We start from the raw sequence: 72,089 nt of genomic DNA on the forward strand, positions 1-72,089 counted from the left end.
TCAGGTATTATACAGTTTTCTGGAAAACCAGCAGACAGGCTTGTATATTAAGAAAAATACCCAAAACATTTGCCTTTGAAACTCCATAGAAAAATGTTAGGTAAAGATATATTCAGTTGACTGTGGTCCACACCTTCAAGGAAAATGTGAAGTGTCTATAGACAGCTGGATTAACTTCTAAAAAAAAGTTAGAGAAAGAGCTAATACTGCAAAGAGATTCACCATTTTTACTTAATTTCTTGTAACATTTACTCACTTTTTGAAGCAGAGAAAGGCATATTTGTCACAACCAAAAAGTGTCCAAGGACCAGGAAAAGCAAAGCAGGGGCAATTCCCCCCCTGACTGAAGTCTCACATCTAAGCTTTTCAAGCTCAGACTGATTCATTCTTTGTTGCTGGTCCACCTGGTCTGGTACTCTGCAAGACCAACAGATGAAAAATAGGAATTAGGAAAACATCCTTATATCAAGGAATCTCCTCGTTCCTGAAATGAGGAAAGTAGTCAAACCATTAACATTAAATATACATATACATTAAATTTCTCCTCATGCTTCTAAGAATTTGTGTAACCAGAAGGTAATAAGTATTTAGCATAAGGCTGAGCTTTTTATTATTTAATCAAACAGTCATCAAATCAGACAGAAAATTATGTACGATACTATGGTTTGGGCATTGTGTTGAGCAAGCATGAAGTTTATAATTATCTATTCTATCCCATAGATTCTGTTTAAGAAAAATTGTTCTCAGTTTTTCCCCTGCTTCTCCTTTTTCTCCTTCATTATGCTGTCCAGTGAGGGTAAGCTTTCAAAGGAGAAACAGAAAATATCTTAATATCAAATAACATTTTAAGTCTCTATCTCAATTGCATAAAGCAGGAAATGAGTGAAAATGTGTAATTGGACTGATCTTTCTCAAATATTTCTTCTGTCTCAATACTAGATATTAAACTAGTTGGAAAAGTAAAAAACTAACATAGAAATAAATTAGTCCCTTGCAATGTTCTGAAAGAAAAGGGCAGAAAGGAGGCCAAGGAAGAACGAAAAATTTTCTTATGAGAGTGTAAAAAGCTAGGTACTTTTTAAATAGACATTGAATTGTGCAATTATTCTAGGTATAATGTATTTTCCTAGCACTTCTTACTGGATAATGCAACTGCAACCCCTAAAATCTTTTGTATGCTTTCAAAGCCTAGACAGCTCAGAGGTCAAGCTGTAGAACCTACCTGGTCACGAAATGCATGGAACACACTTTTAAAGGGTACCATAGCACTCCGCACTGATCCAGTCCTATATTGTCAACACTACATTTTCCTTTGAGAAGGAAAGCAGACATGAAAATCATAAAGATATTTTATTGTGTATTTAAAGTAAATTGAAATAATGTAGAGCTTTTGCCTAAGAGAAGAGTCATCAGCCTATAAATCATGGGTTCTCTGTGGCAAAATGAGAAGTTGTCTTTGATTTCCTGTGATCAAGAGCTATTTAATGTGAACTGCTGGAAACAGTCTACATTGCAGTACACTAGAATGGGAAAGATACATAAAGACAAGCCCCTTGTCATTGAAAGACAAAAGAACAAAGGCAATTATTAAATTACTGTGATATCACAATAAAGATTGGGTTCCACAAATAAGAAAGAGACTGGAAAATGAGAAATACAGGACAACACAGAACTCTCAGCAAATTATCGATATTGGGAATTAATCAAGTAAAAGAAAACATTCTGTAAAATCAAATGTATAATACAATAATTTTTTGTCCACAAATGCACCCAGCAATCATATTTTTTTTAATTCATGGATCTTTATCAATCTTGGTCGTTACAACTCATGTGATATTCATAGCTATTATTATGAGCTCTAATGGCTACAAAAACCCAAAGTATTCAATGCACTGGAATTTTCTATTCAGTGATCCAGTTAAAAGTAGCCTGAGTCCTGAGTCATTCAGGAAATTATATACGATACTATTCACTATTGAACATGGCTTTGCAAGTAGCACCTACCATGAAAGGCAAAATTTTCAATATTATCTACATATAGACCTCTCCCATCTGAAGTGTTGATGCTGCAAGTGGATGGAGAAAATTCCCAAAGGATAAAGTTGTTCATGTTCGTGTTCGTGTTCATGTTCACGTAGCAAATGCCAATAATAACTATAAAACTACTGCATAAGTAAAAAAACTTTAAGAAATAATAAAATCAAAGTAAATAAAAATTATAGACAATTTTTTTATTCCCAAAATATCCATAAATATTAACATGTTTTATTTTTGTCTTAGTTAAACTCACTCTGACATAAAAAAAAATAATAATTCTTAGGAAGAATTAAAAAGGTTTTCAGGGCAGGAGGATAATATGAACTAGAATGACTATCTGTGCTGGTTTTGGCCAGGACAGAGTTTACTTTCTACACAGTGGCTGGTGTAGGACTGTGTTTCAGATTTCTGTTGAACATAAGGTTGATAATATAAAGATGTTTTTGTTATTGCTAAGGAGGACTTGCACAGAGCCAAGGCCTTTTCTGCTTTTCCTGCTGGCAAGGAAGTTGGGGGTGCCTGGAAGGTTGAGAGGGGACAAAGCCAGGACAGGTGACCCAAATTCACCAAGGAAAAAAGAGGGGAACATTTGGAGGACTAGCTGCTTTCTTTCCAAGTCATTGTTTTGTGAGATGGTGACTGCTCTCCTGGAGATGGCTGAACACCTGCCTGCCCTAGGGAAGAACTGAACCAATTCCTTGTTTTATTTTGCTTGTGTATGCTGCTTTTGGCTTTCTTATTAAACTGTCTTCATCTCAAACTATGAATCTTCTGTCTTTTACACTTCTGATTTTCTCTCCAGTTGTGCTGGTGGGGCAGTGAGCAAGTGGCTGTGTTGGGCTTGATAGCTGGCTGCAGTTAAACCACAACACCAGCTAAAACAACCTTTAAGAAGTGGAGAATAAAAATACAAGAACAAAAGGGAGAAATTTTCTATAAGTAACCTTAAAAAAGGCTGAAATTTAAAAGAAACTATATTTAGGAGAAGGAAAAATATAAATATATAGGTATCTAATTGAAGTATCAAAATATATTAATATAAAACATTATTCTTGTTAAAAATTGGAGCAGTAAAAATTAGTGTCCTTAAATAAGAAGCAGGAAAAAATGGGAAGAAATGTAGAAGAGAAAAGAAAGAAGCCAAAAGTAGAAAGAAAATTAACTAAAAGAAATGGGAAAAAAAAAATAAACAGACTGGATAGCAAAGCCATCCCTGACAGCAAAAGTTACTGCTAGTAATTTAAATTACATTTATGTCTGCATGATTATTAAACATCACTCCTATACCCTATCATGAAAAATAAGCATGCCATCAGTTTGTCTCAATGAAGAGGAATATTTGAACCCCACAGATACCTCTCTGGTATAACTCAATATGTGCAGAATGTTCTCAAAAAAGAGCCTTAGACTCATGCTTCTATGTGGGTTAGAGGAAACTTTCAACTGATATTTTGCCAAAAGAAGAGTTCAGTGAGAGTGTTTATCACTATATTCATCAAAATAGCCAATCCTACAGCAAGAAAAATCTGTAAATCCAAACTACTTTACCATAGCTGGGATCATTCAGGAGTATAAACTGAGATATTTTGCTGAAGATTTATGAGGGAAACACAATGCAATGCATTTCTGGATCTTTTAAACATTATATAAATGCTAGCAATGTAAAAGAGGAAGAGTGTGAATTCAGTCTCTGCATTGAAATATGACTGGACATTTGGGAAAAAAAATGGAATAAAAGACTGTTTCAAACTAAATCTATGGCATTTTTTCAAACTAAATGTATGCTACTATAACCAACCATTGTTAACTGTAGTAAATTGGAATGACATCCTTATCTTTATTCTTGCTCTTCCTTTCTGAGAGCATTGGTAGAAGGAATGTCTGGAGCACTGAATATTGATAGAAATCAAACTTCAATGTCCTGTTTCTCTATATTAAACATGTAAACTATCACATATATCTGGCTTCATATTTTACATATTTAACCCTCAGCATGGTTCAAGAAAAAGAAATTCTGAGAAATTCTTTGTATTTTTTAAAAGCTTACCTATACATTTGATTTCAGTATTTTTGCACATGTTAAAATGAGCTATTTTACAGCGGTAGCCAAGGGAGTTATAAGTGTTTCCACCAAAATAATTATGAAGTTTTCATGCTCTTCTTGTCACAAACAGTCCCCAAAGTGCATATAGAAGCCTACTAATGAAAATAACAAACAAATAACTTTAATGAAGAGAAAAATGCCATCATGGGACAGTAGCTCATTCTTTTAACTCAGCTTTAATGCTGGGGAAGAAAAGAAATTTTATGTATATATATGTTCTGATTTAATAGTCAGTGCATTTCTAGTTAAGCCACTGAATCAATCCTCAGTGTTCAAATGGGTGGCACTGGCATCAATTCTCTTATCACTTATGCACTCATGAACTTGGCTAAACTCACAGGGACCTATTTGGAAATAGTGTTCTTATCTTGAAACCTCCATGTTTTTTCATTTGTAACATTTTGCAGAGTTTGAAAATAGTTGAGAGATAAGCCATAGGCAATACTGTTTAAAGGCAAATGGAGATGTCAAGACTGTATCAGCCCAAATGCAAAGTGAAGGAGGTGAAGAGAGAGGAACTTTGGTTATACATAAACTGTCACATCTTTGAGGAGATTTCAGGCTTTAAGTAAGGGAGGTTATTACATGGGTTTTGGTTGCTGCTGCAGCATCCTGAATAAATAATAACTTTTCATTTTGAACAAGCTGTTCTCTACCATTGAAATCTGCTGCTGTCATAATGTGTCTAAAGGAAGACTTAAACAGGTGCAAAAATACCAAGCCAAAAGTGCAATGAATAATCATGAGTATGGGAACCTGATAAGCCAGAGTGAGGATAATTACTATAATCCCTTTATAACAGTGTACAGCCATGGCTTCACCACTTGGAAGAAACACATATAAAGTCAGGGGAAGAAGAACAGCTCACACAAAGAAAGGATGGAGAAAAATATTCTGATTGATAATGAAAAGGTTTTTCTTCTTATTTGTGTCCGAACACCAATATCACAAATGCTTAGAGTTGGGCAAATCATCTTTATGGTCCAAACCAGAGAAACAGACAAACACAGATGTGTGGATCTGTTTCTAGAGGGATCCTAAGGGTCAAATGGATCATACTTCAGAATCCTAACACTAGAAGTTAGAAATCTTTTGTAGAACCTCGTAAAAATGCTGTGCCACAGTTTCCCATTACTTAAAACAGAATAATATATCACTGTTGGAATAAATCATCCACTAAAGATCTTCCAGTATGAAGATGCTGCAAACAGTAGAATATTGTTAATTTTCTTTATAAATATTAAAGACTGTGTGTCTTTCCTTAACCTATAAAGCTCTAAGCCTTTACCTTACCCACTGCACAAGTATCATAAGAAAACAGATGTGGAATGCAATCAAAAAACAGTAGGATGCTAGGTGAGTCAAAATATCAGTAGTTAGCCTCTGACTAATCATCTCATTAAGCACACTGTTAAACACATGTTGCATGTCAGTAAAAAGATTCAAAATTAACTCATTTGTTGGAATTTCTGCTATGATTTACAGTGATATTTAAAACATTAAATTTACACACTTTGAGGAACATGCAGAATAAAAATATAAGAAAAATATATAAGCATTTTCAGATAAGGACTGAAAAAATCCAGTGGATATTAAAAATTATCTTTTACTTTAAGAAACTGAATAAATCATAGAACAGTCTTGTTATATAAATATAATTTTTTTTACAAGTGAAATCTGAGGTCAGGACTCATGTGAGCAATTTCTGTAACCTTTTTTAAGCAAAATAAGGTGAACCCTAGAGACACTCAAGAAATGTAAGTGGCTCTTATTACATTAAAGTCATCACAGGTATGATCACTTTGAGATGGTTTTTTAAGATGGATAGATCCTCTGCTCCAAGCTGTCAGAGTAAAGTGCAAGCAGTCAAATAATTTTTGAATCATAACCACCAAATTTATTTTTGTCTTAGATGCCTATAAATAAACACATTAGTACTGTAAGAAGTCACGATCTTTATCTGAAATTCACAATATTTTTCCTACATATAACTTAAAGTTTTCAAAAAAGTTTAATTTAGTAGTGTATGCAGGTAGTATAAGTTTATCCACCAGAGTCCTTTCCCTCAGTGCAAAGAGGAATAGATTTCTCCTTCTGCTGTACAGCATGAGTGGAACAGATAAATATGTTGTTTATCTTCATATTTATTTTCAAGACACATTCTATATGAAGCTTTACATTATCTGGAAAATGAATTATGCATGTGACAATATGGCACATTCCTCAGTCAGACAATTCTAATATCTACTCTGCCTCTTCTGACTTCACATGCTGTGATCAAAAATAATCTTGTTTTTGTGGACTTACTTTGATTTGGGTTTTTTCTATTAACCCTGTGAAGGAATTACTTTAACTTTTTCCCTAACAAATATTATTTCCAAACACAATGAATTTATATTTAAATCACAAAAGATTAAATGATGCAGCAGGAGTCTATGGGAAGGTGTTATCTGTTCAGAAAGCATGATAACAGCTTGAGAAAGATGAAGAATTTGCAGGCTTTGGATTTCTACAGTATTTTTTATTTTTCTTTAAGTGTACCAAAGGTCAGAAATTAGTAATGTAAAGATATTTTTAGTGCCTTTCTCTGCTTGACTCCTGTGTTAATTATGGTGTTTATTTCATACTGGCGATTGTCTTTATGGATGAGGTAATATTGAAGCTGCTCAGCTTCAGCCAACCCGTGCTACAGCAGGACATTAAGGTGGCTTTTTTCAGATCAGGCATTTTAACACTATAGCAAATTCTTTAGTTCACCTGAAACCAAACCCCATTCTTTCTCCTAGAGCTTTCTAGATAAGGCCAGAGCACTTTGTAACACAGCATAGCATACTGGCAAAAATACCAGCCTTTTGAGTTGAAGTTAATTGGCCTCCACTTGCTTCTAATGAGGGAAGTTTCTCTGCCTGTTTCCCAACATAAGTTTCCATCTCTGTATATGGAGGTCTGTAGAATAGCACATATGCTGCTTTGAGTCAGCTTAGAACCACTCCTCCTCCCACATGCCCAGTCTTTTGAAGAGGAAGTGAACTGAGTGCCTCCATCTGTGCTGATAAATACAGGGAACAATCAAAGTTCTATTCCCCGTCATGTAGCACCAACTTTATATTAATTAGTCCCAGCAACATTAGAGCTATCTTTTCGGTTCAGAGCCAAAATGTAGATTGTAGTGTTCAGTTCACTCACTGAACCTCCTGGGAACCCAGTAACACCCAGTTCTGAGACTAAATGCACAGCCATGTGAGATGCTGTATTGGGTTTGCATGGCAAAATTTTGGCAGTGGACATCTGCAGCAGTAACTTCCACTGAAAGCTGCCAGAAGCTTCCTCTATGTGCAGTAAAGACAATGTCAGTCAGCTCCAAGATGGACCCTCTGCTGGGCATCAGTGATGGTGGTAGTACCGCTGGGATAACAGATTTAAAAAAAAACAAAAAAAAAAAAAAAAAAAAAACAAACAAAAAAAAAAAAAAAAAAACAAAAACACAAAAAAAACCCAAACCTGTCTGACAGTAACTTCAGCAGGTAGAAAAGAGTGCGAATGTGCAGAAGAAATAGCCCTGAAGAAACCAAGGTTGTTGCAGTAGGGGGAGGAGGTGGTCCAGGCTCTGATTCTCCTGCAACCCCTGATGTAGACCAGGGTGAGCCAGGCTGTCTCCCGGCAGCCCATGGAATGGACCCACTCTGGAGCAGTTCATGAAAAACTTCAGCCTGTATGAGGGGGTCATACTGGAGAAGTTCATGGAGAGCTGTCTCCTGTAGAAGGGACTCCCACGATGGAGCAGGAGAAGGGTATGAGGAATCCTCCTACTAAGAAGGAAGGTGTGGCAGAGGTGATGTGTGATGAACTGACTGCAGCCCCCATTTTCCATGCCCTGGGCTGCTGGATGGGAGCAGGTAGAGAAATCAGGAGTGAAATTGAACCCAGGGAGAATAAAGGGGTGGGGGAAAGATGTTTTAAGTTTAAGCTCTTATTTTTCATTATCTTAGAGCAGTTTTGGTAGGCACCTGGCATCTAGACAACATAAACTCAGCATAGTTGCTTAGGTCTTGATCAAGAAATGTAATAATTAGATGTCTGCCCAGACCATGTGTGAAGAATACATGGTCTACCAGTAGAAAGTTTGGAAGCTCAAAAAGGAATCTAATCTGACAAGTGCACTGAGAAGGAAAATTCTACATATAATTTTAAATATGATGCAGAACCAGCCAAATATAACTATACAATAACAATTAAGGCTTTGTTAACTCCTAGGCACTCGGCCTCATACATCCTCATGGCACTCCTATAAGAAGTTTCTCCTGGTTTAAATCACTGTCTCAGAAGAAAGTCCTGATAGTATATCCTTAGTAAAACTCTAACATCAGCCTATTTTACAAAAGCTCATCTGCCATTACTGGAGTCTTAAAAAAAAAGAAAGATATTTCCTATTCCTTGATCCGTCAGGTAAAGTTGAGGCCTCCTTGTTGAGTCAAAGGCCCTTTTGATACTTCAATGTGCAGTCATGGCAATCTGTGGTTTTAAGCAAACAAAGCAAGTTGTAAGACATATTTGGTGAGTAAAATTGTGTCATATTTCTCTCAAGTGAGCTTTGGATACTTCACAGAGACTATGATAATTTTAAGTGACTCCCTGATCAACAAACAAGCTGTTTTGAATCTTATCCTTTGGCATGAACTTCTTCTTAAGCACAGTAAAGGGACAACAGGCATCCATTTTAAGTTGGTGGGAGGTCTTGATGCTGTAGGGTTCTCCCTTCAATTTCACTTTGAAATTTCAACAACCTTGAAACTTGCAATGGGTACAAATTACTGAAGAAAAAAGTTCATGAGCTTGAACTCCTTTTATAAATTCCAAAAATAGCTTCTGAACAGTGCAAAGCCACTGATGTTACAAAGTTCAGTGACCTGTAATAACTATTATTTTTTCTATTGACCCATTGTAATGATTGACCTGCAGTGGAACTAGCAACACTCAATAGCAGAGCTCCAATTTTTTTTTTTATGTTCCATTTTCCAAGAGACAAACACACACACACATACACACACACACACACATCTCAGTCTACATCAGACAGGCCAGATTTCAATCTGGTTCTGCTTTTGGTGACAATAAAGCTATAATCATAAAACAAGAAGGTAATGGATGAATGTCTAATAACTAAATACAAATCAATAGACCACTGTGAAGTAAAAACAAAGATAATTTTATGTCTTTAAAAAAACCCAAAAAATCAATATTCATTACATTATTTTATGTGGAAACAACTGTGTTTATGTTTACAAAAGCTAGTATCAGGTTGTGCTGAAAGGAGAGAGATGGATGTTACTGTTGCAGAAGGTCAAGCATGGTAATCCAGATCTGAGGAGGAAATTTGCTGACTAAAAATTAGTAACATATATGATGGATATATATATAGCATACATATCAGAATGAGACATGTCTTAATATTGGATAGAGGAGAAAAAAGTGTTTATTTTCAATAGTTCACTTTGCAACTATCTCTTCCTGCATTGCTTAATATTTTAAAATATATATAAAAAACACTTATTATCAAATGAAGGATTAATTCAAGAAAAGTTTTTTATTTCCAATGACCCTATATAGACAACTACCTCGAATAACATACGGACAATACAACAGAGACATTTTAATTTTTCTGTCTTTGCAGCACAATGCGCACAATTCAAATCAGAATTTATCCAGTTCTCATTACTGTAAGGTTCCTTGGACTGTTAATTTTTGCTCAGCTTTAAGACCTTGTCAGTCAATTTACTTACAATCCATATTCTATATATGTTTTCTATTTATGCACATATCAATTTTTGAAGAGATGTACCAGAAAAGCAATCTCCCATGTAAAAGCTATTCCAGCTAGCAGTTCTATGCTCTTGTTCATTGGGTAGACAATTGAAATTGAGCTTTTTATATCCCTAAGGAATACGGAAAATGCTAACATGCTGGTTATGTTGTTGGCACTGTAACATTAGACAGTACATTACCACAATAAAAATTGAAATAGAAATTTGCATTAATTGGTATTTCTTTCACAATCCCATATTACCATAAATAAAGAGAAAAAGGTTTTACCTTTGCAGAGAGACTGTACATTTTCCCACAAATTATGCATTTTCATTTTTCAACAAAACAAATAAATTATTTTTTTCCCTGAAGAAAGTCATTGCATTAAGAAATAAAACACTAGATAATTTTATTCTATGATGAGGAAATGCCTTTTGACTTTTATTGAACTGCTTGCTGAGTTTTTGATTTCTTGAGCTGAATGGTTATTACATGGATTTGTAGACATGTGCAGAACTAGGATTAGAGAAGTTGTCAAATATTCGATATCTCACTGCTGCTTAAAGAAATGTAATCTCAAATTTGTCAAAGTGCTATCTTATTGTGGATAAAAACAAACATCAACATCCTACAAATAATTTTCTTCACTCTCTGATCTACACTGTATAACTGAAGAGAAAGTGATGTCTGGTGAATAAAGCTAGTACTTTCAAAAATAATGTATATAATGAATTTTACTTTCTGAAACTCTGTTAGGAATAAACCCTTTTTTTTTTCTCTGTCAGATGTAATTATTGTGTAAGATGTAACATCTGCAAATGTGTCTTGATTGATAATTTGTGAGAAGCGAGGTGCTAGTGTCTCTACATTTAGGCTTTTTAGACTTAACAGCAATCTCAAAGAATATTGCTGATTATTGTAAGAGTATGGTTTAAAGTCACATCTGCTTTAAAATATAACTGCTGTGCCCACACACAGCCTTCTCTTTCTCCATAATCTACTTTTAAACAGATAAAATTTAAGCATCTAAATTAAAGCTTCTCACTGTAACCTGAAATTTTAGTTGAGAGAGAAAAAGAAAACAATTTGTCTCACTTGTTTTAGACATCTCTGCTTTCACTTACCTTGAAAATGTCTATATTTCAGGAAGAAAAAATGCCCTAGTCTGGATGCCTGATAAAGTTAGTTAAAGTAAAAAGTTAGCTAAAGTTAGAGCAAGCAAATCCCACTCTTTCTAATGAATAATATTCTCTTTTCACTACATACGAAAGTTGAACAAGACAGAAGTACAGTTTTGATCTGACTGAAGGCTTTTACAAACTCAAGAAAATCTGTATTTGGATGAATCTCAGAATAGGTTTGGCTCCAACCTTTTGTTCAGCTCTGCCAAGGGAAACCAGGGCCTCTGTAGGGAAAACACTATTGTCTCTTATCTGTGTGCGACCTGAGTGACCAGAGTGACAGCATGAATAATAAAGCTTCTATCAGCTGCAAGATTTTTGAAGCATACAGCCAGAATATTTTCCTATAATCTAAAAAGTAGCTTAGGCATTAAGTTGTTTGTTTTTACTGTCTTCATTTCATCACAGACATAAAAATGTGGTAAATCCCACTGGGAGCTGGTCAATCCACTTGTCTAAATAAAAGATGCAATTTGGGCCAAATCCCAGAACACATAGTAATTAACCTGCATCCAATAAAAACTTTTTTGGATTGTTTATGAATTTTGGGGAGTAAGGAATAAGCTAACATTAGGGAGTTACAGCTAACAGCTAATTAAGATTTTTTACCAGACTATAGACTGAGAGAAGATGACAGAATCTGGTCCTTAGAAAATTCATGTAACAATTTACTGTCAAGGAAGCAAATGTCCATCCCCCATGGCCAAAGAGCTCAGGTTACGCTACAACATAGGTATGTTTTTCAGAGCAGATCTAAGCAGTTCAGGAAAAATATACATACTGACAAGGAAAAATACACATACAAGAAAACATACAAACATGCCTGTTTCATAGGAAAAAAGAAAGGCTGAAATATCATTGGAGCTGCTGCAATCAGAAGAAAAGTGCTCTGTATTGCTGCACTATATCCATTATCCAACCATTTCCACCACAGAAAACTGAATGGGATTTCAAACTGTTGGTAGCTGTCTTAGAAGAGCTATCTGACACTCATGTCTTGAAGTCTTGGCTACCTGGCATATCACAGGGCTTCTTCATTGTCCTCCATTGCTGTGAGCAGCGTTCTCTCCTCAGAGGTGGCTTCTGGCATTAAAAGGTTGCCACTTCAGCTCAGAAGCCATGGGTTAATGTCAATGAGAAGTCAATTAAGAAATATCTACATATTTATGACACTCTCATAACTTGCAGACATTATGTACACAGTGAGCTGACAGAAGCTGAAATGTTGTTCCTGAACTACTGTGATAAGGACTGTAATGAAACACTTACGGTGTTAATATTTTTTAGGAGTGTCATATTAGTACTATAGCTCAGCTTGTGCTTTAGCTTTTACTAAACAAGAGTTGTTTCATTATTATTTTAAGCCTTACACATGAAGTCAGTGAAAGCAAATGTTCATATGCTGTGTAACAGTATAAAAAACACTGGTAAAAAGATGTGCTGGAATATAAATTGAATTAAAGTCTTCTTTCCTCTTATATTTTAAGAAAACTATATTTAGTTAATAAATTTTAAATTAGGTTTTCTTTTGAAAATAAAGTTGTGATAAGACTAAAAATATATTGAATATACATATATCTTTCTCACTGCTGAAGTATACTGACATTTTTCCAGATAAAAAGAAAAGCACAAAATGCATGGAGACATATACAAAATATCATAACCAAAGAATTCATACTTCTATGAAACCTCAAAATAATCGGAGGAAGAAGTTGGTCAAGTGTGTAAAATATTTTGTTTAGAGACTGCAGGAGGAGGCTTTTTTTTTCTCAAGTCTCTTTTCTTTGCCACTGTTTATCAGCTCTGATTTGTGATACTTCAACATAGCAGTCCCCAATAGGCACTAAGCTAACCAGATGGGAAAATCTCATCCACCTTTGGCAGCTTTTCTATCAAACACCACTTTGCCTCATGGGGTATTATTTCATAAGTTTAGAAACTGCTTTCACACATTAGCTACTTTCTTGTAAGGTTGTCATGACCGCAGCAGAGTTTTGTTCATAAAAAGCTGTTGAGCAGAACCTTGCAGGTTCACCTTGCAGGAGCTGGCAAGAACCAGCCCTTTGAAAGGGTAACTGGAGATTTGAGCAATATAAACCCCAAAGAGTCGTCCACTTTCCAGCCCGACTGTTGCTTTATTCAAGCTGGACCCAGAGTTTCTGCTGCCTTACAGTGACACAAGGGAAGGCAATGCCAGGGTCCCTCTCCTGCTGTGTGCCAAGAATGGAATGATCATTGCTAGGTCTGATCTACAGTGACACAGAATGATCACAGCTTTCAGTAAAGCGCAAATACCAGATGCTCAGTACTTCTGTGAGAAAGGTCACTATCTAATATTCATAAGAGTCTTTCACACTGTAATCCACCATCCTGCACAGGAAGTTCAGCATGTAAGGCATTTTCCTTACTAAGCAGCAAAACAATAAAACGTTGTGTATTGCTTAAAGTTAAAAATATCTCTTTTACTTGGCCTGTATCTCCTGCAGTTTAAAATCTTCAGTGAAGTTACAGTCTGTTAGTCATGTGACTTTCTCAGTTTTCCTGTGACTAGAAATCAATACTCACACCAGGGCTTTCACTGCAAAATGTTTCCCCACTGAAAAGCACATCTCAAAGTATCACACTGACTGTAGTCTTACAAAAGTTGTCGTCTGAATCAGTTGAATTTCTCTGATGGGGAAATCTCATGCCACAGTCTTCCTTCTCAAGCGACAGGTTGTTGCAGAGAGCTTTTTGCTAGATTGAGGGGGCAACATGTCCCTGCATCCCTTTCTCTTGTAAAAGTTGCACACATGGCTACAGTTGCCAGCCATGCCAAAAGGTACTATTTGATATTCTCTTTCAGAAGTGATGGTCCTGAATGAATCACCTGGGAAGGCTCACATCTGCCACTGGAACTCTGCCCACAAAAACAAGGCACTTCAATTGAGTATCAATACCTATGTTCTTTATTCAGGATAAAGTAAAATAAATACTCTTTTTACTATACCAATAATGTACTTTTTCTGTCTTGGAGGGCTTGTCACTAGATCTCAGACTTGTGATTTGTGACACACTTGAGGCAATCAGGGATCCCACAGAAATGCTCTCACTTGTTCCTTCTCAATCACTAATTGCAACATGAATCTTATATGCAGCGATAACTAGATTTTATGTAGTGAGATGCAAGTTAAAAAGATATGTTTAACTACATGTGGTTGAATGGAATTAGGCTCATAAATTGCTAACATCTTTGTCCCAGAAAACATAACTCAGTATAGAAATATAATTAAATCAGTTCAGTGTTTTCCTGCAACTCTGGAAGGAGTTCTTCCCCCAAAATAATGAGTGAAGGAGACAGTTTGGTATCTTTTCCTGCTGTTTCTCTCACACCCCTCATTACATATCCCACACGCAGCTGTAGTACTTACTTCTCCTCTAAGCAGGCTGGAGTAGTTCTTAACCAGGAGATTTATTAGACACATTAGTCTTTAAGGAGCCTTTAAGACTTACTAGATGATTCTGATGTCTAGCAAAATAAAATATTATAGAGGTACCAGATGCTCCAGAAAACTTTTAATTCTGCTGTTACACCTGTGCTTTAATAAAACAAAAGTCATCAAGTATAATGAAAACCTGAATACTATAACAGTAAAGTCATAATTTACCCTATCCGCGGCCCAAGGGAACTGCAGTGGCTGTAATATTATGAAAAATGGTGTAGGAATAGGTCAGTAATTCCAAAAGCATAAGAGGAATAAATAACATAAGAGGAAACTGTGACATCAGAGAAACAAAAACCAAAACTTAATGGTAGAATTTTGTAGGGACTTCTGTCTCATTTATGAGAAGATTACCGATTCACTAAAACTAAAATGATAATGTCTGTGAATTCTAACTCCATAAATCAGTTTCAAAATCAGACTGAAATCCAAATGAGTCAATATTTCTGTTTAAATTAATAAAATTAGAGCTGATATGAGTCAACTAAAAGCATCTGCCATGCACATCCAGTCACTACCTTAAACAGGATTGAGTTTATGGGCACCTTTAACACCAAGCAATGTTCATAACAGTGCATATGGATGAGCATCTAGTAAAGGACTTGGGTAGTTTGATTTCTTTCTTAAATTATACATGTTCACTCTGAACTGTATACACTGCATTGTCTGTTCTATTTGTGCCAGAAATGAATGGCAAAGATATAAACAATTTATAAGGGCAGTACATACTGAGTGGTTTCAAAACCCTAGAGATTAATGAATAATAAATAAAGCCAAGCCTTTTTTTAGTACCATAATGCTTCACTGTTTAGCGTACATATGATTATTGTGCTAATGTCATTTTTGGGATGAAATGGTTATTAAAATCACAATATATTTCCAAGAGTTTCACTGAATAAAGCAGAGCCTGATTCCACTCCCATTTACTTTAGCAAGAATGAGGTAAAGCTGTAATTCAGACAAACAGTATTGCACTATTTATATTTTAGGGATGGAGGATACAGGACAAAGGAATTAGTATGATTTGTTTACAGTCCCAGAGAAAGTCAGTCTTGGAAGTTTTTGTTTTATTCTATGCTATGCTATGAAGTTTGTGCCACAGCTGTCATTGTCACAACACCCAAGAACATCCCAAGAGTTGCTAGACTCTTGTATGTTTCACTTATTATTTGCTTTTGAAATATAAAATTTTACAAGACTCGGGCATTAAGATGGTTTTGGACTGGGATTCTAATTACAGAGGGTTTTGCTTCTTTACTTTGGCTTAGACATGGAATTTGTCTCATGGAATTGGAAAAGGAAAAGGGAAGAGCAATTTTTATTTTAACTGAAGAAAAATATTTTTCTGTGCTCTATGCTTTTAATGATTAACTGAGAACAAATGCCTGCACACTGTGCTTGCCACTGAGAATGGAGACACGTAAGGTGGTGTTCAGGCCCTGTGATTCAGTGAGTTTCAACTCCCACACAAACTTTACCTCTGCAAAGGGCAGAGAGCTTGAGAGTCCCAGTACTCAAGCTTTCAGCAGCAGCCTGGATTCAGATCGTTGAGCACTTTCAGGCTAAGGATAGACATGTAAAATTCTATTTGAGATGTTGCAGACAGACAGTGCAAGTAATGCTGGGGAGGTTAGTAATCCTTTTGGCAGTCCAACATGTTAAATGAATGTAATTAATGTGTAATTGGTCTCGCGCTATCTAAAGTTTCCTGAGTTCTGATAATTTCACATCTTGTTCTATGGCAGGCTTATAGTCTAGCCAATAGTGACTGGAAACTATAAAATGAAAACACATAATTTTCTGCCGCAGAGGACCTTTGAGTTCTTAGCCAGCAGAAAAATCGTAGTTGCTGCTTTAATTCAGCAGGACACTCTTTCCACCAACCAAATGCTTACAATCTCTTCAAAAACATGACTTTCATTTCGTGCAGGAGCAAGCTTCTCAACTCACCAAGGCTCCGTAACGCCAATACAGCTGTTAATTCTCAATTTGCCTGCTGAGACTCACGCCACAACATAGACTCCCAGAATGGTCTGGGTTGGAAGCAAACTTAAAGATCATCTCAGTTCCTCTGGTCAAGAGCAGGGATGCCAGCCACTAGATCAGGCTGATCAGGGCCCCATCCAAATCTGGCTTTGAACACATCCAGGGATAACGGCACCCGCAGGTTCTCTGGGCAACTTGTTCTAGTGCCTCACCACCCTCGGAGTAAACAATTTCTTCCTTAACATCTCATTTCAGTCTGTTCTCTTTTAGTTTAAAACTGCTCCCCTTGTTCGATGACTATGAGCCCATGTAAAAAGTCGCTCTCTGTCCGCTTTCCACAGACGAAGAACAAGCCGAGCTTATTTCATTTTTTAATATCTTTTTCCCGCCCTAGTTTACAGACGGGTCCCAGCGCTGCCCGGGCGAGCGCACACACCCCCAATAACCCCGCTCTCCGCCGTGGCTGCGCCGCTGGGCTCGACACCGCGGCCGCTTCCCTCGCTGCCCGCTGCGCTCCCTGCCCGCTGCCCGCGGCGCTGCCGCAGCCTCCGCGGACGCGCCCCCGCGTCTCGGCCGCCCGCCCCGCGGCCAGCCGAGCCCGTGACTGCTCCCCCGCTCCGGCCCTTCCCGCGGCGGAGGGGGAGTGTCCTGGGCGGCGCGCACATCCCGGCCCAGCCCAGCGCGGCGGCGGCGGCGGCGGCCGGGGAATGGGCAGCCGCGGGGAGCAGAAGCGCCGGGCGGGCGGCGGAGCGGGCGCGCTGCCGGGGCGCAGCCGGCGGCGGCAGCGGCGGCCGGGCATGGGGCCCCCGGGCGGGCGCGGCCGCCCCAGCGCCCGCGGCAGCCTCCAGGTGAGGGCCGGGCGAGGGAGGGGGGACGCGCCGCGACCGGCCAGCGAGCCCGACCTCGCACGCAGCAGCGAAATTGGCAACAAATTGGCAAAAAAGCACCAAAAAACAACCAAACAAGCCAGACCGTGTATGCGTGGATATTTTTGTTGGGTCTTTTTCTTTCCAAAGATCAGGGCAGCCGCGAAAAGTTTATGTTTGTTGCTGCTGCCGGCGCAGGTTGTGGCACAGAGCCGCGGAAAAGCGAATGGGTGATGAGGAAGAGGGTAAGGAGGAAAAATTTCCTCCGTGCAGACGATGCCTGAAGTTACTTTCGGGGAGCTCCCTTCCATCTGTGTGTAGCGGGCGACACGCTCGCCAGCGCGGGCAACTTGCTCCGCGCAGCCCCTCCGCTCCGCGGCTCCTCTGCGCCGCTCGCGTTGTCCGCCGGCAGCAGAGGGACCCTGCGGGGTAGCGCAGGGGTGGCCGAGGACCCGTCACGGCGGGGCTGGAGCCGCCTGCTCCGCGGCCACAGGAGGCAGGGACGCCCCCGGAGCGCGGCAGCTCCGCCGGGACCCCCGCGGGATGCGCGGAGCGGGCCGCCTCCCCGCTGCACCGCGGGACCCGTGAACATGCGGGAAAAACAGCTTTCGGGACGGGGCTGGGCGTAGGGGCAGCGAAGGACGCGTTTCGGGTTTCTGCTCTGTAAGGGGAAGGGGTCGAGCAAATGTTTGGGGATGAGCAAGAAGATATCCCGGTTTGGGATGCGGTTGTGGTTGGGAGGAAAGGTGCCGCTGGGTAAGACGGGGACGAGCTTGGGGCGGGGGCAAGACAGAGAATGGCACGTCGGGGCGCAAGTGCTACTGGGGGGCGGGGGGAGGCAGGGTGCCCCTGGGCCATCCTGGCACTGCGTATTTGCTGTGGGGGATACAGCTGGTGTTGCCTGGAGGGTACAGATGGTGATGCCCTGGAAGTAGCTTCTGTACTGTGAGGGTGGTGGGGAGAGGAAGTGTAGCTTCATGTTGCAGATGCACCACTCGCTGCTCGAAGTGGCAGTGGGGGAGGCAGTGGGCGGGGGGAAGCTCCAGCCCTTCCTCACACCCCTGTGCTTCTCTCTTCTCAGCACTTGCTCCTCTTCCTGCTCTTCGTTGGGCCTTTCAACTGCTTTGCCAGTTACAGCCGCGCCACTGAGCTCTTCTACAGCCTCAACGAGGGGCTGCCTGCTGGGGTGCTTATCGGCAGCCTGGCCCGTGACCTGCGGCTCCCAATGGCTGGTGGCCAGCATGCTGCATCTCTGCAGCCCCCACTTTCCTTCACCCTGGCCTCCCATGGCTTGGGGGGGCAGTATGTGCAGCTGGACAACCGCTCTGGAGAGCTGCACACCTCAGCGGTGGAGATCGACAGGGAAGCTCTATGCGTGGAAAGCAGCGGGGCCACCATCTTCGGGGAATCGACTGCCGTCTCTTCTTCCTCCTCCTCACCAGAGTCGTGCCTGCTGCTGCTGGATGTGCTGGTACTGCCACAGGAGTACTTTCGCCTGGTGAAGGTAAAAATTGCTATCCGTGATGTCAACGACAATGCGCCCCGCTTCCCTGTGCCCAACATCCGCCTCTCGGTGCCTGAGAATGCCCCTGTGAACACCCGCCTGGCTATTGAGCACCCTGCCCTTGACCCTGACATGGGCACCAATGGTGTCCAGACCTACCGCCTGCGAGATAACTATGGTGTCTTCACCCTGGATGTGGAGGAGAATGAGAACGGGGAGCGGACTCCCTACCTGATTGTTATGGGGGCACTGGACAGGGAGACACAGGACGAATATGTGACAGTCATCGTCGCTGAGGATGGGGGGACTCCGCCACTCATGGGCAGTGCCACCCTCACTATTGGCATCAGTGACATCAATGACAACTGCCCCCAGTTCAATGACTCGCAGCTCAATGTCACTCTTTATGGGAATTCCAGCCTGGGGACACACGTGGCTACTGTCCATGCGGTGGACATGGACCTTGGATCCAATGCCCAGATTACCTATTCCTATAGCCAGAAGGTCCCCCAGCCATCCAGGGACTTGTTCCATCTGAATGAAAGCACAGGAGCCATCATACTCTCCACTAAAGTTGATGGGGACACTCCAAGGCTACACAGGCTGATCATACTGGGCAATGGTCCTGGCTGTATTCCTGCTGTGATTACAGTGCTGGTGACCATCATCAAAGTCATGATGAGGCCACCTGAAGTTGTTCCTCGTTTCATAGCTAATGAAGTGGAAGGGGTGGTCTACTTAAAGGAACTTGAGCCTATCAACACACCTATAGCATTTTTTACCATCAAAGACCCTGATGAAAAATACAAAGTCAGTTGCTATTTGGATGGTGATGGGCCTTTCAGACTTTCACCGTACAAGCCATACAACAATGAATACCTGTTGGAGACCACGAAGCCTTTGGACTTTGAGACACAGCAGCTGTATGAAATCTCCGTAGTTGCATGGAACTCGGAAGGATTTCATGTCAAGAAAGTTGTCAAAGTACAGGTTCTGGATGACAATGACAATTCCCCAGTTTTCTCTGAACAACTGATAGAATTGTCCATTGAGGAGAACAATGTTCCCAATGCTTTTTTGACCAAACTGCATGCTACTGATGCTGACAGCGGAGAAAGAGGACAAGTATCCTATTTCTTAGGTCCTGATGCCCCTTCCTATTTTGCTTTAGATAAAACCACAGGAGTTCTTACAGTTTCCACCCAGCTGGACAGAGAAGAAAAAGAGAAATACAGATACACTGTCAAAGCAGTAGATTCTGGATTCCCTCCAAGAGAATCAATAGCAACTGTCACCATCACTGTATTGGATAAAAATGATAACAGTCCAAGATTTATTAATAAGGATTTCAGTTTTTTTGTGCCAGAAAACTTTCCAGGTTTTGGTGAAATTGGAGTTATAAGTGTGACAGATGCTGATGCAGGGCAAAATGGATGGGTTGCCCTTTCAGTTCTGAATGGAAGTGATATTTTTGTTATAGATACTGGAAAAGGAGTTTTGAGAGCTAAAGTCTCCCTGGACAGGGAGCAGCAAAGCTCCTACGTTCTGTGGATTGAAGCAGTTGATGGTGGTGATCCTGCCCTGTCTTCTACAGCAAAAATAACTATCCTTCTTCTGGACATAAATGACAACCCTCCTTTGGTCTTGTTTCCTCAGTCTAATATGTCTTACTTGTTAGTCCTTCCTTCTACCCTTCCTGGCTCTCCCATCACTGAGGTCTATGCTGTCGATAAGGACACCGGCATGAATGCAGTCATAGCTTACAGTATCATAGGAAGAAGAGGCCCTCGGCCCGAATCATTTAGGATTGACCCCAAAACTGGTAATATCACCTTGGAAGAGTCACTGATGCAAAATGACTACGGCCTCTATCGGCTGCTTGTAAAAGTTAGTGATCACGGCTACCCGGAACCTCTCCACTCCACTGTCATGGTGAACCTTTTTGTCAATGATACCGTCAGCAATGAGAGCTACATCGAAAGTTTGTTAAGGAAGGAGCCTGATATCAGTGTAGAAGAAAAGCAGCCACAAATATCCATCGAGCCTACACATAAAAAAATGGAGTCAGCATCCTGCATGCCTACCTTGGTAGCTCTTTCAATAATAAGCTTGGGTTCAATTGCTTTAGTAACAGGGATGGGAATTTACATTTGTCTAAGAAAAGAGAAAAAGCATCACAGAGCAGATGAAAACTTGGAAGTACAAATCCCATTAAATGGAAGAATTAACCTGCACATGTTGGAGAAGAAACCAGTGGAGATTTCTAACATATGATGTTTCTTTGTGTATAAGTGCAACATTTGAAAAACCCTGGAGGACACTAAAACACCTAGCTGTAGGTTGTATTGACAGAGATTGCAATGAAGGACTGCTAATTTATAACTTAATAATATTATAATTGTAAATAGCTGTTTACAGTTTTTTAAATTCAATTTCAGTGTACAGCTTTTTTATGAAACGTTAGTAACTAACAGCTAGCACCCTGACTATAAAAACATGGACATCATTTCCAGCTTTCATAAATCAGTAAGATCAGTGAACATGAAAAGGGTGAAGGTAAGATGATTCTTTTAAACTCAAGTTTTAAAAGTCTTTTTAACCACGAGAGGGCATCAGATGCTCCTGAGCAGGGAACTGTTCGAGGTACTGTCCATGAGATAAACAGAATATATTTTAAATATATTGATTTTAATATAAAATACGTATTGGCATACAGACATTTAACTGCTACAAAAAAAAAAATGTCTGTCCCAATGTATGTATAATAAAAAGAATAAATATGTTAAAATGCACTAGTAATGAAAACCAGAATGTTTATTACCTCACAAGTAAAGCTTAACAGTAGGGTAGAAGAGGCATTAACAAGAAGTGCAATTCCTATTGAGCAAGAATGCAAGATATTGTAATGAGAATCTGAACTGCTGTGACATATCATTCATTTTTCACCAGATTCCACTCTCATTATCATTTTTTCAGCAATCTGCTGGTCATTTTTATGGAAAAATTATATTTAATATTTCCTAAAGCAAATAATGAAAGAACCCCATCCTCATCCTCATAAACATGCCAGATGCAAGGAAGCAAGGGAATGGCTAAATCCTTAGTTGTCACAAAAGTGGTGGTTTTTTTGTACTTTGAGCAATCTGTCAATAGTACTCCATTAGTTGGGTTGTGCAGTAGATTTTTGTTATGTGTTATTTCTGAACCTGATCTGCCAGATGAAATCAAAAATCACTTCATATTCTAAGGAATTGTTGGACTTTTTTTTTATTCTGACTGTTGCTCCTTTCTGGATTGGTATTTTATGTGAAAGATCTTGTTTCTGACTTTTGGCGACCATTCCTGGCTCCTTTTCATTGGCTTTGATTTTGGATTAGATCCAAAATCTAACTTGTAAGACTGGTGGCATATTTTCTTGGTAATTTATTCTTTGCTGTATCCTCTGCAACAAAGCAGCAATTTTATCAGTGATGTATTACTTTCACTTCATTTTAAGAGCTGAGAACTATCTTTTGTATGATGATTGCATCAAATTTCTCTGTGTGAACAAGATAAATTAGTGCTATGCTTAAAAATTATTATTTTGATTTCTTGCATCATATGTCTGTAATGTACCAAAAGTGTTTATATGTCTGCAAATTAAAGCTATATATTTTCATAATAACTTATTCTCTCTCTCCTAGAATTTTAATTATAAAGCTAAATATTTTTTCAGTTATAAGAAATGCATTTTTCACAAGTTCTTAGGTGCTGGCTATCTTGTCTGACATGTCATAATACTTTCACAAATTAATATCTTTCAAAGTCATTAATGACAGTTTATGCTGTGCTTCTTGAAATTACCAACAAAGACAGCTGTGTGTCAGCTGATGTAAGTGGTGAGGCAGCTTGTACCTGTTTTGAAAGTAGAAAATGCAATTTGAGGCAGTTTTTAATTTTTCTCTCTGTGACTGGCACATTACCTTGAACCTACTGAAATATTAGGGCTTCTAATAGATATTGATTGTACTTAGTCAAAGTAACAGTATTAGCAGGACACCCATAATTTTGCCATCCTGGCTATAGGAAAAATATTTTTTTTTCAGGTTAGAATATTTTATGTTGGGGCATGATTTGATAGCTGTGTTTCATGAAAATTAATTCAGCCTGTCAGAGCTTTGTGGTCAATCAACTCTTTTCCTTTATTTTCATCTTATCAAAATAGAAAAATGGTATGTATCCCTGAAATGCATTTGGCACAAAAAGACTTTGTTTCATATCTCTGAAGAAAAATTACATTATATCTTTGGAAACAGCTTCAGTATCTGTAATACACAGTATTGCTGTGGTGATGAAGCTAGATCCTCTGCATTTTTCTCTTCAGTAAGGAGGCAAGGTAACTGAAAGACAGTATTATTTTCATTGCTCTTCTCTTATTTCAATTAGCAGTCCAATATATTCTCAGTGCAGTTTAAACAGGAGCAAACCCAAGACTTAAGAAATACAGTAAAAAAACTAATCCCAAACCTTCGGTGTGTGTTCACAGGGCAGATACTTTTATTCAGGTTTGACAAAGACATAGTCTTGACCCTGTTTGATTAAGCTTTGGTTAAGCATGCTGTTCTTGTTGCCTTTTTTTTCTGTTTGTTTGTTTAGATGAAACATGTTCCTAATGCGCAATAAAATGTAATGTTACGAGCCTGTTAAAGCCAAAGTACTGCTCGTGAAGCATTTCACTTATGATTTTCTACACATTTAAAGAAAATGGGTTTAAAATTACACCTTCAGTCATATCAGCACTTACTTGTGCAAAGGAATTTATACTAAGACCTCACAGAACACATTTTTTGCCTTCTGTGAGTAGCCTTTCTTTTGGTAACGTTGCTGAAAATGGCAAAATATGCAGTGAGCTGGGTTTTTACTCCATATTTTGTCTTACTTGAAAAACATATAGCTATGAACACCAAGTGTAATAGTTAAACCTGCAATGTTTAACCTACCAATGATTAAAAAACAACAGAATAGGATTCTCTACATTTATTGAACCTGAAAATTTCTTCCTAAAATAATGCTCTTTCTCAGCTTTAAAATTCTCTATACTGGCTGTATAGCAAACATTTCTGTGACGTTTCTGTTTCCAAAGTATCCCTTACTGAAATTCCTTTCACATGAAAACACATTTTTAATGAGTATAACTGAAGTAAATTAGACTCAGTTATAAAAGGCCTATTTTATTACCACCTTGTGCAGTGCATTTGCCAAAATATATGCAAATCTTGTTGACACTGGTAGTTTAGCTGGCACAAAAATAAATGCCTCATTCATTTACAGTATCTACTGATCAATCTTAAAGTGAGTGCCCTTTGTACATTTTTATAAAAAATGAGATTGTCCTAAGTTTTGTATTGCCAAAGTATCCTGAACTTGCTATGTAAACACTTTTTCATTTTAATTAACAAATTAAATAATGAAAGACAAGAAATGGGCAGTGAGCCCAGTTGCAGTGGACAGAGAAAATCAGTCTTCTCTTTCTCCTTCATTTTATTCTTTTTAGAAGAACTCTTTGAAGTTACTGTTTTGAAGCAAAACTAACAGAACACCTGGCTGAATATCAATAAAGGATGAGATGTAAAAGTGTGGAAAGAGAATTAGAGCTCTTTGCTTTTTGTTGTATCAAAACTCAGAAAACACTTAATCTTATGGTCATTTATTTCCATTTTTCAGTATCGGGATTCAAACATGCAACTGTGCCATAATCTACTGGCAAGAATGTAAAAAGCTGCCACTCTCTTAGCAGGACATCCAAGGAAAGGTGCAATATGAGCAAAACTAGGCCTCCCTGACAGCAGTGACAAATCTTTGATTACTGGCTGGGGTTTCATTGCAAATTTTCTGCCCCTTACTGCTGCTTTGGGAAGATTGCATTAAAGTACTCAAACACAGGAATTTAATGGGTAGTCCATGACAAATATTTCACCTCCTGGTTCAATGCAATGAAATTTCTGGGAGCAGTGGCCTGCATCACAAAAATATCTTTCAGTTTGGTGTAAGTGGAGATACAAGGCACTTCTGCCACAAAGAAATCAGCAGCTTAATATGCAGAGTGTTTATTTTCATAATTCATGGCTTATCAGAACCATGCTGAAAGTTGACTGACACCTTCCCTATACTGTGCTTCTCACCATCTTTCCACAGACATTAGCTTCTTTGTATATTCCTCTCACCTGTGTAATTTAGGGAGGAAAACAATGCAAAACAATTAATTAGCCAGCTGAAACTAGCAGCTTTGATTTAGACCACTCTTCTTCAGAACTGGAGTTTGAGGAACTGTTTAGCTCCATTACCAAAATAATTTGAATTTAAAGGAGATGTCTAGTGAAACTTGAAGTAAAAATAAACATATTTGGCACCCCCATTTCCCATAGAGTAGGTTCATATAGTTTTTATTTGTTGCCCAGTGAGATAAAAGTTGCAGAAATTAGTTTTATGCTTTATTTTAATAGTGTGGGAAATATTTATAGGAAACTATTTGAAAGTTATTTGCAACGTCATAATTTACAGTTTTCTGAGTTAAAACATGCAAAAGTACTTGTGCAGGCAGCATTGCTATTTCCTTTTCACTCTCTGTACCAGACTGAACCAGCAGATAAGATAAAACTGTCATCTGCATTCTGAGATGGTGAGATTCCAGGATTTCAGCTCACAAAGTTATACAGCTCTGTTTTTCACATTATGGATGAGAAAAATACTTTTATACTACAGATTGGTAGCTTGCATAATCTTTCTGATATGTTCTATCTGAATGTTTCAGTGATTTGTGCTATATTTGCATTTTAGTTTCCTTACAAGAGTGAATTTTAAAGGCTAGATTTCAACTCTTAAGTTTTTCTGATGAGAGTACCTTGAACAGGTGCTTAGAAAATATTGTTCTGAATGAAGAAATGTTGAATCATTTATAATGCAGTCATTTATTCCACTGCTTGTAAAAACAAATACAGGCTTATGGGTTGAAGTTGCAGGTTTTCATATTGCTAGCTAACACTTCTGGCAAGTAGCAAACACCTAACTGAAACACATTTTAAGGAATTATTTCAAATCAAGAGGACTCACATTTTAAGCATCAAAATAGAAGTCTGTGTATTCCCAGCGGCCCTGGCAGCAGTGATTTAATGTAGTGTACTATTTCGTCCTGTTTTCCATCTTAAAAGTTTGGGTGAAGTATTCATACTCAGAGCAAGCCAGTGAGATGAGAACTCATCTCTTTGTGCATAACAGGAGTGACAGCTTGATTTCTCTATCTGTGTGCCAGTATCTAATGCTATCTGAGGTGCCTTAAGGTATCCCCCTGGCTTTGAGCTGCTCCTGGGGAGGAGTGCAGGCTCTCTCTCAATGAGCCATCACATATGCCAGCTCAGTGCAGATGCTTTGGCTGTTTTAGAAGGTGTTCAGTAAATGCTAATGTATGTTGAATTGAGTGTTCTATGTGATTTGTCTCCATATTTATGCATCTATGTTGGCATTTCCACTGAGCTTAGAGTCTGAGCTTCCATTATAATCTGTGAGTTTCATCAGCACAGGCAATAGATCTAGAGAGTGCTTCAGTTTGTGCTAAAGTGGGAATTCAGACAAGGTTTAGCTGCTCTGAAAATTAGTATCAAGAGCTATCTGGATTGCCCTTGAGCATCTCAAGGTTTGGCACAGTGCTGTCAGGGAGTCCTGTGCATTTCTAGAGTAGTAGCTAGGTGCCAGGAGAGCAAAGCAGCTAAGATGATGTGAGAAAACTATGGATAGGCATGCATATCCACATATGGTGGTGACACAGTGAGTGTATCACCCTTTCAGCTCCACTGAGCAGAGCTTGACAGACTATAACAGAAACATAAAGCATAGATCAGAGATATCTGGTACTTAGTATCAGAGCCAAAAAAAGGGCCTGCAAGCCTAAAATGTAACCACTATCATAACTGACTGATAACCTCTGAAATCTAAATTCTTCCCATGTAGTAGTCCATGCAAATCACTCCTATAGGACACTGTAAAAGGTGTACCTTTGATTTATATGATGGCAGAGCACTCAGTGCTGAGGTAAGAAAATTTTTCTATTTTTCAAATGTTTTCAGTTGTGTATTTGGAGCTGATACTAACAGGAACTCTCTTTAGACTTCTTTTGGAAACTGAGATATTGCTTTTAATATAAAGACTCAAATGTTAAAATCTTCCAAGCCTGAAGAGACACAATCATGCTTTGTCTACTAGAGGAGCATTCCATGGAAATGGAGATACTTGGCCTTGAAACACTTTTAAAACTTTTCTTTAAACAATCAGTTACAGTTGAGAGGTGAGAAAACCAGGGAAAACACAGTTCTGTGCTTTTTCCTCCGTGATGAGCAGACTCTGATATGCACACAGACACACAAAAATTTGAAAATGTTACCTTAGATATTTTTCAGACTTAATAGTCTCCTCAATGTTCAGAATTATTTCAAAACTATTACCTTTATTTTTGCTGTAATTGTATGAAAATTACAACCTCAAGACATTTATGGGATAAACGTTGGTCATCCTCTGTCTAAGGCTCTATTTTCCAAGGAATGTATTTATAATGGGTCTGGCTGATGGTACAAAGCAGAACTGCTTCTCAGGAGGTGTTCAGGACAGATGGAAATAGAAAAGTACTGAAGACAGCAAGAATTAATAAATTCAGTCCTTTTCTAAGATTGCACGTGAGAAACAAAAATAAGTGGTAAGAAACAATAAAGAATTTTTCTGGATGTACTGGATTTACTGTGTATCATCAGCAGTTTTAAGCATCCTCTTTCAACGATTGCTCATCCTTTTTCTTAACCTCTAAGGATGAGAGCTTCTTGTAGAGCTTTAGTACCTCCTGACACAATTTACTAACACAAAATATATTAAAAACTGATTCGCATTGTCAGCAGGTCACAATTGTATAGAGAAATCACGACTTTGATGAGAATATTTTTTAAGTGTCAGTTTTATTATGATAATAGCATTCCCTTTTCCTGGTGCTTTTCTGTAGTGTTATTATATTGGGTGCATTCATTTTTGCTAACGCAGAACTAAACTATATTATTAGAAATATTTGCATCTTCTCAGCCAATATAGAAGCTGATACTATGACATAATTTTTCCTGTGAATGCCATTAAAGTAATGAGAACTTTTTTTGCAATAATATACAGATAGCAGATGTCCTTCTGTCCTCACTTTCCTAAAGTGCATAATGACAGGGTAACCTTCTTCGTTATGAATAGAATAAACATATTGTTACAATAGGACAAGAGGGCTCAGATATAACCCTGTGTTAATATCGTGTACATCCTGCAGATGTTTTCACAAATGGTTCCCTTGTATATCTCTGTAGAAGCTGTAGAAGTTGCCTACTCATTTTGAGAGTGTCTTATTTTTTTTGTTATAAGTCATAAGAGAAAAGCAAAGGCCACACTATTATACTGGTGTTCTCTTTTATTTGTTTCTGTTTACCTAGGTAAGTTTATCTGGACTAAAAACACAAAGATACTTGCCTTTAACTGGCTTTTCTTTGAATTTGAATTTTGAAACAACATACACAAAGTTAGGCACCTAAAATATAGATATGCAAATATCTGAGAAAGCAGTAAAGGAAGGTAGCATGCAGGAAAAAGAAATGTTTTGGAGTAACACTCAATCTTGAAGTTTTAACATAAGGTAATGAATGTATTAATCTCCTCAAGGATATTTTTCAGTTTTTTGAGACACAATGAAAAAAATTCAGTCATTTCAGCTGTATGTACATGGGGCACACCGTCACAGTCTTTGCTGCAGTCCTTTCAGAAGGTATCTTCATCTCTCACTAAGGTAAATCCAGTTTAAAAGTGTTCAAGTATTCATATTAAACTGTAGTTTAATACGGAAAAATCAAACCAACTGATACTGTCCATCCCCATTCAGCTACTTTGAAGGCATCAAAAATTAAGTATTTCAGGGTCGGAATATTTGTATTCATTGTAAGTTCCATTTGATATTGTCTTTGATATTGATATCTATTTTTGTGTTATTATCAGCTATGATATGGAATTGTAAGACCATTACAGAGCATTCAAATATTTTTCTCTTAATATTATTTTTAGAGCCTGGTAGTATTTTGTCATTTTCCAAATAAACTTTTAGATTTTGGCTTGTAATATAATGAAATTAAAAACTGCTAAAGGCTGGTATTTCAGTATTAACAGCATCCAAAAATGCCAAATCATGAGTGATTCCCAATACAGATTCATGTAGTCCAAACTTAATAGATCTGTATAGGCAATTTGGAAGTACACACATCTCAGTTTGCTTCTCTAATCAAGGAAACTCTACAAGTCTCTTGTTGCAATGTAGGTGGCTTATGACTTCTCAGTTCACAGCAGGAAGACATTACAGCAGAGCCCTCTCAAAGGCACCTCGCTTAAATATTTGAAATTAAACAGAGTGAATCTAGATTACGTATTAGAACAAGAGAGAACCAAGTGTCATATTTCTCTTTCCCAGTTACAGGGGATGGGAAACACTCCTAAAGTGGTGCCACATATAAAATCTATGCTGAGACAACTTCCTTTTCCAAGTATGGAAGTTTTTGTGTTGGTGTTTACTTGTTTTTTTATTTAATCTTTGTAGGCATGGAAGTAAATTTATTTGAAGTGATCGGGACAGCTAAGTTTGATGCAACTGGCAGGTTTTTGCCATGTCACTTTTTGAAAAAAATGAAAACCCACAAATCATAAAAAGAATGAAATATAGCAGGCATAGAAGCAAGGAGGAAAGGAGTCTCTTTTCCACTCTGTCTTCTTAAGTCTGCAGGTGACAGATGGCAGTGTGCTGAGTATGCAGTTCTTCAGTGGAAGTTGTACCTGTGATAAGAAATACTGTGTGGGAATTACAAAACCAATATGTGTAAATCTGCTCAAGGGGAGTGAAAAAACCATCCTCCTAGCCTAATAAATATGTACAGATTACTGGTAAGAATTTGACCTGTTGCATGGGTCAAATATAGCACAACAGTTTATATATCATTGCCTCTTCAGCGTGTATCAAAAAGCAATAGACAAAACAATTTTTGAGCCATTTTACCATTTTACTTTTATAGCAAAACAGTGTTTAGAAATAATTTACTTGAGTTCAGGCTACTTTTGAATTGAGTGTTTTGCAAGGTGATCTGGGTGAAAAAACCAAACTTGATATGTGAAACTACTCTGCAAAAGACATGAAATTTTCACAAATTCTTTTGAGATAATGATTAACAATAAGCTACTGTAAAATTGAATTTTTTTTACCCTGTTATGGGGATTTTGTCACTTTCCATCAACTTTCATGAGCTAAAAGAATTTAAAAATGGGAATAGTGAACAATTCAAAACTATCTGAAATTTATTAAAGACAATGAAAGGAAGGGCCCTTTAAAGCAGTTCCACTATGGATCAAACTGAAATTACTTAGTAGAAATAATAATATGCATTAGGCCATACTTCATTGAAATTTGGATGCATAAGTACTTTACATATGTTTTAAAGGAACTGTCAATAATTTTTATTGAGCCAAATACAACTCCTCGCATCCTCCCCTCCTTCCTCCCCCCTCGCCCCCCCCAAAAAAAAAGGGGAAAAAATAAAATATTTAAAAGAATACCAAGAAATTAGATCTACCTGGGAGCAATAAAACAAGATCCTGAAGTGGTCAAAAAAAAAGAAGAAACAGTATCAGCAAAAATTAATATAGAGAAGGTATAAAAACTATCAGAGGAACAATTGTGGGTGAAATGAAACACAAATATGAAAAACTTAAGTTTTTAAGAATTCATATGTAAGTAAAAGAGAAAAAAGCCCAAACATCATGCAACCAGATGTGCATGGATTTGTTCCTTTTTCTTTGGTTTATAGAACAGCTGCCTGTGACTCTGAGTGAATAACACCTCAGTTCCAAGTGTTCTATATATTGGTTCATTAATATGTTCACCCTCCTTTGATTTCACAAAAAGGTTTTTTTTTCTTTGATATATAGTGCTGTGATTACTCATCATTTCTTAATGACATGATTGTGACCTTTTGCTGGCAACAAACAGAGGGGAAGTTTGAAAGATAAATATGTGTTGAGTGAAACTTCTGGCATATGCTTAAGAGCTGAAGATCCCAGGAGAAGAGAAGGTAACATATGGGAGAGTTAACACAGGTAGATGCGAGACATAAAACTAGAATAAAATAAAGATGCTGCTCTAAGAATTCAATCAATTATTATTAATGTTGGACAACTAACAAAATTGCAGTAGACCATGAAATGAAAACAAACCAACAAAATTATGGCAGAAAATTCCTGGGTCCAGCAAGATGCCTTTTCCTTTGAGAATACAACTAAGTAGTGAGTTTGGACACCCAGCTATTAGTTCAAACTTGGTAACTTCAATTTAGCTCAAATTTGTAAAACAAATTAGTCTGAAAGGTAGTTTTTAAGGCACAGATACAAAAAAAAAATTCTGGAGGACAAACTGGTTCTCCTTTCCACCTAAAAGCACAGAGATATTCCAGGGTACTTTTCTACCTTTTTAATGAGTCTCAATTTCATCTGCAGTCTTTGAACATAGTCTCTATAACAGGGATTTGAACCACTGCTTTTCCATAAAAGAATACTTTATCTATTGAAGTGCACTGAAGTGGTGAGAGAAATCCTCATTCACCTGGTAATGAGTGGGAAAGAAATTAAATTCTTTATTTCATAAGGATTAGACTTTATTTCCCATACCAAACAGAATACTGAACAACAGACACCAGAGTTGAACCTTTTTTTCTAGATTCGTTGGCAGTTAATCTGTTTAAATTACAAAAAAACTAGAAGAATAAAGATGTCATACCAATACTTAGAAAGGTTAGATGTAGTTTACAAGTAAAGTAATACATAAAACTTAGGTAAAATTAAAAAAAAGCTGTTGCGTAATTAACACGATAGTGAACTGAGGCCTCTAGTTTAAGGACATGGACCTAATAGAGTGAGTCCAGAGAATGACTAAGTTGATCACAGGGCTGGAACACCTCTCCTGTGAAGGCAGGCTGAGAGGTTGTTCAGCCTGGAATAGAGGAGCCTTTGGGGAGACCTAAGACCACCTTTCAGTACCTTAACGGGGCCTACAAGACAGTTGGAGAGGGATGTTTTACAATGAAATGAAGTGATAGGACAAGAAGGAATGGCTTTAGCCTGAAAGAGGGTAGGCTTAGATTCAAAACTAGGAAGAAATTTTTCACTGTGAGGCTGGTGAGGCACTGGAACAGGCTTCCCAACAAAGTTGTGGATTGTCCAGCCCCGGAAGTATTCAAGGCCAGGTGGGACGGGGATTTAGCAGGGTCATGTAGTGACAGGGGTCCCTGCCTGTTTTACAGAGTGTTCGAACTAGACAATCTTTAGAGTCCTTTTCAACCCAAACCATTCTAGGATTCTGTGAATTAAAATATAAGAGTATATAGCAATCAATCAAAGTAGAAATGATCTTGTGCAAAGTTCATTTTTTCAACACAGTGAATTGGAATTTACTCTTCAATTAAATTATAAGTTTTGTGAAGTCAAGGTGTAACAGTCAAACTAGTATAAGTTGTTTGACTTCTAAATAAATTATGTACTTCAAAAGTTAGTATTATGTGATTTCAATAAAACAAGTTTAGCAAGCTCTAAAGTAAATGCAGTTACTACCCCTTAATGACAGATGTCAGGCAAAAGGTCTTCAGTGGGAAAATGTCCTTTAATTTTAAGTTTTATTGGCAGATTCTGTGTATACATGTTTTAATTTTATATTCCTTAATAAAACTTGAATGAATAAACAAGTCCACTTGTACTCCAATGTAATGCCATAAAGATGTGAAATAGAAAAAGTAAAAGAAAGAAAAAACCCTAGGTTTTGGGCGGGGGGGGGGGGGGGGGGGCAGGTTTCTGTTCTTGTTCTGTTCTTTTCTGTTCTTTCACAAACAGAAAAGTAAAAACAGAAATAGAGAAATAATAGTATTCGCTACAAGGCATTAGAACAGTGCTGAAACATTGTATCCATTTTTTTGGTTACATTTAAAAAAGTCATGTAAAAATCAGGGATATGTAGATAAGTCACAAATTTATTTTGAAATTAAGAGCAAATTAATTAATTTGAGAGACTGGAGAGTTAGTCTATTTAATTTTCTTAACAGAAATAATGGACTGATTCCATTGAAAAGAAGTTCTAAACACAACACACTTTCTATTGTAGAAAAAATAAAGGAGTAAAAGTAGACATTTGGTATCTCTAGATCAAAGCTGAATGACATTCTGAAATGTAACCTGAAACAGTCAGGTACAATTACCTGAGATTTAAACATACTTATTGCACTAAATATCGTGTGTTTGTAACTTCTGATGAACAAGGGGCACACTTGATGTAGTGACGTGGTGCTAGATGTTTTGACACTACGATACACATTGATTTTATATTACCTTGTTTCACCTCTTTTCCTCTCTCCCCCTCCCCATGTTAGTGGAATGGTTAGATGAACAAACTAATCTGTTAATGTATCTGAAATCAAATACAAGTGATATTTTCAAAGAATTTCAAAGAAAACCACTTTATTACAAAGTGTGTGATACGAACTTTGAGCTGCAGCAATCACAATAAAACCTATGGTTGTCTAGACTACAGGGACAGATTTTAAATAGTGAATACCCTTTCTTTACATATTCACTAATTGATATGACTACTAGTTAACAATCACTGGTTAACAATCACTGTAATTATTGAATACTTAGAGTAAAAAAGTAGGCAGTGAGGAAAAAAAAGATCAGTCACTGGGAATACTCCTTGGGATAAGATAAAAAAATAGTGAAGGACATGGTTTGTCATACATGTGTAAATGACCTTTCCCCATAATCAATCTCCTTATGTAGAACTACTTCTAGAGAAGTAAACTGAATACAAATGTGTCAATATAACTTTGCACATTATTGAAATTTTCATTTTATCTAAATTTTAAGCAAGTAATCTCTTCTGTCTCTTCTCACCCTGCAGAATTAGCTGATGGAAAGTACAAGCACAGGGGTCTAGTGAGCATTAATGTTCATGCATGTTTAGTTGTGCAGGCATACATGCATACAGATGTGTGACACACATGAAAGCTATATGGCACGAAGCCTAAATTGTAGACATACATTTCAACTCAGCAAATAAACTGTACAACTTTATTCTAGTCTGTCTGGAAGCCTTGTCTCTTGCACAAATGACCCTCCTACTGCTAACTCATAGTTTAATCACTTTTTCTGAACAGCCTGGCTCTCTGGTAGTTTCATCTACCTTGGTTAAACTGAGGGGAACCACTCTTTGAAATTCAGAACAGGGCCATTGTGGATTCCATGCAGAGGAGGGAGGATTAGAGCAAGGATTTTTGCCCATCATTCATGTGGAAGCACCTCATACAGGGCTTTTCTTTCTCAACTCTGTAGGTGAGGTAAATTGGTGCATTAGATGGGAAAACAAGGCAGGATAGATTGGAAATAAATTTCTACTCAGCTGCATATAACTGGACAATGGATAGCACTGAAAAATTCAGTGGAATCTTAACACTCAGTAATTATTGGGCAGATGACTACAATAAATGGGTATATTAGGCAGAGGAACATAAGCAGTGCTCTGTAATTGACCTGGTTGACTTGAACTAACTCAGAAGTGATAGGTACAATATCCAACTATTGCACTTGTGGGACTGCCATTTCTCCAACAAGCAGTACTGTCACTGGTTATATACTGGCCTTATCGTTGTCCCTTTAGCTGTTCTGAAATACTTTGACAATCCTCAAGAGTTTCAAATGAAACAAATGACTGCAGTTATACAATAAAATCTTGCTCCTACTCACCTATTATCCACTGAAAATAAATCATGGTTTTAAATTGGCATCAAACATAGCCAACTCTTCTTTTTATTGAGCTTTTATAACAATGATTCAAAATTTAATAAAATCGTTGTAGAAAGCCAGCTTTTAATTATTTTCATTCCAGTCTCACGGCTGATCTCTGTAACAGGCAATTTGCTTCCCTTTGTGTTTTAGCTGAACAGTGGGGCTCTCATTTTCCTATCGGACGTGAAAACCTGAGGAAGTAAGGTGATAAGCACTTTCAAATGGAAGTGTGTATCTTGGTTTATCTTGAGTCTGTGAGGGACATCATGCAATTCTGTGATTTACAATAATTGCTTTTTTCCTCTGAAAATGAAGCAACATATATTTGTTTGATGGTATCACTTCACTCTAGTTGTCAGTAACCACATGCTTACTAAGACAAGACTTAGCATTGCTGAAAACAATCATACTGTTAGTGTATCCACAACACATCATAGACAAAGACTTGGTCTTTCAGAGGAAAAAAATCACGTTCTCAAAGACTGCATTAGCTGGGTAGAAATGCTAGAAATCAGAAAGGATGCCTTTAGAGAAAGAAGATAAGGGACAGTGAGTTTCCTGTCTGTGGGGTGCATCTGCCTGACTTAAAGTCTTACAAGGCAAGTTGAGAAAAATATTTTTAAAAATGATAAAATTAGTTTTTCATTGACCTGGAATTAAAAGGCCATTTTCCACACAAACATATACTAATAACATTTCAGAGTTCACGAAAGATTGAAGTTTTGATTTCTTTCAAAAAAGTTAGGAAGCAAGGGAATACTATTGGAAGAGAAGATGTTATAACATTCTCTTTTATTATTTATCCTATTTACTTATTTTTCTCCCTCTGTGGAAGACTGGTATTCACTCTTTTTTTTTGCACATAGACATTTAAATCCATATCTAAAGAAAATGGTCTAATGCCCACTTTATTTAGTGTAACTGGGTGTTCTTAATCTCTTCTACTGATACTGTACTTAGAATAAACTATTAAATAGAGTTCAGATGTCTTATCTACTGGGAAAGAATAGTATCAATGAGGTGCTTTATTTGCCTGTTCATTCCCGTTCCTTTGTTTGATGACAATGAAAGCTCCTAATTTGCTGCTGATCTTTGTACCAAATTAGGCTTTCCTTTGTGGTTGGATAAATAAAGGAATATATTTATAGTTGCTATACTACATACTGGAATATTAAGTGATTTTTCTAAATGAAGGAATAATGAAAACATTAATTCAAGGTTAAGATAAAGATAGGAGGATAAAAGGAAATGAGTAATTAATGGCTAAATAACAGTAATAACTAGCTTTTACATCAAATAAAAATATCTTGTGTAATCAGTAAACCCCACACAGTGAAAAGTCAGGAGGAAGCAATCTCACAATCTCATATGTCTGTCTGCAGATACTGTAGAGTGCTTCATCTATTGTTCTGCACGTATGAGTTTTTGTAAGACACTGTATGATCATATGTGTGTAGAGAAAAATAAGTAGATAGCTGTTGAGGATCTGCCATAGTTTCTGAGCTCCATCATCCTCTACAGTGTTGGGTGGGCTGCAGCTTGGTTCTGCATTTATTTTCTTTTAAGTAGTTAACAAGAAGTTATTCTTCAGCTGATGGACTTATCAAAAGTTTTTACTCCCTTAGTCTCTCCATTAGTTTAGCTATGAAAATCTAAAATGTATGCCTCAAATGTGCTCCTCAATGCCTCCATTTGATTTGAAAATAAACTGGTTTAGAATATAGATCTTTAGTGATATTCAAGTGAGTGATCTGGCCAATGGACTCTAAGAAAGATTCTCTCTCATTTTCTTTCTTTCATATTATCATAGAATATGCTGATTTGGGAAAGACCCACAAAAATCATTGAGTCCAAAACATGGCCCTGTGCAGACATCGCAAGAATACCACTATATGCTGCCAGAACATTTTCCAAATGTTTCTTGAACTCTGTCAAGCTGGTCCTGTGACCACTTCCCTGGGGAGCCCTGCCAGTGCCCAACCACCCTCTGGGTGAAAAACATTTTCCTAATATTCAGCCTAAACCTCCCCTGACTCAGCTTCATGCCATTTTCTTGAGTCCTGTCACTGGTCATGAGAGTGAAGATATTGGTGCCTGTCCCTCTGCTTCCTCTCAGGAGGATGCTGAACATCACAATGAGGTCTCCCTCAGTCTCCTCCAGGCTGAACACACCAAGTGACCTCAGCTGCTCCTCACAAGGAGCATTCCCTCACAGACCTTCACCATTTTCATGGCCCTACTTCAGGGATGAGTGAAGACAAGGGGAGGATCTTTTTTTTTTAAACCCATAATTCTAATAAGATGATGCAAACAATGGTGTGCTTTCTTTAGATATTAGTATGTTCTGCTACTGAGATCCTAGTTTTCCAGAACATTCTAGAAACCTAGAGCAATGCTCTAATTTCAAGGAATTGAGCAGAGCAGCAAGGGAATGGATTGCCCCATGTGAAAATAATGGATTTAAATGTCCTTCTGTGGGTTTATTTCATATTTCTTCCCAAACAGATCTGTGGACTAGAGAACAAGAGAAGCATACAAGAGAAACAGATGTTTTCCTGTTCTTCTATAATTATCTAGTCATAAATTCAGAGGTAGTCTCTTTTTTTATGTGTTCTTCCTTCCTTTCCTGCAGGGAACTTGAATCAAAGTAGCATGGCACTCTGGTTTAACATCAGAAATTATAGACACTAATACAATTTTTCCATTAACCATATGAGAAAGAAAAACCAGTGAGGTTTCTTCTTTAAAGGATCTTTTTACCTTTCTTGTATTTATAGCTCATAAACCTGTTGCTACTTAAGCTCTGCCCTACAACATCACTGTCATCATCTACAAGCTGTGCACGTAATCCAGGTTTTATTAAAGTGTTTTCATACATTCTGTCAGTTGATTAAAATGGACCATTTTGCTTAATGGACCACCATATTTCACCTAATTGTAATTCAAATCAATATTTTCAGCATAACTCATAGTTGTTGAAGTATAATGTAGTTAGTATTTACTATTTTATATGTGTTAAAAGTTGTCAATAATTTTAAAATGCACACAATTTTTGAAGAAAATGACAGATGTAAACTAAATAATTTTGGTAGGCAAAATGTCTGCTCTTGTTAATCTTGAGATTTTTTCACAAATACTATGTTAATCCTTAAAAAGGAAGAAAATAAAAAGAAAGAAAGTGGGAAATTTTACTAAGTATGCCCATTTTCAATTTTGAAAAGAGTACAAAAATGCTTTAAAATCACATTTTCTTGGTAATATTTTTTTAATTTGGTAATGAACTTTTATCAACCAATCAATTTGAAATTAACAATCTCAATGTGTTGTTAATATAATAACAGAATCATAGAATATGCTGAGGTGGGAGGGACCCATTGGGATCTTCAAGTCCAACTCCTAGCACTACACAGGACACTCCAAGAACTAACCACACCATGTGCCTGAGAGCATTTTCCAACTCTCCTTGAACTCAGACACATTCAGCCTGTTCCAGTGTTCAGCCACTCTCTGGATGAGGGACCTTAAAAATCATCTTATTCCAACCCATCTGGCATGGGATAATAACATTCTTCAATTACTGAATCAGCAGAGGCAGGAATCCAACAGAGAAAAATGAAGGTGCAAGATAAGGCATTACAAGGAGGAGGTAATATTATAAAAGCTTTAGAGGAAATTAAGTTTTGAATCTTACCCTTAACAGTACTCTTCTGTAAGCCATTAGCAGTCAGATGACTTACAGCCAGTCCATTCACTCTAACCTCTATTTAAGACTAATTAGAAGTGAATTAATCTAAAAGCTGGACAGGACTAAGGGTGATAGAAAAATCCATTCCTGTGTAGCCACACTCTACTTCCAAATCATCTGCTCAGAACCTCTGAGTTAGGCAAATTTCTTACAGGAGCTTCATTCAGCTGAGGGACGTGATGCTAACTAGATTTAAAGATTTACACCTCTAAATCCAAACTTGCAAGTTAAAATATTGCAGTTCAGTGATCATCTACAAAAAGCAACCAGGTACCTCTCTTCTGATTGGAGAGCTCCTCAAATTTTTTTCACCATGGCAACACCTACAGCAGTCTAGATTCTAGTATAGTTAAAATGAAGAGGATTAGGCACATACAGGGTGAACATGCAGTTCACTTGATGAAGAAGATACCAAGAGTAGGTCAGTCAAATCACTCATTCAAATTGTCTGTGTGTTTCTATTTGCTGTAGAGGGAACTTGGCAAGAGTTCTCTCTATAGCAAATAACTTTCCCTAACTCAGACAAGATCTCTACAATTAGAGAGTCTGAAGCCTATTCCCAAATCACTTTGTTTTTTCTACATGTTTAGAGTATTTTTTTTTCTTATTTTTACCTTGTTGAATGTTTTGCAACTGCAATGACAAAGAAGCCCAAACAAAGGAGATATTCTTTAACAACAAAATTCCTACTGACTTTAATAAAATCAGTCTGGAACTGACATACTGAACTAGGATATACCAAAGCCTTCCATTTCCAATAAACTAATCTTATACAGACGGAATGAAACCTTCTACTCTGTGGATTAAAACTTCAGAAATTCGGGAAAATTCTTAATCTTTAAAGGTTTTATCCCGAGGTTATTATTCAAGGGGACTGTTTTTATTTTAGGAAGGGTTTTTAGTAAATCGTGCTACTTGTCTAAGAATTAAAAATTTAATTTATTTCTAAGGGATTAATTTGCAACTGAACTTTATTGCTTAGCCCATTTGGAAAGTTTGCATCTATCATCCATCAATACTCACTAGTAGAGCCAGAAGTTTCAAAGGAAACAGTATATCCATGTAAAATTAATTAAGTTCAACCGTGACCTCATTATAATGATAGAGTGTAGTGCTGCTACCTGCAACCAAAACAAATTTATTTTGATTAAATATACTTAAGGTTATAAAACAACATATCTCACCCAAGTCATAGTATTTCAGGAACATACAGGTTTTATTCTAAATTTATCTACTACTCACAACAAGGTGAAATGAGATTTCTTCTTTCTCCTGCTTTTTAAGGCCAAGGCACAAAAAACTGGTTTACACAAAAAAAAAACCACTGCATGATCAGTTCCTTGGCAGAAGTTTCATATGATCAGATTTCATTTTAAAATTCCTCTGTGTTTTAAAATACATATTAAATCGATCAGAATATAGTCTACTGTCACTTTTAATCTTCTAAGAAAATTTACCTTCATTCCTCACAGGGAGGAATGAGAAGGAAATACTGTTTCCAATTCACCAGAGTGTTTTGAATTTTAGAAAAATTCCTGGGTGGTAAAGATACACTGCACTGTGACTCTGGCCTCTGAATAACTAAATAGATAGGACACATAAAGTATGAAAGTATTAAATCCCTTAGGGAAGGAATTTAATCCAGATCTTCTACATCAGGTAAATATCCTTACTATCTGGTCACTTATTATTCTGGGGTATCACTTGTCTCTTCCTTCACAAATATTCTATCCATAGAATAGAGTGTTTTATTAAAACCAATTCATCACAGCAAAAGGCCTAGTTTGGGGAAAATGGTATTTTCTGAGAACAAAAATCTCATTACTAAAATTTCCCTAGTGGATATTCATCACCATCTCCTGAGATTTATTTGGATTATTAGATTATTAAATTTATTATTAGCTTTCCATACACACAAATACAACCAAACCAAACCAAACAAAACAAACCCACAAAAAAAAACCCCAAAAAACAAAAAACAAAACAAAACAAAAAAGGAAACACCAGAGTGAAAATAATCCACAGAGAAATCAGTGGTTCTAGCAATACTTTGCTCATGAACAAATCTTGCTGAAATAAATGTTGCTTCTGGTTTACAGTGCATGTCTCAAATAATTTTTCATAATTTTAAATATGTTTAACTTGATATTGAATGATACACTTATCATGATATGCACATAAAGTCATTTTCAAAACTGGTTTCTGACTATATCTTCTGAAGAATGAAAACAAAAAGACATAGTCTGATGTTTATAAAAGGATAAGAAAAGATTTCATTGTAATCCTAATTCTGCTCATAATTTGTTGCTGTCTCCTGAATAAATTACTGATAATTTACCTTATCATTCTGACAGAAGATGATAATACAAAACACAGAAAGGTGTTTGTATGGACAGGACTAAGGGTGATAGAAACACAGATGGTTCATTCACTGATGTGTCTTTGTGAAGGAAAATATTACCCTGCACAGCTCTGCATGAATGGAAAATGTTATTCTAAAATAATTTTATCAATTATCAAATAGTATTAACTTATTAACTATTATTACTATTACTATAATTACTATTACTATTAATTACTATATGTATTAATGTATAGTATTAACTTTTTCTGTCTTTAAAACAATACTTTAGTAACACATTTGCATTAATCTAAAAAATTTAATTTCTTTTTTAAATTAGGCCTTAGATTTAGATAGGAGACAATGTAATTATGGAATGTGTTCCATCACACACAAAATCTGTCAACTTGTCTCTATCACAAAGAGACATTAAAGTCATAATTATTGCATTATACAACTTGTGCTGAAGAGCATGGTGAGAAAAGTGCTTCTCAAATCGAATAATTATTATAATTTCCATCAGTGTACTTCCAGCAATCATACTATATATTTATAGACAGCAATGAAAATAAATGGAGTGCTGCTGTTACTTGTCCCATCAAAAACTTTCACAATGGCAATGACAAGAACATTACATTCCTCTCACTAGCAGAAAATAAAATGTGCACCTTGGGACAGATAAATGTTCCTTACTATATTTTACTGTGTATTTCTAGCACTCACCATACTTCAGCTTTTCTGTTAACACTTCCAAATTACTCCAGGACAAACTAGTATTCATGTCTAATTTGCTGCTTATTTGCAAGATGTCTAAAAAGACAGCTTTTATTAAGAAATGAACCATTAGTTTTAGAGCAAATATAATGCATCTGACAGCTGAACAGTGGTTTGGGTTTTTTTTTTATTTTTTTGATTTTTTTTTTTTTTGAAAGTACAGTAAGTGTAAAAAGAATTAAAGCAACTTTGTCTATTATTGCTCCAAAGTGGAAAATATCCTTCTCTTCTTATTTTGCAGAGCAATTAATATTGTCTTACCTCTGACCAAACCATTCTGGAAACTAGAGTATCTGAAATTACATTTAATTATTTAATTGTGTGGACAGCATGTAGTTAGCATTGCTTCTAGACTGCTCACCTTTCTAACTGGGCATTATTGTTCTCTCTGTGGCATGAACAGAAACAATTACCACATCAATAAAGTAAGAGGTAGCATTACATGGGATTGAAATCATGATTAGAACAGTGACCTGGCTATGACACAAATTAACTTACCCTCTTGCTTTTCTTCTTTTTAATAATTCAAAAATCCTTTCTCTGTGTTGGCTGTGTATGTTCTGGCTTTGCACTCTTTGCAGTCTCTATTCACTGTTGTTAATATACTCTTTCTGACATTTAAACAATTCTATTAGAAAAGAGCTTGTAAATACTAAATTGAACAGTATAATGTAAAAATAAAATTCTCTAAGCATATATGTTGTATAACTGAAAAAGTTTCTTCTTTCTTTAGCATTTTTTTTTCTTCTCCTGATTACCGTGAAGTCTTTGATTATATGGTTATATACATATAAAGGAAATTAAATTAATTGAACTGCTTGGGTTTTTTCTATTATGAAAATACTGAAATTCACAAGAATTCACAACAATACTTTCCACATTTTAATCAATACATATAAACCAGAAATATAAAATTGCAGGAAACTATCTATGAGAAAGGGTACAAAAATGGGGAAGGAAAGGGGAAAAAAGGGAAGATGGAAAGGCAGATGGGAGAGGTAAATTATGTGAACAGAAAGGGATTTTTAACTATACTGTAACTTACATAGAAAAATGTGTTACAGAAATTTCCAATAAAGACATATTCTAGATTTGTGTGTTGTTAAATATAGTATACTATATAGGGGTCATTACACTCCTTAGAAAAAAAAAATGCCTCTTCCTTAATGCTACGGATTTTGTTCTACTTCAAACTTCCTTTCTAGTTTCCCTTTCTTCCATATAAATATATTTTTTTCCATTCTTAAAGTCTTGGTAGAATTTACTCCCCTCTTTTTTCTTTCTTTTTTTTTTTTTTTTTTTTTGATTTGGCTTTTAGCTTTGTGCTTATATAATCCCTTTTTTTACAAATTTGTTATTGTCTTTTACTTCTAATGCTCAAAGCAGGTTATTTACTTCTAGCCCATATCAATCAGCTCTCTTAAATATTTATGCAGTTTATTACCATTTTCTAAATAAGTTTTATAAACTAAGGTTTCTTATTATCTTACGGCTCTAGTTTGTGGTAAAATCTGAAAGATCACACTTTTTCTTCTCCATATACATTCTCAGACCTGGGTGTCCATAAACTAAACAGAAAAGGCAGAGAAGAAAGTGTTGTATTCTGCATTTCTAGAGGGTGAGCTTATGAAACAATGATGTAACTTAAATACTCTGGGTTAATATTGCTGTTCAATAAACAAGTCTCATGGAGTAAGTGTGATTCTTTCAAGCAGAACCCTGAGCAAGATGAAAGTCTGGTCACCTGAAATTCAAATCAGTGTGTATTAAGATCATAGAATGTTAGAAGCACTGAATTTCAAACTCATATATGAATATATATCTTTATATTTAAAGGATTTTGGCAAGGTTAATTCTCATCTTACTGAACTGAAGTTTCAGGCAGCAGCTTGAGTGGGGCTGGTCTCCAAGGGAGGATGAGCTGAGAGCCCAGGGTTCCCAGGTTTCCCCAGCACAGGCTGCATGCTGCCTTTGCTGATAGGTGCAGAATGGCAGGGTCTGGGCAGGGCATCACTGGGGACAGCCACAGGGGCCATCCACAGAGGCAGACAATCAATGTAAGCAGTCACATCTGGGGTCCACCCAGGATGACTAATCTGGACCAGCTGGATACGAGCCCAGAGATGGGATTAGAGACAAGGCTACCTGTAACATAGTTCTGTGCTCCATCTGTGGGACAGCAGCAGAGATAGGACTGGATGCGAAGGGATCCATAAGGTAACCCCAGGGCCCAAGAGGTCTTTCTCATTCCTCCGTCCCTCTAAAATAAATTTACATCAGACTATAAGAAAAGAAGAAATGGCTCTTTAAAGGCCATCATTAAAGGTCATATAATGTACTTCTTATACACTAAAATAGTGAGTTAGTCCATAATATAAATAGGGCAAGAAACTATAGTGGAAAATGTTGTAAACTCAAAATAAACAGAGATCTAGAGAATATTTATATTTCCAAATCATGTCAGGATACTGAGGGTAGGTGGAAGGAAGCAGAGGATATAAGAAAACAAATGGTCTTTTCTAAGCCAAGAAAGAATGCATTTACCTCTTTCTGCAAACTCTGCATGGCTCACAAAGCCTTTACTCTGTAGTCATAGAGCTATACATTTCATTTCTGAAGAGAGTATATACAGATACCACTCCAAAGATACTGAGTCACCAAGAGACAGATTTGTCATGCAGGTAGTGTCAGAAAGAATTGAGAGAGCATTTAAGACTATAAGATATGGGGATGTATGTACTGATTAAGCCAAATAGCCTTGTAATTATCTTTGTCCCACAGTGGCAACTTAGCAGATACCAGTGGGAAAAGCCATGAGATTAGGATAAATATAGATTGTTGGGTTTATTTTTGGTCTGATATATCACCTCTGCTAACAATGTCCATTTTTGCAAGCAAGGGATTCCTAAGGTTAATGTATTTCTGTCTCCTTGTGCAGAATAACTCTTGCATTAATTTTTCTGATACTCCTTTTGAACTCCCTTGAGGGTTTTGGCATCGACATCTTGAATCAATTAATTCAACAGTGTAATAATTTATTATATGGAAAAGTAATTCCTGTTTTTTTCTTCAAAACCTGACAGTTAACTTCATTTGATGAAATAGTAATTGCCCCCAGTCTATGTGCTATTCACTGCTTTCATACCATTCATGATTTTACAAGTCTTTATCACAAAAGTCTGTCCAGTCTTCTGTTTTCTGGGCTACACACTCTGCCTGTTTAGTTGTTTGTCATAACAAAATTTTCTATATCTCCTAACATCCTTGCCAAACCACCTTCTCAAGTTTCATATATTTTGAAGTTAAGGAAGTGGAAGCCTGAATAGACCTTCACAGAAAGTTGTAGATGTGTACTCATCATGGGATTATCCACTGATATAATGCTGTTTTCTCTTGTGTTCTCTAATCTTTTCATAATAATTCTTAGCATGCCTTACTGAGTGCCACTGAGCACTGAGCTAACATTTACAAAGAGTTATTCACCATGACAGCAAGAGCTCTTTGCTGAATCATAATAGATAATTCAGGACTCAGTTTTTTTGTATATAATAAATTATTTTTTACCCACACATTCATTATTTTGACACTGAATTTCCACTCATGTTTTATCTTCCAGCCATTCAATATCACTTTACTACTTGCTCCCTTTTCCAGATAATTTATAAATAGAATGAATAGGACCAGGAAAAAAATATTTGTGGTGTTGCTTTTTGTTTTTTTACCTTGTGCCCCTTTCTTATTTTTTATCTAGCTAGTTATCGATGAGAGGATATAACATTTTAAACCACAACAGCTTCATTTTATTCAACATTTCATATGAGCCATTGTCATTATAGAATCTTACAATCATAAAATGTGAGGTTGGAAAGGACTTCAAGGACCACCTGGTTTAAATTGCCTTGGCAAAAGCACAGTCTAGACAAGATGGCCCAGAAACTGGTCCAGCTGAACTGTAAAAGTATACAACATTTGGGAGGCCACCACTTCCATTGGAGATTGTTGCAATGGCTGGGAATTGCAATTTGAAAAAAAATTACTCTCCTGTCCAGAGATTAGAATCTCCCCACAAGTAACTTATTTCCATTATGCCTTGTCTCTTCTTTGTGACTTCTTGTGAAAACGGCAGTCTCTGTATTCTTTGGAGGCACCCTTGAAATACTGGAACATGGTGAGAAGGTCTCCACTAAGCCTTCTTTTGTCAAGACTGGATAAACCCAGTTCTCACAACTTTTCTTACATCAGATTTCTGAGGCCTCTCATCATCTTTGTGTCCCTTATCTGGAGCTCCTACAACCTGTCTGCAGCTTTTTTTGCATAGCAGTGATCAAATGTGAAGCAAGAATTTCAGATGCAGCCTGACAAATGCTGAGTGGGGTAGGATGATGACTTCTTTATCTCTGCTGCTGATGCTGTTTTTGACACAACTCTGGCTAATTTAAATTCTAACTAAGCACTGATGTTTCTAACTGCATCTCTGGATATCCTGGTAATGTCCTTGTAGCTTTCAATAGATTTGTCTTCTTTTCCATCTCTGGAACACTTCTCTTATAAAACACTTCAATGCAAAAATCTCCAAAACAGCCTATCAGTCTAAATATAAATATAACCTAGTAAAAAGGAAGCAACGTGAGAAAAAAACATGACATTTCACACTGTAAGAGTATTTCTTGAGACAATAATCTCTGTATACTTAGTAACATTTTACAGGAGAACTGTGTTGAATAAGAGAGAAACTCCCTGCTCCCCTTCACTGCCATGACTCATAAATTTGCAGATCTATTTCAACCCAGGTAAGGTGATTTGCTTTCTTCTTTTCTGAGAAACAAGGATTTTTCAAATGATCAAGTTACTCAATCCATCCTATGTAGAAACCGAAAATAGATGACCTTAGAGGGGAAAAAGATAGGGAAGAAACTGTTTCTATACTAATTTATCCTGTTGCTATACTATCCATCTTGCTCTAGTCAAGCATTTACCACAGCATCCTCCAGATATTGTAAGATGGTGTTAGATCTAGATTCAACATGTCATAAAGAACAGAAGACAAATAAAATAAAATCAACACCCATCCTCCATAGAAGAATAGGAGAACATGAGGTGATCCAGGTCCTGGAAGAGTTTGATCATGTGCTGCTATAGTTTCTACAGATGCAAATAAGAAAAGGTCTGACCTGCAAGAGATCCATGGCATAGATCTTCTGACAGTAGGAATCAAAGTTACAACCACTAAGAAACAGGTGAGAAACTGAGCTAAAGTGCAAACCAGGAAAATGTTAAGCCCCCCCCTGCAAAAAGTACGTCAGGACTAGACAGCCTAAGGAAACCCAATTCGCAACTTTTTTCAATCCAGCACTTTAACTGCTACAGTTCACTCTGCTTTTCACATAAGCAGTAGCAGTTTGGAGACTGCAAGGATGTGCAAGTTTTCACTTTAATAGAATATCTGCTAATATATTCCATGATCACAGACAACAATCTATTTTTTCAGGGGGATATCTTTAGCTTTGCCCCCAGCCAGTCTCTCACATGGTACTGAGAGCAGGAGTCAGAGAGCAAGATCAAAGAATATTTAAATGTGGTTAATAAAAAAATCCTAGTTTAGGTGGCTTGCATTATTTATCTCATTCTTTATTCAGTCTGTTGCAGCTCCTGGGCCATGGCAAAGTGGTTTTACTTTTCATCTTCATGTAAAGTGAGACTAAATTCTTACTTACCCATTGGCAGCAAAGTACTGCTATTTAGCCTCACTAATGAGGAGGAAAAGCCAAAGTGATAATTTGTTACTTGATCATAAGAAACACTAAGGCATTCCTTCTTGGCTTTCTTTTCTGTGCCTGTTATTTTAGGTTTGACTTAAATTCGTTATGTTCCTTTCTTTCTTTATGCAGAGTATGAACAACGCAGACATATGACACTGGATATAGCAAAGTATAAAAAATAAATACCAGGCACTTACATTGGTAATACCAGAAAGAATTTACAAGAAGACAGGATACATGAAAAATAGTGTAACTCTGGATAAAAATGCTTATAAATACACATGTTCAGATCTGACATTTTATTCCATTGTATGACTCAATATAACCCTCCAACAATGAATGCCCTTCCATTTAAAAAATTATCAAAACATTCAGAGCTAAATTCAGATATGTTTATTCTGACTTAGTTGAAGCTTACTTTGAAAAGAAATCTATTAACTTAGAATAACTTGAGGAGTTAGAACCTCTTCAGAATAAATGGAAGCATCATTCTACCAGCTAATTGCACAAGAGCCTCCCTGATTTTATTATTCTTTCTCTGGTTTAACACTATGTTTCTACCTATTTCAGAATAAAATATTAGCATATCAATGTCTTCACATATCAGCTAGAATGGCTACGTCTTCTCTGAAAATCAATCTTTACTGGAAATATATGAAAGAAAAAAATATGCCACTTTCAGTTCTGACAAAAGAGCTTCTCAATCTTGCATAAAATAAATTTTACAGTTTTTTATTTATGTGTATTATACAAATTATGATTAGTATTTGGATGGGTATTAACCAACATTTCAAAGAGATGTTAAATGTGATTCAGTATGACAAAACAGGTGGAACATAAATTGAGTCAGAACAGAGCAGATGACAGGTCTATCAAAACCAGGATACTTTTCCAACAACTTCTTACACCAGATGTTACAGTGGGCTAAAAAAATAAATAAATCTCTAGAAAAATGTGTGAAATTTGAGTGGTGAAGAAAGTGTTCTTTTTAGAGCTAGGATATATTCTGTTATATCCTGACCAAAATGGAATGGTGACCCTTAGTATATCATCTGAAGCAGGTTATTCACAAATACTATTCTTCATATGGCTGCTTTTCTCTTTTCTATTTTTTTTTTTGTTTTGAAAGTCTCTGGAAACAAAAAATAAATATTTTAAACATTGTCTTATCCATTTAATCTTTCATATAGGGTAGTTTCTTCCATTACTGAATTACTGGCTCTGTTTTGTGCTGCAGGCACAGAGTCAACATCTCTGAATTCCACAGTTCAGTTAGTATGCTCAGACATTTACCAAAAATAAAAGCAGAAAATATGCAATTACAGGAATTACACATGCTTATTAAAAAAAAAAAAATAAAAGTTGTATATAGAATTAGAAATATATTTACATGTATTAATAATTTCATTTGCAATTGACTGAATAAAAATACCTATAGCTTTCTCATATTTTGGAGTAGAATGGCCTATTTACATTTAATATTTCAGTATTTTTTTAGCATCCTGCAATGCAATATTTGGAATAAGAGATGACCACCACACCAATACAAGGCTTCATTTAAAGAACTCAGCACATTTCATGAACTAGAAGCCAGAAAGTTGAGTGGTTCCTGGAGTGGTGCAGAACTCAGAGGCTGAAGTATACTTGCGCATCTGGTGGGAGTCTCTATTGCTATTTATAATATATAGAAAATTCTTGTCCAATTCTGTAAGTTTTTTCCAAAGGTAAACATCACTGTATCCCATTTCTATCCAGCAGAACAGTATAACATAGTCAAACAAGGGTACTGATGGCTTCTTTACAAAACTGCATTAATGAAACAGAATACAGCATGGTAAGTGAGCATAGTAGGTGTATAAGGTGGTTTATTTCCTCGGTGCTGGATCCTTTTGCATACACCAAGAGAGGGTAAGACAGGTCTAGCCATGTTGGAAAATTAAATTGTTATTTTAACACCTTGGGAAAATTCTGAATGTTACTCACTTTTGGACTTTATTCTAATGAGTTTCAATTAAGTTCAAGCCTAATATATTTGCATATTGTGGCCATTAGACTCAAAATTTACATCTCTGGTGAACTACTGCCTGTAGCTGGGAAATAGCTGAAGGCAGAGACTCCTGCAAAATATGCCTTCTATCACTGAAAACAATTTTAATTTCTTTTGATTATGAACATTCTCAGTCTTCTAGCTGTATTTTAACATTTTGTTGTTTTGTTTCTTTTCTACAGTTTTTTAAATTAGCAGTCCACATGCAGGAGTCCACTGTCAATCCAGGCTTTTACTTACATAGCTGAAGTTAGACCAAGATCCAAGACTTCTGTGATTTCTTTACCACACTCAAGAAAAGGAGTATCTTCAAGTTAGAAAGGCTTGAAGTGCAAGCATTTAAGCGTATGGGATACCTATTCAGCCTGGGAGGGAGAAAAGACAATGTGGCCAAGAGTTTTGAAGAATCTGCAGGTTTCAATATGTGCACAACTGCTCTGTCAGCTGCCTCCAAAGTTAGAAAAACTGGTCAGGCTTCAGAAAATCCCTTTGAATTTTAGACTTGAGAGAAAACAAGTAAATGTACTTTCTTTCTTATTATTTCTTATTATTTCTAAATTATCTTTCTTTGTTATTTTGCACAAGTGCTTCTGACTCTAATTGTCCAGTTTTTGTTTCTCCATTTTGAGGATGTTGCTTGTACTGATGGAACATCAAAAGAAGTAAATGGAGTGAAAAGAAAGATAGTTTCTATCCCACAGCCCCTCAAGAAGTCAATCCCATTTGTAATGTTTCAGTGTGATACTTAATATTCATAAAAGGAGTAGGGTAGGTCTGTGGGGGAATAACTTCCTCGGATCAATTGTATAGACATCCAAACTTTTAGAATTTCCTTTAAAAGAACATCCAAAAAGTGAACATTTTTGGACTTCTTCTGAAAATTGAAGGAATCATCGTTTTGTTTTTTCATTAATCTTTCTGCGAGTCTTTTTTTCTGCTACTATTTTCTACATACTATCTTAATTTTATAAGGGGGTTGTTCACAGTTTCTGAAGTTAAACACTCTTAATATCAACAAATTCTGTGAAAAGCAGCAGTGCTTCTTCCTCTAAAAGTTTAGGATTACAAAAGAATAATCCATTGCTACACATTACAGAAAAAAAAGTGGCCACTGTTTTATTATTTGGTCACCCTTTTATGCACAGTATGTATGATACTGAGTGACATATTCCTTAAATGTAGAGATGACACGTTTAAAGAAATTCCATATGAATGAAAAAGTATTAAATATTTATGCTGATTTTTAAAGGTTTTTATGCAAAGCAAATTAATGATGTTTACTCTTCATATTTCACATGAAATGGGCATTAATTACCCATGCATGCTTTGCTGATTTGCAGTTCACACAGCAATACTTATAAATAATCTTCTGAAAATGCTTGGGGAGATTCATTCATTTGACAGAATGCATCAAAAACTCTGCTCTCAGCTGATAACTTAGGCAAGAAGTGCATCTGGGAAAAAAAACATGTCAAAGGCTGGAGAGAAGGGAAAAGGAGCATTAAAAATTATTCACAAGCTGGCGAGCTATTCTATAAGGGAAAAAGTTAAGGAAATTATTCTTTTTAGGTGATCAAAGACAAGAGAAATGCCTTGATTATAGTAAGTGGAGTATCTCTGGAAAGAAAAAACACTGAATACAGAAGTAGTCTTTATAATGGCATAAAAAAATACTAAAAAGACCCAAGAACTAGATATTGAAGTAACACAGATTGGATAATTTTTTTTTTTTTTTTTTAACATTAAGAGTGATTAACAATTGGAAGAAATTGAAGTAGAGCCTTGTCATGTCTTAATGGCATCAAATCATGAGAAAATTCATTTCTGGAGTGTATGCTTTAGTGAGAAACAGCTAGGAAAAAAGCTAATAATAAGACAGCTGGAGTATTAGCGTCAAGTTGGATATATTAATGGTCAAATGTGATGTTAACATTTAAATATCTAAATTAGTATCTTGATCAGTTTTGTGAGAATCTTGAGTGTGATGGGCAATTCATCAGAACAGTCATTCCTACTCTGCAGAAGGCAGAGTATAAAAGTCTGCTTTAGAGTTGTCTTTTTCTCATTAAGAGAGGAAAACCCTCAGCTTCACCACATTGTTATCTCAGGCCACCTACCTACTCACTTCTCTGCTGGGATGTTTTTGGGGGGTTTGGACAAGACAATGCATAGAGTTTGGAGGGAAAGGAAAAAACCCTGAAATAATGGAATGCCTTTACCAAGAATAAAGAAAGGAGGAAGTAAGGAATTTCCTTTTCCCCTTCCATTCTCCCTGGGAAACCTATACCAGGCATTTCTGCCAATAATCACAATGGCCAGGAGGACTGGCAAGACGGAGTTCAGACACAGAAAGAATCACCTCATGCTCTCTGTCCTTTAAATTCTGAAATCTAAATGGAAAGTCTCTCCAACAGTACACATATGGCACTTGTAAATTTATTCCCTTAGCAAAGATAAGTTATTCTAAAATTTATTTAGCAGATGACTTTGTTTCTCTTAATATTGATACAAGTTTCATTAAAGCGGATGCCTGAGTTTATATAAGTGAAGAGAGAGGTGTGGAATTACATATGTCCAAATAAAATTATATGAAAATGAAAAATAAATGTAAGTAAAATAAAATAATCCTACCAGCACAATAAAAAATTGTATGCAAGAATTGCATCATTCAATGAGTACCTAAAAAGGAAAGTGAATTTATATGCCGCTCCTTTATTGACATGAGGCAACCAGATGATCATGACAATCTTTATCCTCTTCTTCCGTGCTGAAGTGTTCAGAGACAGCATCTTCCTATGGTGCAGCAAAGCTCCTCTTTTGTTAGCACTTGGTGTCAGCCAGTCACCTACTGGCTAGTGGTGTAATTTGTTTCCCATTTGTGTCACAGATGTGTCTTCCCTTCTTTACATAACTTTATTTTCTAAAGGGTACCATCTGACTGCTAGTGCAGTTCTGTGCACTATCTCTCTCAGAGAAGGAAGCAGGACTCAACATTTTCATTCAACATTTGATCCATAAGTCCTTGAAGGGACTAGCTCTCAGTGCTTAACAAAAGATCTGTTTTTCCTTTCTTCACCAAAGGAAAGATCAGCTTTACAGATGATACATAGAGTAGCCTAGTGACATTTCTAAGAGGATAGCGGGGGTAACTGCAGTCAGGACTGATATACCTGCTTTGAAGGATTTCTTCTTGATGGGACCCTAGGTAACTTGTCAGTCACAATTAACACGTTGGGATTTAGCAGGATACCCAGGAATGTCTTTGCTCACAATAGGTTTAACAGACAAGCTTGTATTTTATGCAGGGCTAATCCATACACCTTGGAAGGATCATACTGATGGAGCTGTATTCATGCCGACTGTTACAAGCCTGTTACTTCCCACGTTGACTAACATTAGCCATTGAAATCAAGTTTGCTAAAGCATTTATTGCCCTGACCTGTCCACATTGATCCTCTCCAACATCTCAAACAACTACAATATATAATTTAGTCCAATGACTGAGCAGCAGCCAATTGTGTCTCCTCCTAATGAAACAACCTAAGGAACAGTGGCTGATCAGAAAGTTCTGCCGGCTAACAAAACATGTTTCTAGGGAAGCAAAATCAGGGAAGAAGGGCAGGTGGTAGCCATTTCATCCATTCACATGTAACATGCAGTTCAGTAGGAGCCAATGCAGTAAGGAGATTAATCTACCCTATCTTAGATTTGAAAAAAAAAAAATTTTTTTTTAAGTCTGAGCAGCTCTTATTGTCATTTTCAACTAGTGATTGAAATCACCCTTTGTTGCCAAGGTCAGCAATGGTAACATTTACACAGCAATTGAGAGTATCCAGTTAAATTAAACTCCCTCTCTCCATCACTGTTCCTTGGTGTATGAGATTATCTCGCATCACAGGAGTAGGAGGAAAAGGAAAAGATCTGTACTGTCTTCACAAGCATCTTTTCCAAGCAATATTTAGTCCAGAAATTTGTCCAGAAACTACCATGTGTTTTCTGCAGAAGTGCACATGTATAATTAGTATGCAGGTTTGAAGAGAATAGTCTTATGTAAGCCATTTTAAAATTTTACTTTGCTATGTTCTCCAATAAACTTGGGAAAAAAAAAAAAACCAAACCCCTTTTGATGTCTCTGAGATCAGTTTATTTTTGTTCCAAGTGCTCCCCAGGTGCTTGCTATGTTGAATAAAAAAGGCTTTAAAAGAAACCTTACTCAAGTAGAACAACATTGTCTTTTGGAAAGCATTGAGGTGCAAGAACTAAATAAGTACATTGTTCTTTAAAGTTATATTTAATTTTTAAGTGTTTTCCATTAAAATAATATATGATGTTTGGACTAACACACACTTATAACACTTCAGTATTATTTTTAGGCTTCTTTGGTCTCTGAAGGAACTTGATATTACAAAAACAAATCCTTTTTTGTTTTGACTTGGTTTGTTTTTTTCATTTTGTTTGATGAACTAATGAAACCACTTACGGGACTTGGATCTTAAGTATTAATAATGAGTACAGTATGCCCTTGACTTATCCTTCTCTCGGTTACTGAATCATACTATCTACATTCAGCTGCATTTAAATTGGCTTGCCACTTATTCCTTTTATCATTATTTGTACTGTGATGTGAAATAACTTCATCTGTTTCTCCCTTTCTTCCTTTTCCATTTGAAGTTAAGTGCCTAGCTTTTATTAAAAAAAAAAAAAAATACACAGAACAAACTGTGTATTTGTTCTGCATACCACATGTTTGAAAAAGTTGCAGATGACCACACTACACTTTTGAAAGAAAGTTCCACTATTTTAAAAATAACCTTGATGGAACAGGAGCATATAAAAGCATCTGTGTTATAGAAAAGCCATTAGTGAAACTAAAATGAGAAGGTTTGAGTGTTTCTTTGTGGGTTACTGTGATTTCCAGCATAGGTTGTTAAACACAACATTTTAGTATCAAACAACAACAATTCAAAAACATGTCAAGCAAGTACAATTATCTCAATTTTGTTCTTCATCATGAAGGTTATTAACAAACAACCATATATTGTCCACACTGAATTATTTCTTTAAAATATGAGCCTCATCTGAGGTAAAACTTTGCTACTGCTATATGTATCACAACAATCATATGGGATGAAAAAGCCTAAATTGTCTTACATGATGAAAAAAAGCATTTGAGTAGGAGGCTAATAATTTTCCTAATTAGATTTGCTTAGTACAATCTGCTGAGTAGTCCTTGATGATCACAAGTGCTCATGACCCTAATTCTATTTACATGTCTCACCATCACAATTAAGACAGGGATCTAAGCAGATCTGTACTTCCTTCATTTTCTATATTTTTACAGCTGCTACTTTAGATGAGACACTGCATTTCACAAATTAAGTCAGATAGCTTCTGAGCTGGAGCTGATTCATGACTGAGCAGCTCAGTGTTAGAAAACTCAGTAGACAACTGCCTGTATCTGGCTACATATAGGCATATTTAAGCAGATGAGCACCCTTAGCCTGTGGCAAATATTTTCAAAGTCACACACAGTCAATCAATTCATATTTTCATTGTGCAGTTTCTTTGCCACAGATCTAGAAAACAAGGAAAAGAGATGTCGTGATAAGCGCACATCTTCCAACACATGACACAAACTTATATTTCCCTAAGCAAGCAGCTGCAAGCAAGCATGGTAAAACAATTTAAGTTACGTAGTACTGCCCCTGAACTTGCTTCCTCCATTTCAGATGCAGTGGTTACCATTATAAAGAAAAAAATGAAGGCATCTGGATAACAGAATTCATTCATTTCATGGGGTAGCATAAGCATCATCCTCTGACATCCACTACTGTTGTGATCACGGGGTGCTATGAAGGTTTAACAAAATGCTGGCCCTGACTGGTTGCAATGTTCTCCAGCAGGAAATCACCACGGTTCTCTTCAACTGCCAGTCTCTTCTTTGGAAAAGTACCATGTTGTGAAAGGAAGGATTTCAAGAATTGAAATCTCAGCATTGTGCAGTTTTAAGGGAAGGTTCTATACTTCAATGAAGAGAGTGGACAGCTCTTCAGAGCACAAATGTCATGTCTTCTAAGAATAAAAATAGCTGTATTAAATTGCATTTTTGAATTAGTCTTTGCTATAGGTTGATTTCACATAAAGCTCTGTAAAAATGTATTCATCATTACATTATATCAGCAATTTTTTTCATTTCAGAGAAGCTATTTGTAATGTATTATTTCAGAATAATAAAAGTGAGGGAGAAGCCTTGTTTCTAATATTGCTAGACATACGTGTCATGGCTACATCAGGCTTATTAGTCCACTAATCCCCTGAAAAAAATATTACACCATAAAAATGAAAAATAAGCCAGAGGAGAATTTAAAAAAAGAAACAAAAACAATTGCAATGTACAAATAGGATTTGCATGAGAGTATGCTAGAATACCTCAGGATAAGGAAGGCATCCCTTAAAAGCAACAGGAAGCAAATTACACCATCTGTTCAAAAAAACAGCCTTTTCAAAGTACCTTTAGGGCTGCACATAAACATTGTCTTAAGTGCCTTTTGCAGTATGTCTATCACTGCCTAGAAATGCCTCAGAAGAACTACCCACAGAGACCTATAATCTCTAGTTGAAAGCAATTATTATAAATGCATCTGAAAACATAGCTGAGCTTTCAGAATCTTGCCACATACATTGTACTGTGTTGCAGAGGTCTCGTTCTAGTGCCATAAGCTACTAAGCTTTAGATAGGGGTACTCAAATATATTTAAGGTATCTGACTATTGCAAATAACATATAAGGAATACCATAATGCCAAGATAAATTGAATCATGTTTTTTAATGGTTTTGGCAAAAATAAATTATTCCAAATTACAAAACAAGAGTTGAATTATCTACATATAAATATCTTACCTGTGTACAGTATATACATTACAATCAGCCATAAATTTGAATGTATATGGTATCTAAAAAAAAATAAACAAGCACTTATGGTTGACATTTTTTGTACAGGGTCCCACAGGAAAATATCAGAGGGGGAGAAGCTGTATAGAGAAAAAAATTACATTTTTTATTATTTATATTTTTTCCCTTAGAAGAAGAAGTGTGTCTAAAAGAGCTTTCCACTCAGGCAGAAACACAACTATTTTATCCTTCACCTGAATCACAAGGTCAAAATCCTCCAAATGTGCTTGGCAGATAGTATATAGGGAGGAAAATTATATATGGAAATTCATATTGTGTACATGGATATGCACACTAACACAATCAATGTAATGCTATGAAGATCTTTGAATCACTCCATCTTACCTCCGCCTGCATGTTTGGCTTCACCCTTGAAATTACTAAGCATCCTAAAGTTTAGGAGTAAAAAGGTTTAACTGTGTAGCCCTGTGCTACTGCATTGTCATGACTATTAGCAGGTCATAAGCTTTACACTGAGTTTGCACAGCCTCAGAACTGGGGCTTGTCTGATGTGTTCTCTCTGCAGTTACCTTGACCTGCCTACAGCTGTTTTACTTAGTTTAGTTTATTTAGCTGTGATAGAGGTTTTTCAACTGAGCTGGCAGATAATTTTTTTGTTTATCTTCGTATAGTACAAACATGCATTTTTATAGATAGCAGTTACAAGCCGTTTTTCTATAGAGAATGAGATATTTATGACTGCACCATAGAGATGCAGGATGGAGAAACTGGAATCCAGTGGGATAGCAGAGGCCTTGAGAGGTGAGCACTCAGGATGCAAAGCTCAGGAGTGCAGACAGAGATCAGGGAGGTGGCACAGGCAGAGCGGCACTGGAGACCCCACAGCTACACACATCTCACCCACAGACAATTGTAGAAGTGCAGGCCTACAGCTGGGACAAACCTAGCATAACACACAGGACAAGAGTATCTAATGTACTTAAAGGCACCATGGACAGTGCATTTGGAAATGCTATGGTGCTGCATGCAGACTAGTTGAGTAAATTATATATAAATGTGTTAGGAAATACATGAAATGATGAACTGGATTCCACAATGAAGAAGGAGAAACCATTAATGTGCACACCCATTCACAAAATCACAGAAAAATAGAATGAGTTAAGCTGGAAGGGGCACTCATCATACTCCCCGGGACAGAATTCCAGACTTTCCATATGTTCTCTGACATAAAGGGCAACTGCACCACTTTGCTTTACTGGCATCTTTTTCCAAGAAAAACCATGTAGCTATAAATTCCAACATTTCAGTCATGCAAATGATTGGGATTTAAAGAAAAACTTCCCTTTGTGGTACATATATTGTGATGCACTTATACCATTAAAGCTAGTGAGTTTTGCATCCTTCATTTCAATGAGACACTGAACAACCTCTTCTACGAAGAGGAAGGGTCTGGCTCCTTCTGTTGTTCAGATATTTCTTACTATACCACATGAAACAACACAACTGATTGAAAAAAAAGCCAAAAGATGATGCACTGGACTTAATATATGTATTGTAGGAATATGTGTGAGATCTAGCAAAGATTCAATAACATAAAGACTATAAATATGAGTTACTATAAAGGATTTCTTTATTTCAAATTCCAATAAAATATGTAAGGTATCTGATGTTTCACCCAACATTTGGACTAGATTCTGCCAAATATATTCTTCATTAGATGATATTATATTACATTGGGTCTCCCAAATTTCAAATATAATTTTTCCCCTCAAAATAATTTGCATTGTCACATTATTTAATCTCTTACTGCAAAGATGTGTTGGAAAGATAAGAAGATATCTCTGAACTTGTCCCCGATTTTTGCAATTAAAAATACCACAAATCTATTTATCTTTATACTGCTTTACAGTAACTACATGCAATTTCACAGTTTTAGGCTGTGATTTATTTATGGAAACTGTATCTGTTGTGCTACAACATCTGTAGCACAATATCCAGTGTCTAATATGTATTCAGTGTAACTAATATCCAGTTTTCCAGCTGAGTTGATTGAAGCACTGAAATTCAAATTCATTGAATGGTCATCTGCATTTGACAGTTACAAATTCAAGCTTTTTACCTCGTCTACCAATCACAAAAAGAGAGCTTTTGGCTACTTATAAAAATGCCAAACCAGTATCAACATCACAAAAAAAAAAAAAGTGAAATATATTTAGCTTTAAAAATATTTGTTCCTCCTCAAAATATGTTTTGCTGACTGAAATATATAAATCTCATAAAAATGTATAGGCTTGCAAAGAAAATGAACTGCAAGATTTTGCTATGCTCTTGCACATAAACAAGCTGCTGGCAGCTAATCCCTCTGATTATGCAAAGATGGAATTATAGTATGAATTACTAATGGTCTTGTAGGCTTGGATTCCCTACTTCAAAAAGACTAAATTCTTTTATGTTCTGTGACAAATGACCTACCTAGCTGTTCAGTCATGCAGTGGAATGAGCACAGGAGCTTGATACTGGTGAAACCTGGTTGTAAAAACCTAATCCACCCTGAGTGCTAGCAGATTGTCTCCACATAATTAATGTTATTTCCTTTGTATCAGATTCATAATTTGTTTTCATTCTTCACAGTCTTAGAACAGTAGAGGAATGGAGAAAAATAGGACCAAACTTTAGTGAAGAGCCCTCCAAATCACCACAAAACACTTGCACAAAAATATTTGTTGACACAGCTGTCTTCAGTGAAATTTAATGGAGTTGACAATGTCCTTCATTAGCCTCATAAACTCATATGAGTTTTTAAACTATATGCAAGACTCTTTAAGAGCTACATTAAAAATATTTCATAGAATTGATGTGTGTAAAGGCCACGATTCCAAGGTCTCTTAAGCCTCACATATGTCAATGGAGAACTAAATAACAAGTCAGATCCATTTAATATATAAAAGAAATTAACAAGTACTCACAGGAGATTAAGCACCACTTCTACTAATGACATAGTTGTGTTGGTGCTTTGTTTTTACAATAACTTCCCATTTTCTTCCTTCAGAGTGGAATTGATTTCCCTCTTCTTGTTATAAAGAAATGAAAACTAAAATTTCCCAAGAACTCAATGTTTCCACATATTCACTGAAAATTTCTTCCACTTAAGCAACTACTGCAGTTGATCAGAGAGCAATTTTGAGATGGTCTCCAAACAAAAATACAGAATATTTAACAAAAACAGTTGAAAATTAAAGATTAATAAATGGGCCCTGGCAGATATAAATATACTTCTGGGATCTGAATTCTATTTTTCATCATCCTCTTTAAGAGCAAGGATCTGGAGAGTGGAGGAAGATGCCCAGGAAGACATTGATGTTGTTAGATATATTAAATTTATCTATATACAAGAGGTGACAAAGCTGCAATTCCTAGAATAGATCTATTTCTTCAGAGCTGTCTCTGCATACAGACTGCCTTCCTTTTGCTACAGCATTTTTGTACAGAATCTTTTTGAGTGAAAATTAACCCTACACACAAGTTGAATTCTGCTCAGCTCTGACCCCCATCGCTCTATTGTTGGCAGGAAGTATGGAATGCCAGATCTCAGCACATGTCTTGAGAAGCTGACTTCCATGAGCTTTGGAGAGTGTTGCTGCAAGAGAGCACTGGCCTGTTGTAAATTTGAAAATATGAGATTGCCATTCATTTAACAAGACACAGGTTGTATTAGCTCTGTAAGCTTCATGACTGAATATCTTAATATTTGTTTTGTCTGGAATTATTTTGGGGCTTTCAGGAACTTTGTTTTAGCTTGATTAGCTGTAACAACCATTGTCCAATAGCCAGGTGACTATTATCTTTTTGTTTTAGTTTTGCTCAGCTTTGCACAATTTTGTATTGCAGGTGCAATGTCTAGTGTTACAAAAACATTGACTAATTTTTTTTTTACACTGATAAAATGTATTTTTTTAGAACCTATTGCCCTAAAATACTGGTGGCATGCAGAGGCGTACAAGCACAGGATGATAGCAGAAGCCTTGTAAGCACATGCAGATGACAGCATCAAAAGCCTCAGGTCTAAGAACAGGTCAGCAGCTGTTGGCTAATGAATATTAAAGGAGTGCAGCCTTGTGAGATAGATAGAACTTTTTCAGAGGTTAACAAATAGAGCAAGAAAGAGGTAGATCATGTAAACCACAGCATGTAAAGGTGTGGATGTACTGTGAAGTTACAGAGCAATGAAAAAAGAGTGAGGTGCTCTTCTTGTGTCAAAACAGCTCTCAACAGTGAGGAAGAAAGCCCCATTACCATTATCTGGATACTCACACCAGGATTTGTAACCTGGAGAAGGAGTTGTTATACTTACATTTAGAAATACCCTCAGAACAGCACTGGTTGTACAAGCAGAATCCCAGAGAAACAGTTATACAAAACTTTTTGTATAACAATGTTAAAGATATTAATATTTACATTTTCTATGGATTCATTGGATAATTTAAAGTCCTAGTATCATTACTATTAATAATATCTATTGCATTTTGAATGTGTTTGCATTTTAAATAGATTAAAATAACTTTCCAGCTTCCTATAAAAGATGCGCTGCTTTCACCTGCAAAGACTATACAAATAGTAAATTAAATCTTCTTTTTGACTGGCTAAAAAAAAGTTCATGGTCCTACTGTTGCAGTTCATGAACTAAGAAAAAAATACTTTCTGCCCTTTCTAGCTGCAAGCTTTCAGCAGTCTGTTTGACCAAGAGAAGTATCAAAGATTTAAAGAAAGACTGTGGCAGAAACCATTGAAATGTCAAGAAAAGCATATACACATATCAGTCATTCCAACCCAAAAAGTTCTTTTTAATGGTGATTCTAGACTGTCAATGAGTTATTTTTGAAAGCTTTAGGTCCATGATCCTCTGAAAATGTATCTCATATAATGGTAGTGAAACTATGTCAATTTCTGCCATGTATTAACTATCCAAAATACATATTTTGTATTTTTTATGGAGTACTAGCTTAGCACAATTTATACCTCTTTCTTTGGATCCATGGGACTTATGACAGTCTTGAGGAAAGGATGGAACCTTTTTAAAGTGACAGCAGGAAGTTATCAGCCCAAGGACTTTTACATAATGAAATTGGTTCTTAAATAGAAAATAACCAGATTATTTTCTGACTGAAGAAATAGAAGTGTCATAAATAAACAGCTGGAAGAAATTTTCTTGGCTTTGTACAGCAAATTTTCATTTTCTCCATCACTTTTACAGAAATAAATTGCACTTGCATGTGAATATATATATATATATATATATAAAATTTTACTTGTGAATAGTGAGGTTATACACCTTTGACAATTTCATTTGAATAATTGCTTTAGTGGCATGTTTTTGGCTAGCAAATTTTATGATCATTGTCCCATGCATTATTTGCTAGTAAAATGGATTCATACAATAATTAAAAAAAAAAAAAAAAAAAAAAAGAGGCCGAGGAATGAGATATGGAAGGGTGAGGTGGTGTGCTTGAGGTAATCAGGAAATGTGTTACACAGACAGAAGTTGAATACTGATCTCTTAATCCAGTGTTTTAGTCTCAATCCTATCCAATCATATTTGTTCAGGCACTCTTCTAAAACAGATTCTAACCCAAAAAATTCTTGTTATGTAAAGGGATATTTCTTTGCATATATGCAGAGTTGTTTCTTTCTTATCTATTCATGTATTTATTTATAAATACTGTATCCCAGAAATTAAATTACTTGGTAGTTTTGGTAAATGCAAGGAAGACATATGATAAATGTATAAAAGACAAATTCAAATCTTAAATGAAAACTCAAATAATTCCATGACCAAGCTTCACTGTATACTGGATAAAAACATGGAAATTAATTGCATGGGATTCAAAAGCCTGCTGTAGTCAATTACATCAAATTCTGCCCTAGGCAGATAGCTTGGAACTAGATGGTTTTAAAAGTTCCTTCCAACCCAAATCATTCTATGACTCTTTGAAATCCATTATTTATCATTTCTGGTGCTTCTTTTCTGTGAGTTTGGGGGTTTTATTTAGTTGGGTTTGAGGGGTTTTTTTTTAAGCTGGTCGAGATATATCAGCAAGTACCAACACCTTATCCAATGTTTTGTCAAAGTTGTCCGAGTATGTAATTTTTAAAAAGGGAATCACAGAAGCAATATGTGGGACACTACATTGCACAGCTTGTTTTTTATTGCTCTTGAAGAATACAAACACAGATCATAATCCCTTAAATAAATTCAGGTATATTCTATATGTTTTTAGTCTGTACTGTGAGTATTTCACTAAGGTACCATAAATATTAGCCATGAATCACTGACACTAAAAAAAGTGTAGCACACTCTGTGACTACCCAGTAAGTTTGTCAAGAGCCCAAGAATTCTGATATTTAATCTTCATTCAGAAATATGACAATATAAACTATATAAAATTCCTCAATTAATAGTTTTTTTTTTGAGAATGCGTTAATAATTCATAGTATTGCTTTATTTTACAATCAGAGATGTTTGCTGCTCATTAATTCAAACAACAGGATAGGCAGAAATACAGATTCTAGTAGCATCACATATCACCACCACTAGAATTTCCCTGTGGAATCCCATGCAAGATGGAATAGTGATGGCAACCTGAGTGATAACAGTGGGTTTACTATGGAAAGTACATTAGAATAAATTATATCGATTATTTAGTACTAAGTGAACGGTATAACTTGTCATTTTCATGTAATTCAGTTCTGCAGAAACGAAACCTGATATTTAGTTCTCTACTTGACATCATGTCTTTCTCGAACAGAAGCGACATTATAATCACACATTGAAATAATCAATGGCAAAGAAAAGGCTGCAAAAGCAAATAATATCTGATATTGATGATACTGTCTTAAAGGAATTCCCTCAAGAAATTTTTCTTGAGGAAGGACATGAAGTTAGCTGAGGCATTTATTTAGTTAGAGAAGAAATTTTGTTAAAAAAAGAAATTGCAGTGAGGGGGATGGGATCTAAAGGTAATGCTAATCAACAGCAAAATTAGAGATTAAGTTACTCAGGTTCTTCTTCAACTTTTCATAATAAAATAGACTTTAGTTTCTCCTGAAATAATGTTGGCTTCTAGATTCAGAGTGAAAATCAGAAAAATCCCTAATTTTCAGCTATCATAAAAAGCTTGCATTTTTTCCAGCAAGACACAAGAGAGTAACTGCTTTGGTGCTTGATTCTCTGTGTTGTGACATTGCAAATTATTTTATCCAACTCTGGAAGCCATAGGTGGAAAAGTTTATCCTGTAGTTCTATTGTCTAACATTTACAGCAAGAGATTCCACATGCTCAGCAACAAATCCCATTCTATTCACATTAGCATCTATTTCCAGAAGAATAATACACTTTTTCTGCATGAAGCATGAAGTGACCACAGTTTCTAAGAGTCTGTAATGGAAAAGGACTATATTATATAAAATTTTCCTAGAAAGCCTGCTCCATACTTGTAAAAACACCCCAACAATTTAAATACAGACTGACTATGTCCTCCTGAACATTTGACAGATTTCCAGAGGAATTTTTCTGTGATTATTAACTGGTGAAAATTTTTATCCATGGTTATTAATTTTGTGTGAGATCTGAGGTGGCAGTGCAGAAAGATGAAGATCTGCTCACGGCAGATGGCATATCTTGGGTTCTCTAATTCCATAAGGCCGCTATAATTCCTTGGAAGTCCTAGAAAGGTACATATAAACAGTGTATTTTTAGTTAGTAATATTCCTTTGAATAAAATTTTATTAATTAGTTATTTTTTTTTCCTGACTCTACCTGGAGATCCTAATCTCTTATACTGACTCAAGGTAACACTAAAACCAATAGAATTTTTTGCCTGAATAAGAGACATAAATTTTGGAGAGAAGATAGTATTCATAAGTAAAAGAATAGCTTCTTTGTGCTGAGCTGTGAATCATGCAAGAGATTTGCTGAATAGAACACATATTGCCTGCAGCTGAAGAGCTGATTATTTCTGATTATAAAGCAGATAATATTTATCTGAGGATAACTTCAGATTTCAGAGATCAAAATGTCATTAGGGGTTAAATGGAGGGGTTAAAATACAATAAATTAAGTATCCAAGCCAAGCAGAGACTGAATTTTTATTCCAACTGCAATCATGTAAGTGACTGGAAGCATTTAGTTTGTACACATTCTTAACCTGGTCAGGAAATACAGTATATATTTGCCGTCCTCCATTGAAAAATACAGGGAAAGTGTTGCTGTTAATGCTACAAATCACACACATGTATAAATGGAAAAAATACCTGTGTTCTAGTTCTGTAGTTTAAATAGCAATAGATTTTGAGAGGAAAATGTTACTCACTATAAATAAGAGAACTTGTTAAGAATATCTTTATTTTGTTTGCTTTTAAATTAACTCTGCATTCCTTGAAGCAGACCACCCTGGAAACATATAACAACCTCACAGTTATATAAAAAGTTTCAATGCTTTAAAAACTGGCTGCCTATCTACAAATGAACTTCTTCCTATTGCCTAGATACTGATGTTAGTGCTCCTTTCTACTTTCCTACTGCTGAACCTTTCTTTCTCAAGATTACCTATGCTTTGGTTCAGTTACTATCACTGATCATGAATGCAAAACTCTTTAAGAGAGACATAAATGAGAACATTTGCTTTTCTAACAGGATGCTCCTATTCTCACTCCATCAGGGCATAACTTTAGTTGTATTTGATCCCTTGTATTTATCACTTCTCAAGGCATAGCAGAATATTTTGGCATAGAAAGATGGTTAAAATTATTATTGAAATCTGGATATTGCAAGCCAAAATATTTTCCTGACTAGTTTCCTACTGTCATGTCATACTGTCATGTCATGCTGTCACGTTTCCTACTGTCATATGCTATATGACTATGTTGACTGAAGGCTTTGCAGATGAACATGAAAGCCAGTTCTTTCTCTGAGTCTGTTTGCCTGTTTTAGACACTACACAGCACAGTATGATTTGTGTACTTGTTTTTTCAGACCCATGTCACAGAACTGTAAAATAACCATATTTCTCAGTGATATACTTCCTACCATCTCTCACATTTTTGACTTTCTCTTTTATATTCAAGAATTCACACGTGTTCATGTCACTTTCTGAAATGGTGCACTGACGCATCTAACATGCATGAAGCTAATTTAGGCTGCCACTTTCTGTATATTATTCTGGATAATGAAGCAAATGTGATCTCCTAAGATCATAGAATAGCAGGATAATGTCACACCTATGACAACAGGGTTGACCCTTTCAATACCAGATTTTTTTTATTCTTTTTTTTAGAGAGGAAGTCTAAGCAGTCCACAAAAAATTCTGTCTACAAATGTGTGCTTAAACGACTGTAGGCCCATAACTCAAACTACTATAGACTACAGATTATGCCTAGATGATCCAAGTGCGTCTCTTGCCATATGCCAGCTTCTCTACTTAGTGTGTGCTGGGGCATGAATCTGTGAGAGATTAAGTCCTCAGAAAACAATTATCGGATTATGCTGTGATGGCCATGCTGCCCTGCCTTAATGGATGAAAGAGGAAAAAATAAAACACAACCTTAAAATTACTTTGTTTCTCCACTGACTACAAAGAGAGCTCAGGATACCAAGACCAGATATGGTTATCTACATTCAGTCAGATGAAATCTGTGCTGGGTGCCTAAATTAGCAGCTTTGGATTCATTGGCCACCTATAGAGAGAGCTATGGCAAGGTATTGATTTCACACAGGACAATAAAAACCAAATTCAGACCAGGGTGTTCTGAACCTTTTCATTCTCCATTCATTTTGCAGAAAGACTCATAAACTTCAGTCTACATCTCACACATCTCAAATTGAGTCGTAAAGGCAAACATTGCCTTCTTCACTCTCCCAGAAAATCACAAAGTAACAGCTAAATTAATCTGACATTGATTTAGAACAACTTTTATGAGTATAAGGACCATAAAAATTCATGGACTATCCCCACTGCTAGATCAAACCTTCATTTGTTTATCCAAATCATAAACAGAGGCAGAGATTGAGATTCCTCAACTTGGTTAGGAAATCTGGTCTCATGTTACATTGCACTTGTAGTCAGTGTGTTTGTTATTAGTGGTCTCAAACTGATTTACAGTATTTGAAAGTGAGAGGTCTGGGGTATGAATTGCTCATATAAACAGAGAAGAAAAGTCATTAGGTCAGCTGAGGCAATAATAACCACATTGTATTTTTAGAACACTTCTGCTTTGATGAAATAAGGTGATAATAATTATGCAGATAAAAGTACATTTATTTACAACTCCACAAAGCATTTAAATATCCATCAAATCCTAATGCTAATGCAAGATATTAGTCAATTTTCTATTATTAGTCATATTAGTCCAGTAGTCCAGTATTTCTATTCCATTTTCAAGTATTTGAACATTTGTTGTCATACTTGAGGAACTAATTATTCAGTTTAATAAGTCTCAACAATAGGATGGTTTCTGACCTTCAAACTACTTTTTCTTTTTTTTATTTAGACCATGCATCTGAAGCTCGGTAGTTCACATTCATAGTGTCTTTTGTTTCTTTCACAGATTTCTCATAATTTTGAATTCCACTAGTGCTCAAATTCCAAGACGATGAGCTTGATTAAATCTGATTAGACTAGATTTTTCTTAACAGTAACCAGGGGCAAGTTTTTTATATGGTTTCACAAGAGGGGGGAATTTTTTTTGTTTGTTTGTTTATTGACACAATAAAAGAGGAATTGGTATTTGGAAGAACCCATAAGAAAATGGCTAAATGATTGGGCATTTTCACTCTAACTTATACACTTAAACAAATTTGTCTTGGGTTAACTAAAACAAAAAACCATTTCCCACACATGCCATTTTAGGAAGTAATAAGTAGAACAGTTTTATAGCTGTGGACTAAGGATATATCATAAGTCAGAAGAAGCAGCTGCTCCCTTTGCTAGCCAAACCATTTGAACAGCATTTTGTCATCAGTTTAATTTTTCTTAGCATGTTCCAAATAGGCTGACAGAAAACAATAAGTGTCTTGGCTGAAAAAATCCTGGATTTAGATATAATCACACTTTTTTGCCAAATTTGAATATTTATACCAAGTTCTAGTTTTGGCTTTTCTACTCAAGAACAGTTCACAGAATACAGTTCAAAACAAAGTGCTTACAAGGGTATTACCAAAATTGAGAAAGTTATAGATTATATGGTTATTGTTCAAGGACTAATGGGTTTTGTAGGTTTCTTTGACTTACTAACTGCAAAGATTAACTAACTACTTTGACTTACTAACTACTAATTTTTATTAAATTTTTACAGAGATCAATCTAATGAAAATAATAGTTTCGTAACACCTTCTGTGTCCATTTTGGTTAATGAGACAAAAATGTTCTTGGGCATTAATGGCCCTCTCACTGTAGTCAACAACAAATAGAATCATCATGGATGTTAATTGTAATAAGATTCATTGAGTAAAGCTTCTTGGACTAAAGACTTCTATCAAAAAGGGAGAAAAATAATGAGGAAAACCCCAGGTTTTGAGAGGAAATATTCCCTGCAGTTGATGCAGCTCCCATCTCTAATCACAAACAAGTGCTAGTATATCAAGAAAGATATCAAGAGCAGAAAAAAAATTGAAAGTAACTACATGATAAAGTGAAAGAGGAAAATAAGACAATAGAGTCAAACCCCAGGCAGGACACATGCTCAGTTGTATAAAACAGCTTTAAGGAGCCTTGCCACAGGCTTACCATCTCCTGATAGCATCAAGAAGTAACTTGAATGCAAAGAACAGTCTAAATGAATTTGGTTGTATTATCTGCTGAACTGGTTTCTTGCAAAAATTGATATATTGAAAAATATTTTAATATTAAAATAAAAAACAGCAGATAAGGCATATTTAATTATTATTTAACATACCTTAGTCTCTTTGATTAGAACTGTGAACTGTTTTTTTTATCCTGAATTCTTGGTCTTGGTATTTACAGCTTCATGAAATTTTATATTCATTGAAGAGAGGTTACATATAGTGTAGCTTTGGGCAAAGAGAGTTTGCCTATTTTTTTTGTCAAGCTTCATAAATGTAGCAATCAATAATATCTCATCTGTGCATATCTCATCTGACCTTCAGTAAAATATATAATTTCAAACAGTAATTCCTAGTTTCAGAAAAGTTGCAACTGAACAGTGTCTCCTCTTTAGAAAAAGTCATAACCCCTACAACTACATTTAGTAGTTCCCATATAAAAAATATACTTTTCTGCTTAAGAAAAAACACCAGAGGGGCAGATAATTTATTTTAATTTATAAGCTTTGTCACTGAAAGAATTAAAAACAAGACTATGAAATTTGGAAGAAATAGTTCTTTCATTAAATCCCTTAGGAAATTATGAGAAACTTACTCCAATTTCACAGGAGTAAACAATTTTTTAAATGCATGGAATACCCTCATTCTAGCTCTATTTCCCCAAGGTAAAACATAAAGCAAAGCAGTAAAGCACTCCTTCAAGGAACACATCTGCAGAGTAAGAGTACATGTCACTAGAGAGCATAACAGTTCAAGGGAAAACTGTTCCCTAACAGTTTTGGAAATATGAAATCTAAATGAAATTTTTGTGTTGAAATTAAATTGTAGAGATAATTCTCAAATAATGAAATAGAAAAACGCAGCTTAAAATGCTGGGTTAATCTTGCCTCCCTTCCCAGTACAATTGCCCAACATTAGAGGTCCTATAACAGACTAAGTTTATTATGTATCAACACCTCTATATCTGCATTAAAGGCATGTTGAGAGGAATTAAACTGCAGCTGAAGTTCATCGTTCTATATATTTATTGCTTGTAAGTAGCTCTTAGATATTAACATCAACTTCCAAGTGTTGACACTTGTTAAAACACAAGCAGATTGTTGACACTGTTGGTGCAGAGAATTCAAGGACCAGTCCTTTGATAAAATTATGGTTTTAAAAACCTCTTATAAACTGTGACTAAATAATGCATTACTGTCTAAGTATACTATGTTCACAATAGTGAACAGATGCCAGTAACAATGGGCTAAATTAAATAATGATCCGAATCTAAAAATCTGTATTTACTCTGGTGAGATGTGCGTCAGTGGGAACATGGAGTAAGTATTTCTTCTCTATAAATAAAATATTTTTAGAATCAGGCTATTAGTTTTCTAGTTAATGGACATCACATCTAAAAGGCACCTAAAAAAAAACTAGCACTGCTCAGACATATGCCACTAAATTAGCTTAGTTAGCTGGCTCACCCTCTCAATTGTACTGAAAGAAATCTATACCTCTAGAAAGAAAATATATCTTATAGTTGCTGATTAAAATCCCATTCCACAAAACATTGCAGCAAGTGATTAATCTGAAACACCTGCTTAATTTCCACTGAAGTTAAGGAAACTTTTGTACATGTTCTAAGGCTTTCCTGAACAGCTGCAAGGTTATATAATCAAAATACGTAACATCAACAGAAAAGCACATGCTATATAAAAGGTCTGATTTATAGGACATTTATTCTTACATGTGCTTCAGTTTAATAATAGAAGACTAAGAGGTAAAAAACCTAGTAACCAGTATCCAGGACACCAGAAAAATACAGATGTTACTCTAGGATATAGTATTGAGTTATAACATATATTTGGTTAAAGTTCATAAACATTTGTTATGCAGTACAGTTACATGCAAAATTTTGATTTGTCACTTACTGCCTATACAGTGCTACAGCAGACAGATTAAACATTCTTTGCTGTCATTCCTGTCATTACTTTACTATTACTTTGTTCTATGGGGACCATTTTCTAAGATTAACAAGCAATATCAAAATATTTTAAAAGTGGCCAAACTGCAACTGTTGTTCTAGTTACTAGAAATCATTATCAAGAAAGAATTATAGAATCATCTATTTCAGGGCATAAATCCATGTTCCATGGATGGATAGATAAAACTGTCGAATACAAGTAAGCTACGCAGTAGCTTGTTCTGATCCACATGAAAATCTATATCAAGTAAATCTTAATGAAAGTTTGGAAATGCCATCAATATGAGTGACTTCAAAGAATCAGTCATCCTTTCCTGAGTAACTCTTATGTGCTTTTTTCCATATTTTTTTTTACTTGACTTGTTTTGTGGCATGAATTCTGGATATGGGCAAGGATAGTAGTTCTATGTATATTTTCCCAGACCCAGCAACATTAATTAGAAGCCTTTTAAGAGCTGTTATCAGGAAAAGGAAAAACATTCATGTTAAATTACTTCATTTAACATTCTTCATGTGCAGAGCACGAAGTCATTTAACATGAAACAGATGAGACATAGAGAGGATTTTTTAAGCTATCTTTGCTTCAGGCTTCTCGGTGGGGAAAGGATACAGAGCTAAAAAGATAGGTGGCTTTATTTATAAACCCATTTAAATCACAAAAATAACTCTCCAAGTTTTTCATTAAATATCTCATAAAAAATATTACTCTGAAAATCTGGTTCAGGTTTCTTCCAATAAAGATATTTTAATGTCATTGAAACCAGTGTAGCACAACATAGTGGGAACCCACATCTTAATAAAATTGCTATTTCTGGTACTTGGGTAATGAGTGAAAATATAGGAATATTAGAGTAAATAGGATATACATATCCTATACGTAGAATACATAGAAAGATATATTTTCTTTACAAAATAAAGGATCTGATATTAACCTTTATCAAACATATATAGGTTGAGGCTATGAAACAAATAAAATATACCCAGATAAGTGCCAAATATTTTCCTATTAATTGTAAAATGAGAAAATGGATTGTATAGAAAAACTGCAGGAAATAAAGGGAAGAAATATATTATTATGGAAATTACTGTTGAAGGGAATTAATAATTTCTTGAATGCACAGACATCAACAGAGTAACACATATTAGGAAAGAGAAAATCCATAAAGAACATGCTTATTCCATGATCAAGTCATCATCATATAAAAGTTGACTATCTGGATTCTAGTGCTTTTCCAGAATCACTTGAGAACAGACTAAGGAAACTCAGTATTACACAGAATGGAGCACAACTTTTCGTATGTAAGCTATTACTTTCCTAAGAAAAGAGTAAGAAATAGCATAGAATTGATGTGGCCTTGTAAAACAGAGACAAGAATAAAGGAGGTTGGTGTAAAAATAAAAGCAAATCACAGAGAAAATATAGGTAAATGTAATCCCTGAGGGAGTTAATTTTTACTGCTCCTTTGTTCAGAAGTTATTTTAAACCTCCCCTCAGATTTAAAAGAAAAAAATTCTTTATAGTACATCGTATTTTCTAACCCGTGAGTTCTGAAGTTACTATTTTAGTTACTCCTTTTAGAAGCTAGCTATCCTCTTAGCTAGTTTTGATTAGAAACTAGAGGACAGATGTCTCTGTCCTATTTCTATGTGCCAAACATCAAAAAAATAATTACCAAATTTATCTCTTTTAAAGCATCATCTTATATTTTTCTCTCATTATCTTTTTACTATCAGGCCTAGGCTTCATGTCCCAGAAGAGGATTTAAGTGTAGTACTGAGTAAGCTAAATACAGATGGCAAATAACCTCCCTGCAATCATCTGGAATTCTGTGAGTATGTTGGAA

The 72,089-nt window shown here is 36.1% G+C and overlaps 1 protein-coding gene and 1 long non-coding RNA gene across 2 annotated transcripts; both read left to right on the plus strand.

Moving 5' to 3' along the window:
- Positions 1-17,321: 17,321 nt before the first annotated feature.
- PCDH20 (protocadherin 20) lies at positions 17,322-23,655 on the plus strand. The gene is made up of 2 exons (XM_085576809.1): positions 17,322-17,440; positions 18,540-23,655. Exons 1-2 carry the CDS (start codon positions 17,390-17,392, stop codon positions 21,234-21,236), a joined length of 2,748 nt encoding a protein of 915 aa, XP_085432935.1. The 5' UTR covers positions 17,322-17,389; the 3' UTR covers positions 21,237-23,655.
- Positions 23,656-32,884: 9,229 nt separating this feature from the next.
- Positions 32,885-54,506, plus strand: LOC146768683 (uncharacterized). The gene is made up of 3 exons (XR_014954308.1): positions 32,885-46,518; positions 46,877-46,965; positions 47,617-54,506. It is a non-coding gene; the product is annotated as an uncharacterized LOC146768683 (long non-coding RNA).
- Positions 54,507-72,089: the final 17,583 nt, after the last annotated feature.

The sequence above is a fragment of the Lonchura striata genome, chromosome 1 (assembly GCF_050655825.1).
Source record: "Lonchura striata isolate lonStrDom1 chromosome 1, ASM5065582v1, whole genome shotgun sequence".
NCBI classification, from domain to species: domain Eukaryota; kingdom Metazoa; phylum Chordata; class Aves; order Passeriformes; family Estrildidae; genus Lonchura; species Lonchura striata.

Bases quoted from the DNA above. Each gene is read 5' to 3' on its own strand.
- PCDH20 (XM_085576809.1), top strand. From the start codon at position 17,390: ATGGGGCCCCCGGGCGGGCGCGGCCGCCCCAGCGCCCGCGGCAGCCTC. The intron at 17,441-18,539 runs GTGAGGGCCGGG...CTCTCTTCTCAG, and splicing joins GCGCCCGCGGCAGCCTCCAG to CACTTGCTCCTCTTCCTGCT.